The sequence below is a fragment of the Ambystoma mexicanum genome, chromosome 5p, assembly GCF_040938575.1.
Source record: "Ambystoma mexicanum isolate Mex_15411 chromosome 5p, UKY_AmexF1_1, whole genome shotgun sequence".
NCBI classification, from domain to species: domain Eukaryota; kingdom Metazoa; phylum Chordata; class Amphibia; order Caudata; family Ambystomatidae; genus Ambystoma; species Ambystoma mexicanum.
Window position 1 is genome coordinate 878,712,745 of NC_090930.1, and position 72,089 is coordinate 878,784,833.

Genomic DNA, 72,089 nt, shown 5'->3' on the forward strand with positions numbered 1-72,089 from the left:
TGAGTTACCTTGTTCACTTTGCTTTATTGTGTGCTGGGTCCAAACATGACTTGCTATGCTGATGCCTCTCAAACAGCCAAAGAGAGTTCCATTCCAATGGTTAGACTCCGTTTTACGCAGGTAGGTAGGTAGGCTGTTGCCAGACCCCCAGCGGTAACCTGATCCTTTGGTTTGCCCTGCTTCCTCTTATTGGGTTGTTCACACATCCAAATTGCCGCTTTTGCTTCATTATGCCTTCTGTTGTTGCTTGAGGCCAAATAGCAAATGCTGTCCCACAGTGATAATTCTGCGAAGTATTGCACCGTTATGACTTTTTCACCTCTTTATATTGCTGACTGCCGTTCCCAAAAAAACGTTCTTATCTTATGTGCTGAACATCCATTTCATTGTTTTGTCACGGGAAGAAATAAATCACTGTATCGGGAACATGGTTCCTGTTCAATCATTGAATATTAATTTCATCACTCCGCCAGGAACAGGCATCTCCTAATTTACTCAAGCCAGATATAATCTCATACCTTGGTGCAGAGAGCGCTTCTGTGTGCAGTGGGCCGACGGCTTAGTATAGTTGTGGTTATAGGCATGAATTGGTGTAGTCACATGTCGAATGTAGCTTTGAATTACCAGCATGGACTTGTTCTCTGCACACATGCGCAGTCACTTGATCTATGAATCAACCTTGGCCTTTCTTACGTCTATCTTGGAGATCACTGTTCAGTGTCTGGACTGTGACATGCTACGTTTTTTCCTCCTTTGCTGCACTTTTGAATTGTTGGTTTTTTTTTTTTATGTATGTACTGCAGCGTTCTTGGTGTTGCTGTGTTGGTGCAAGAGTCAGTTCTTTAATCCTGCTTCACACCTCATTACTGCTTTCTCGTGTTTGGCTGTTACCAGCAGAACTGGATCTTTATTTGTCACGTTGCTGTTGTCCGAGGGGTGGGGGGGGGGCTGGTGAAACTGACGAACGCTGATGCCAGGACGCTTTAGCAGAGCAACATCTCTTAGTCATAAATGACAATGGTGCATGTTTATCTTTTATCTACTCCGTTAAGAAATGCTTTTATGTTGTCATGCCTTTGTGTGTAATTTTCACGAATACTGCATTGCACCAGTATTCAACCTCGTTTCATTGCATTCACACTCGTTGTGTTGTCACGATCATCTGTTTTCACGTCTGCACATTTATAATGTATACTTCTCGTCTTTATTTCTGCATTTATTTAATTGAATTTGCTTTCATTCCTTTCTGATATAGCGTTTCGTTTACACTGACACGTCGCATCGTCATGACAACCTCAATGTTACAGTTATCAAACTTAATATGGCCCCACACATTTTCTCACATTTTCTAGGTCCTTTTCTTTAATATGCACACTATTCTTTAGCGTTACTGCTGTCCTGTGCTTTCATGCGCCATGAGCAGGTAAGCGTCTCGCGGCCTTCGATTATTTCAAAAATGCGTCTCACAATTATTTCAAAGATGCATGCTAATTCCACATACATCATGGTATAGCTTCCCACTCACGTTATAAGTAACACTTTGTATTGTTGTATTACGCAGCCTAGCGCTTCGTATCGTCACTCCAGCTGCTGCCTCCTTTTGTATTTTACAGGTTGCAGAGTCCTTGTGTTGCCCTCATTGTATTAGTCTTTACAATACCATCCACTCACGTGTCCCAGACAGCCTTTACTCGGGACGTTTCCCTTTCACTCCCCTTATGCGTTTCCTGCAAATGCCAACTCCGTCCTCTTCCGTAAGTGAATAGCTTCCTTTCAAATGTTTCCTTCCTTCCTTTTTTTTTTTTTAGTCAGCCTCCTCCATACGCTGTATTCTCCCCTTTGTTTTCATTATGTGCAGCTCCACTTTGTCGTACCACAATTCCTTCTTCAGGTGGTTACTACTTCCTCAGGTCATTTCCATAAGCCACTGCTACTCCACTGATTCCCTTTAGAGCAGCGTGGAGCGATCATTGTCTCATTGCCAATTGTTATATACTTGCTTATACTTTTATATATTATTAAATGATGACAGGATACCTTTTACATGTCTGTCCTTCTTTACTCCTATATCTTAACTGACCCCTTCTCCTTCCCCCTTCCATTCCACCCCCCCGTTCTATTCCGGCTACGTTCCACATTCCATACAGTCACAACAAGCGGTCACAGCATCCAAGCTGCATTTACTAATGTGGCCTCACTTTCCCTATGCTCTTGTCTGCCAAACGCCACATCCCACAGTGCACGATCCAGAATGCGCAGCACTTGCTTACTGCAGCCTTTCCAAATTAGATTGAAAAGCTCACTTAATAGCTGCAGGCCCTAAAACGGTATACCGGTATAAACAATGTGATGGTTATTATAGTTCAATTAAGCTGTTCGTGGTATCAATTACAGTATGCCGTTATACCGTTACACCCCTATTGTAGACCCAGTCACTGGGCTTGTCCGTGTGGCAGGGATCATCAGGAACACCTGGATAAATCTGACAGATTTTACAAGGGACTTTCAATAGCTTAAAATGCAGTAGTCATCAAAATCCAAGTTAATTTTACAGGGAGCTTGTGAAGGGGTTTTGGCCATACGCATTGGTCACTTTGTCAGAATCCCATAGGGTAACAACACATGTTTTCTACTGCCATTGTTGCAAACATAAAGCAAGATAATGGGCACACCTTCTGGGTTCTGAGGTCAGTTTTCTGACAAATGCTTGGCGACCCTCATCTTAATGTTCTCATTTCTCTGTTGTACTATACCAATGCTGGGGGGTGATAAGTACAGCATAGATGTTGGTTGATCTTTAATGTCATGGCCACTGAAATGCATTCCCCTTATCTCTATTGTAACTGAGAGCCCATAGCAGGGAATTAACTAGTTCAGTAGTCTTTGGCAACAGTTAAAGTGTCTGCCTTTCGGCAAGACTAGGCCTCCACCCACCACCAAAATGCATCCACTAGCACTAAACAATATTTGTAAGACAGATTTTTGGGGAACTGTATGATGTCTATCTGAATGATCTGAAATGATAATAATGGTGAGAGTCAGTGGGGAAATAGGGAGCAAACCAATCATGGTTAAAAAGGGCAATCATGCTAGTCCTACCAGTATGAGCCACTGAGTGTGGCAGTCGGGCACGGAATGGTAAAAGTGATCTAGGCACCGTTGGGCAGACATTAGGGCTATGCCATATGACATCACTTTCCAATTGATCATTTCTGTTAGATCAGTATGCTTTCTCTCGTAGAGGAGCTTGATCCTGCAATGCTACCAGAGAAAAAGGGTGGCAATCAGGGACTGGTTCACTGAAACACAAATAAGATTGACGATGAGGGCGGTGTTGCTGCAACTGGATCAAGAGCAGATGAATAGTATGCAATAGAGAGGTACTTGTCAACATTCAATTGAGTCCAAACTTCGAAAGCAATACCTTCCCAATAAAGTGTACATCTTTCGAATAATAGTGCAGATCAAGAGCATTGGCTTTGGATAACTCTTGCTCGATTTGGGTAAAAATCTTTTCTACTTCTGGGGACCAGTGATAAGGCTCAGGAGTTGAATCAGAGTAACGGTAAGCAAAGGCTTTTCAATAGAGACATATCCCATTATCTATTGCCGACAACAACTGGCCGCACAAAGAAAAGCTCCCATCTGTTTGTTGGTTACTGGTTTGGGGAGAATTATATCAACATGTGCCCAAAACAGGGTCTCTCTCCCATGGTGATGTTGTGCCCTAGGAAGAGATCTTGGGTTTGGCACAGATGAAGCTTTTCTTTTGAAGCTGTGTGACACTTCAGAGCAAGTGCAGTTAACAGATCATGGGAATCCTGCAGACATGCCTCTAGTGCTGATAACGCTAGGAGCAAATCATCAACATACTGCTCTATTACAGATCCTCTTCAGAACATGAGAGAGTCCAACTTGCTCTTCAAAATCAGGTAAAATAGTGTTGGCCTCTCCTGGAACTCGTGTGGGAGTCTTGTGAGGTATACTAAAGTATGTATAATTTGAGGTTAACCGTTATTGACTGTTGAAGTGTACAAGTGCAGAAAGGTATGTAGAACTTGGACCTAGTGTGGTGAAATGGGTCACATCTGCAGGACTGCAAGAACAAATGGTTGTGTTATTCAGGAAAATGGGAAAGGTGGGCAGACAGGCTGGATTTACAGCACAGAAATCTTGTAGGAATCAATATGTCTCCTTACCAGTTTTCATAACAGGCAGAATAGTGGTTTTGCAAGGGCTACGGGTCCGTACAATGGTCCCTTGCTGAAGCAGAGACTCAATAAGGGGTGTTATGTCTTCCTCTACTTTTCTTTAAATGGATACAGAGACGTGGTTTGGCTGGGTTGAAACATACATGTTCTACATCCAGTGTGTGTCAAACCACAATTGCATGAAAGGAATATAATTTCAGTGGAACTTGATCCAACAATCCTTGTTGCAATGAAGGAGAGCTGTTCCATGCTCTTTTCATAGGGCCTGATCGGTCCCTTAACACAACTAGAAATTCCAATTTCCCGATGCAGGGGGACATCCAAATAAATACCATCAGGGACAAGTAAATTCTGCAACCTATGTTATATAGATTGCCCGCAATGCCTGAGCTATTGCATTGTGGTAGCATTTCAGACCCGACAATGATGCATGGCTACCACTTTTGACCCGACAATGATGCATGGCTACCCCTTTTTCACCATGGTTGGCGCTTCTGCACAGAGGCACAGTGAAAAAAGTAGGGAGAAGTAATACATTTATAGGAAGAGATAGATTGGAGCGCAGATGAGTGTAAGTCACCAGCGGCCCCTTACGAATACCACAGGAACTATGATGACTTAAAGTGAAACAGTCAAAGACGCTGTCAACGTCCGTTGTGCATAAGCCATTAAAGCTATTGCTGCACAGATATATTGGATACAGGTGGAGACATGACAAGATGAAATAAATGCATGCATTTGTACTATCAAGTTCTTGCACTCACGCTGTATTCTCTGCTGCCCGTCCTGAAAGACAATGGAGGTCATTATGACCTAGGTGGTAAGGGGTTAATGGCGCCGGTAAAGGTGCCGGAGCTGTTCACCCCTTACCGCCTCATTACGAGTTCTGCTCGCGGGACCCGCTAAGGACGCCTGGTTTTACCAGACGACCTTAGCGGGTCCCGCAAGCAGCCCAGCATGGGGGCTTGAATGGGAATGGGGATGGGTTCCTTGAATGAGAAATTCCCGGGCCCTCCAAGGTCGGACTGGCCCGGTAATTCCTCATTCAAGGAACCCAGATCCGGTACCCGGTAAGGGGGTAGACATGCCGCTAATTACGGCATGGTTAACTCCTACCTCGTAATGACCTCCAATGTATTTCCTGTTTTAATTCTCATTGAGGCTTGCAGGGTAAACATGACAGTTGCAGACAGATCCTTCAAATAGGGTAGTTCAGGTGTGAAAATAGCAATTCTGACTCCCTACACAAAAAACTCTATGTAGTGTGGTGTCTCAAAGCAAGAGCTTCTGAAACGGTAATTAATTAAATATTTCGGATGGGGTTTCAGAAGCACTTTATAGGAACAGGAAGAATAACAATTAGCTAAAGACAGAACAAACAAAGCAGATAGACCAGTCACAGTTTCAACTTTTTTCTGAACTGACTTTTTGCATAGGAAACAGTTTGTTTCCCTGTTAACCTGGTGCCTCGCTGCAAACCCTTGTCCGTCCTCTCTAGTGAGTTTCACAAATAGACATACATTGGCCCTCATTCCAAGGTTGGTGCTAGTCATGGCGCTACTAGTGCCATGACTAGCAACAATACCGGTACTGCCACCAACTTGGTGGTATGGGGACTTACCAGTCTATTCCGACCTGTAAGGGACCGGTAAGTCCCCCATTTGAAAAGCCATTCCCCATTCCCATTTGAGCCCCCATAGGGCTAAATAGGAAGGGGGAAAGCGTAAATAACGGTAGCGCAAATTGCGGTACCGTTATTGACCCCAGTATCCCTTTGCGGGTCCCGTCCATAACACCTGGTAAAACCAAGCGTTAAGGGAGGACCCACAAAGGGACCTTGGAATAGGGCGCAAAGGTATTACCGGCACCGGTGTCATTACCGCTGCCCAGTATCCCTTTGCGCCCAGGTCGTAATGACCCCCATTGTCTTACCGGAGTTGGGTGGGCAGCAGACGAAATCACGAGAGGACCCGTCCATGACTATTAAAACCACCACACCATTAAAGAATCGAGGCACAAAGGCACCAGAATTGATGTGTGAATCAGATACAGAGATGAATGTCGATCAAGCCAGTTTAAGAAGGCATATTTATTTCCACAGCACTGCAGGAGATGAACAAAAAAAAGATAAAGAAATCCCTGTAACGGCAAAAAGTGAGCCCCCTTTTCAGGGTTCCACAAGCCTGTTTATCTTTTTTAGTCATCTAGGTTTCAATACATGGACAGTGCAACGTTCTATCATCTCATCAAAGTGAAAATCCTCATTCATTAGAAGTTGCATTGTGTTACATTCAAACCCAAGTACCCAGGCCCGAGTTCCCAATTAACGGCTAGATAGAAAGGCAAGGGAAGTAGATGAATGGCTTAATAGCTCATCCTTGCAACTATGGAAGTGGGGAGGCATTATCAGCTTCATGTGCTACCTAGGGCCAAGGCATGCAGTATTCTACATTCTAATTATGCAAGCATGGCAGAATGTAAAAACATGCAGTGAATACTTTTTTCTTTTGTCTCTTTTTTAATATCCTTCGAATCTATAAGGAGTCAGGCGTGTTGATTGATTCTGATCGTAAATTGATTGATGCTGATCGTAAATTACAGAGGGCATGCAAGTTGAGTGATGCTGATTGTAAGTTGAGTGATGCTAAATGTAAGTTAAGTGATGCTGATTGTAACTTGAGTGATGCTGATTGTAACGCACACAGGGCATGCAAGTTGAGTGATGCTGATCGTAAACTGAGTGATGCTGATCGTAACTAAAAGAGGGCATGCAAGTTGAGTGATGCTGATCGTAGGTTGGGTGATGCTGATTGTAAGTTGAGTGATGCTAAATGTAAGTTGAGTGATGCTGATTGCAACTTGAGTGATGCTGATTGTAATGTACACAGGGCATGCAAGTTGAGTGATGCTGATTGTAAACTGAGTGATGCTGATCGTAACTAACAGAGGGCATGCAAGTTGAGTGATGCTGATCATAGGTTGGGTGATGCTGATTGTAAGTTGACTGATGCTGATCGTAAATTGAGTGATGCTGATTGTGAATTGAGTGATGCTGATCGTAAATTACAGAGGGCATAAAAGTTGAGTAATGCTGATCATAAATTGAGTGATGCTGATCGTAAGTTAAGTGATGCTGATCATACGTTGAGTTATGCTGATTGTGACATACAGAGGGCATGCAAGTTGAGTGATGCTGATCGTAAACTGAGTGATTCTGATCGTAACTTACAGAGGGCATGCAAGTTGAGTGATGCTGGTCGCAAGTTGGGTGATGATGATTGTAAGTTCAGTGATGCTGATTGTAAATTACAGAGGGCATGCAAGTTGAGTGATGATGATCATAAATTGAGTGATGCTGATCGTAAAATGAGTGATGCTGATCATAAATTGAGTGATGCTGATCATAATTTAGAGAGGGCATGCAGGTTGAGTGATGCTGATTGTAAGTTCAGTGATGCTGATCATATGTTCAGTGATGCTGGCTGTAACTTACAGAGGGCATGCACGTTGAGTGATGCTGATCGTAAGTTGAAAGATGCTGATCATAAAATGAGTGATGCTGATCGTAACTAAGAGAGGGCATGCAAGTTGTGTGATGCTGATCGTAACTTGCATATGGCATGCAAGTTGAGTGATGCTGTTCATATGTTGAGTGATGCTGATTGTAAGTAGAGTGATGCTGATCATAAAATGAGTGATGCTGATCGTAACTTAGAGAGGGCATGCAAGTTGTGTGATGCTGATCGTAAGTTGAGTGATGCTGATCATGAGTGATGCTGATCACAACTTACAGAGAGCATGCAAGTTGAGTGGTGCTGATCAGAAATTGAGTGATGCTGATCGTAATTTGAGTGATGCTGACCTAAATTGAGTCGCTCTTGTCACGGAGAATCGGTGGGATAAATGTGGCCTTTTCCATGAATCGGCCCCTCTGTATCTCATCTCAAATTGAAACATGTAACCATTTGATTACCACATGCAATGTCCTGGCTTCTATTCGTACCACCTACTGGTTCGCCTATTGTGGAACAAAATCTATCCGCAATGTGACAAGAACAGCTTTAGCAAAGGTTGATGGAGAGTAATGACTGCATATTTATTTACACCTTCATTTAATTGTAGTTGGATATTAAAGATATGCTGTTAAAAACCTGAGTCATTTTGTTCGTTTTTATAGGTGACTGCAGCAAATCTGAGCATAAATCTTTATCAATTATGCATTATGCTCGTGACTTTAACTGACACTTCAGCTTCATTGTATTCATTGTATTATTTGTCGTTAATGATGTCATATTTATATGATAAACTGATAACTATGTACACGTAATATATTACATACCTAAATATGTTATGGTTAATACATAATGTAAATTATGATGACGAATGTCTATCTAATGCTGTGTGATTATATTGCACAATTGTTTGTCTAATGTAGTATGCGTAAAAAAGTTGTTTGTTTGGCTATAATGAACAAAAAAAAAACACAATCGCCTTTATTAAGTCAACAGCCTACCTTCGCAATAAATGTTACAAATCACTGACTATTACTATGTTTATTGTTAGCTGTCCAGTAAAATTAACAACTGCGAAAACTCAGTCCTTCTGCAGAACTAAAAGGTTTTAAAATCTGCAGTTTTAAAATAAGTCATATTCAGTAAGTAAAACCCCACCTGCTGCATAATATACGTTCAGGCATTTGTTTACAAGAGTCTACTAACCACAATAGAAACGTGTTCAACCTTCTGCTTTCAATTACTGTTTTCCAGCTCACAAAAATATCGCTTTCATGCCATACTAAACAATGTACTATCGAATGACAATGCCAAGCTCTTGCGAATGACGATTCTGACTGGGAAGCCAACATTGGTAAATTAAATAAATTTATATCACTTGCTGGGTTAACTGTGAAGAACAGTCAAAGGAATTAAGAATGGCAACCATTTTGAATTCTAAATATGTTGTAGGATGTACAAATACACAATTGGTAACATGTATAATGATCCAATAATGTCATTTCGGAGTTCAAGGACATTTAGAAACAACGTGGCCTTACATATGTCTTGATGGACATCTCACAAGTTAAGTGCTGCCCTCTCACACATGAATATATGGTCAAATCCAATAGCAGGGCTGATTTAGCCCTTAGAACGTCTGAAGTTGATAAACTGAGTACCATCAAATGGGCTAATAAAGCACCTGTTATTACAGCAATAAGAAGCAGGAGGAGTCTAGCATGAAGCACTGTATAAGAAAAGAAAATATGATCATGTCACCGAAACACCTTGCTGGCATTATAGTACCATAATGCAAGGGTATCTTCGCTAGCAATAATTAGAGCGCCAACCAGTCAATTCTTCCAGCATTCAGAGCTTGCACCAGTCACTAATTCTAGTAATGACAGCATGTTATGTTATGTGACATTTGCATACAAATGGTATTATGTGACATTCACCATAGAGTACTTATCGTAGTCACAGAGTGCATCAGACACGTCCGCTTGTATTTTGATCTAAGGCAAATAATTCTCATAAATGTTTAGAGACTGCATAATTCATCTGTGCCAGTCACCCCATCTGTACCATTAGGCCGTCGGGTCCTGCACCCCGCTGCCCCCTTTCAAACAGACTGTGTGCAACGACCAGTTCTGCCAGGGGGTAGGCTAGCCTTGTCATCTCCTGCCAGGAGGCTAGTCCTCGTGCTACAGACACAACCCTGAATGCACCCAATGTTGTACATGTGTCCCTCCCCCCCAAGGGCTCAGCTTTCAGTAGCCTTTCCTACTCTGCCAGACCCTGCATCGACTTCACCTGTCGGTACTCGCAGGCTGGAACTCCCAGTCAGTATTCTGCCAAAATGGTGTCAAAAATGCACACTTTGTATACTTTGTACCAATGCAGTTCCCTACATGGGTATCATTTTAGGGGGGGCAAGGGTATTTATCCCTCCCCCAACATTTGTGGCACAGCATTTTGTCCCAATCATTTGGCAGGAGCTGCTTTCATTCAGGTGTCATGCCACCCCAACATTTTCAGCAAAGTTATTCCACTGGTTCCCTAATCAGAGTCTCAGCAGCTGGCAGCCTACCAGTGTTCTGGCCCTCAGTGTCCAAACAGCCGTGCCACCCACAAATGACTTTTTTATGGGAGAGGTTGTTATTCGTAATAATATACATCGAAAAATTTAACATTTACAACATAATATGGGTAGTGATGAGAAAACTTCCCTTTTTGATTTAACTGAAAAGGTCTAAATAATATTCTTCTCACAGCAAAAGTTCTATCATGCCACAGGACGCGCTTGGATGTACACATTTGTAACATCAAACAATATTTGAAAAACATCAGATTTGGTGTGTCTTTTTGCTATCACCTCTTTACATATCTGGGCTATTTGTCTAACTTTCTTCAACTTTTTTTTAATGAACAATGCCTTTATATTCGATAGAAAATGAATGGTTTATATGCAATCGTCTGTCACCTACCCAAAGGCGCAGCGGAGACTGGAGCCTTTCAGGCTTTAGGTGAAAGGGATCACATCCCTTGAATGAAGGGCCTTTCCCTGACTTCTGATCTCGAGCCGAAAGTGTCTCAAGGACCGGTGATTGATCTACAGAGCCGTTCAAGGAAGTCTTCAGAATATATTTCAATCAGGTGCTCCACTCAGCTCATTGTGTGCTTCTAAGGAGCGCTCTCCTCAATCAGGTCACAATGGAGGCCTGGGCAGCAGAAGGGCAGGCGGCTTCAGGTCGAGTGCATAAAACTCAGGCAACGGCCTCTGGTCTTGCTTGTTCATCCGGAGAGCTTTCAGGGCTGCCAGGGATGGACACATTATTCTTCTAAGCAGAAAAAAGGCTGCCTTCAGGCTAGCTCACGCGATTCATGAACATTATATTTTAGCTTGCGTTTCACCCAGAAACAGGGCGCTTTGTCCAATGAGATATATCATTTGTGGTAAAAGGCATCTAAATGGTGGCGATGTTGGAATTAGGCAGTGGCAAGGATGCACTATGCAAGGCTAGGTACCACAGAGGTGTATAGGACAAGAACGGTTTGAGGCTGAAAGAATGCAGATGGCTGTATGTTTAATTGAATTTGTAAAGTGTGCACCACAAAAAGGGCCTTGCAGCATCGGAACTGATTGTTGCTATTTGCCAAATCAACAGAGTGGAAGCCAGATGGATTGAGGCCTACACGTGTTCTCATGAATGCTTAGTAGCACTTTGTGTAGTAGAGTGGAGCTGGATTACCTGCCCCCATGACATCCTAGAGCACACAATGGCTAACCCCCCCCTCACAACTGTGAGTGGGGATTTAGATTCTATTAAGAGACACTGCTACGAGTATCATGCATTTATTCGTCTTTATGTCAACCAGCAACTGTGAAGAAATTAAAATGGTTAACAACTTTTAGTGAACAAGAAACATTTTAAGAACAATACAGAAAAAAGCTTTTAGCACCCCAATCCGATCCAAGATGGAGGTTGAAGATATACTCCTTCATAGACAAACAGCCACAGTCCCAGGGTATGAAGCCCCTTGAGTTAGCCCTTCTTCCTTTCTCTGTAGCTGTGAGAAACCTCCAGGCAAACATAATAGGCCCCAGATCAGGAAAGAAATCCATCCCATCAGGGAACAAAATGTATACTTCTGGGCATCCTTCACCAGCACTCGCTGAGATGACACCGACTCCTTCACTTCAGACGAAACCTACATAGAAGAAAGAGAGAGAAACAATGAGAATACTCGCCTCATGTTTCTCTTACTATAATCTAAACTTACAATGGTGAATAGGGTTAACCAGAGTCTTCTTATTATGCACGTTTCAATCCCTTGCAAAACAACATTAGTCCTACAATGACAGAGCTTACGATAAAATGTTTTAAAGGTTGACTGTTTCGACCAGTCAGCTATACAGAAGATCTCCTCCAACTTGCCCCCCAAAAGCACTGATTTAGAAGCAGACATTGTCCCTCTCGTAGAATTGACTCCAAAGATGGAAACATCCATGCCCCCCTCCATCATAACCCATTGCACTCAACAAACCTAAGTGGCTGAGGACACAGTGCTGAAAGGTTTGTGGATGGAACTAAGCAGCTGAGAGATGCAAGATGACCGTGAAACTCTAGTTAGTCTATCGTAACATTGCAACACATAGGGCCTCATTCCGAGATTGGAGGTAGTCATGGCGAGTCTGGTGTGGTGCAATGGGGTGGGATCGGTAAGTCCCCATTACACCAACCATTCCCCATTCCCATTTGAGCCCCCATAGGGCTCAATGGGAATGGGGAAGGTGCTATTTATGGGCCTGCTAATGGCAGGCCCGTAATTAGCGGCCTGGTCCCCTAACGGGACCCGTAAGGGACGTGTGGTCCGACCACACGTCCCTTGCGGTTCCCGTTAGGGGAACTCGGAATCGGGCGGTAGGGGATTACCGGCACCGGTCTCCTTACCGGTGCCCCGTATCTCCTACCGCCCGACTCGTAATGACCCCCATAGTTTCTGATCCTCCGGGAAAGAGGGTTAAGAAACTTAGGTAGTCATACATTTTGTTCTGTGTTTAATAAAATATTGTACCTCTTCAGGGCTATATAATATATTGTCCACATCTAAAGCTTTGACATCAGAAATTCTGTTGATGGAAATAAAGCCCAATAACATTGTTAACTTTGCAGACAATTGTTGTAGTGACAAACTCTCTGGCCATAATTGAAACAACTGTAAATCTAGATTAACATCCTAAAAAACAGAATACTTAGCCATAGATGAAATCTTGATGCAGATAGACCTCCACGCTTTTTTAACCAAAAGGTGTCTACATATCGATTCACCCTTCACCAGCACATGTGCCTCCCAATTAGCTGGCCTCAGGTACTTAATGGTGCTTTATGCGTTCAATTTTTTAAACAAAGAGATTATGAAGTTGACTACCTACTCTAGAGGGGCAAAAATTGGATTGATACCCCATCCACAAACTAGTCCACCCATCTTGACCATGTAGATGAGCAAGACGATTGGGTGGAATTGTACCATGATTCCCTGTTGACCTGGAAAGCATCTCCCGAAGGGCCTACCAAAGGCCAGTTCTCGCAGAGATATTCCATGCCATGATAGGAAACTAATGTGCTAAGGCCAACGTGTGAAAGCCTACCCTGAATCTGTTTGGAGATGCGTGAATGAAGGAAGAAACCTGTAACATCTATTGCCAGATCCAGAAGGGCTGCTATCCACTCCTGCAAAGGCCAAAATCGGTTGAGTAGGACCAGAGAAACCTGCTGCGTGCGCCGATGAAGCAGGACTCTCACTATCAGTGAGAATGATGGCAATACATAATCCTATAGCTGCGTACAGCCATGGAAAAACGCGCCCACTGCCAGGGCCTCCAGGATGCCAACAAAACAACCGCTGCACCTGACAATTGAAGTGAGAGGCAAACCAGAGGGGAGACAAAACACTGCTGTTGAACTTGCAGTTGCTCCTGTCCTGAAGGTACCTGGAATTCCAGACCACTACCATATCCACGAGCCTTGCCTGTAACATTATTCTTCGACTCAGACAGCAATGCCAGAAAACTTTTGGCAGGTCTGCTAAGCCTTTGAACCTTGTTCCCCCCAAGCGGTTGATGTATCAAATCAGGGAGGCATTGGGCCTCATTCCGAGTTTGGAGGTAGCCGTGGTGTTATTAGCACCATGGCTGCCTCCAAAACCGGGTCTGGTCTGGCTGAATGGGGATTTACCGGGTCATTCTGACCTTGGAGGACCTGGTAAGTCCCCATTCAGTTTACCATTCCCCATTCCCATTTGAGCCCCCATAGGGCTCAATGGGAATGCGGAAGGTGTTAATTACGGGCCTGCAAATAGCGGGCCCGTTATTAGCACCCTGGTCACTTAGCGGGACCCGCAAAGGATGTGTGGTCATACCACACATCCTTTGCGGGTCCCGCTAAGGGACCTCGGAATAGGGCGGTAAGGGTTTACCGGCACCGGCATACTTACCGGTGCTGGTAAACCCTTACCACCCAACTCGGAATGAGGTCCATTGTCCTTTTTTAATAGCATGCAACAATTCACTTTATCTTTTGCCAGGCTCATCACTGCAAAAGTGACCACCAAAAGCTCTAGACAATTTATACACAGAAACCTCTTCTCAAAGGATCACTTCCCTCTCAAAGAAATATCCTCTCTTCCAGCCCCCAACATAGTATGCTTGCATCAGATTCTAACACAACGTTGAGAAAGATCTCAAAGCTGGATCTCCCATTCCACAATTCCATGTGCTTTAGCCACCATTTGTTTTCAATTTATTTTTTGTTATTGTGATCTGGTTTACAGTAAATCTTACACAAATATTATAAAAATAAAAAATAAATCTCATACAGATTTAACAAGAGAAAACAATACAAAAAATGTAAGCATATATTCAATCCAAACAACATAAAACATTGCTTAAAAAATGGCATAAAGAAATCACCAAAGACACACATTTTCCCCCCACATGAGTCTGGCCCACAGTAATTCCCTGGAGCCGTCTGTATCGAAACATTCAGAATATTTGTAGAATCTAATTCTCCTCTAACAAAGACTTGGACATTCCAACCCAGTGTCTCAAAGTTTCAACACAACCTGAGAAATGACAAAAGAGGCAATTCAAAGTAAGACCTGATGTTTCAGACAAACCCCAATGTTTGGTCCGTTCTCTTGTAGACAGCTGGTTAAGTCTGAAACACATAGAGAGAGATTGGATTTTAGTACAGGGGAAGCGAATCAAATACACAATTCCTCAAAAATTTAGCATACTCTGTGCAGGAAGAATATTTTTAACGCCATCCAATGTCAACAGCCAATCGTGCCAAAAGAGTTTTAATTTAACCCCTCCAGGTCGATTTAGAAGTTCCTTCTTAGAAGAACTAATGGAAGCAATTAAATCATGCATCCTACATACATACATATTTACAGATTGTGAAATTCAATCTTCTGACAATTTACTTACATCACAGTAAAGCGAATGTTCCCCTGGCCTGAGAAACTTGGAATAATTTAACAGTAGTCTTCACAAGTAACAAGCTTGTAAGGACCTAAGAGCCAGCTCATGGTGAATAACTGTATTAGGAATGGACAATCAAGACTCATAACCACTTTCCACATATGCCCCTGCAGGATATTCAAATAGCTACCTAAATGCAGAAAGCAAAAGTCACGCCCATAGAGTAAAACAGGCTCTATCTTGGTATCAACAAAGAGCAGGATGAACAGAAAATCTACATCCTCTAGACAGGAGATGTTTCATATGTGAGGGGAGAGGACTGAGCTTGGCCCTCAGGGACTCTTTCACATAACTAAGAGGAATTTGACAAAGTATACCAACAATATCTGACAGACAGAACATGCTCTATCCTCTCATCTCCCAACACCCACCTATCACCTTAGGTTTGGTACTGCTGGAAAAGATCAATATTTTTGATTTGGAACCATTGGCCTGTAGATTGTTATTTGCAGCATATTGAAGAAATATGTCTAATTTACGCTGAAGGCCAATAGGCATACAGTCAGAAAAGATCAAATCATCTGCAAATGCAAGCCAGTGCAGCCTCTCCTGGCCTATCCTAGCAGGGTAAATGTTGTCTATCTGCCAGAGCTTATCAATGTCACTATACATTGAAGAGAGTGGGAGCCAAACTACAGCCCTGCTTCAGACCTACTTAGGAAGGAATGTGTCTAGAAGGAGCACCTTCTCAAGTCAACCATCCCTTGATCGAAGTATTTTTATGAAGAAGCTCAATGAGCTGCACCAGTTTTAAAGGAACTCCATAAGTTAACAATTTGGACCAGAGATTGGCTCGTATGACACAATCAAAAGCAGAGGACATATCTAATGATGCCATATAGACAGGCCCAATGCCAGAGTGTCTCACGGTATATTTAAGTGAGCCAACAAAGTCGTGTTAAGGGTTGTTCACATATTTTGTCTGAACCCCACATGAAATCTGGACAAAACAGAAGATTGACGCATAACCAAATTTAGGTCTCTCAACAGAATAATAGAGAAAACCTTACCGATAGAATCAGTTAGGGCACTAGATCTGTAATTTTTTGTGAACTCGGGTCTCCCTTTTTGAAAACCAGAATGACAATAGATTGTGTCCAAAGGATGGAATATTATGGGACTCAAAGATATAGTCAAACTGGGCCTTCAAATAGGGGATCCAAAGAAGAGGAGCATTCTTCAAGACAAAGGGTGATATCCAATCTGGACCAGGGGCCCTAGATGGTTTGAGTTTACTAAAAGCCCATTCAATGTCATCCTCAGTCCTTGGGAAAGAACCAGGAATAATGGAACCCATAGTGGGGTCCTGTAACCTGGATAAAACATGTGGCAGCAGGAACTTATCCCTGCAAAATTCAGCCCATACGCCCTCCGGTATAGGACAGTCCACGGAGGAGGAAGTAACTCCTACAGTTTGTTAATACTGCCCCAAAATTGTCTAGTGCAGCTGATAATTTAACATATTTTGATTATCCTTCATGAATAAATTTGAAATGATTTAACTAAATTCCTGTGTCATTGGCAGATAGCTTTTTTTGCTTTCTGATGATCAAGCGAGGGAATCAACTTAGCACACCTCTGCTTTATGTTTTTTCCTTTCTGCCTTTTTAAATCAGCTATGTTAGCATCATAATGATGTGGACCTTTTTTGTGCAATACTTGTTTGAGCTAAGGTAATGCGCTTTAGACAGGAGGTAACAATTTCATTACATTTGGCAACCATCCCACCAGTAATTGGGCCTGAAATTCCATTCATTACAGAGTTGTCCATCATTTCAATAATAGAATATATACGCATATACTCGTATACTTGTCAGTAACCGCACTGCACTTTGAATTTGCCTGCAACTTACATGTCATTTGCTTCAGATCCCTCCTACTGTGACCCAGCAGCCCTGCACTGCATGCATTACCGGCTTGTACTTTATACTATACACTTTACGTTATCCTCGATTGTTTGTTCATTACCCACCTTGCAATCCATGACTTCCAACGCCATATTCTGCACTTGTTACTTGTCTCCTATCTACTGGATTATGTCTCCCAGCCCTGCGCTGCGTTGGTAAACTGCCTGAACCATACTTGATTTGATCTTGGCCTTGCACCACATTTGTAAGCTGCTCCGATCATGCCAGATCTGACCTTTTCCAAGTTATGTACATGTAGCCTTGCCACCTACTCAAGTGTGTCTTTTACATTTTTGTATACCTGATGTAACCCCCCCGGACCGTGAGCCATGGCTTTGCCAGACTATGTTTGTCGAAACTACGTGCAAGCTGTAACCTCATGCATGTTCTTGCTTTTTGAAGAATGACATTCACACTTACTGTAACTAGCACCCTGATGCCTGTGGGTTTGGTGCGCTGCAATAAATGTTAAAGTAAAATAAAGAAATTAAATGTGCAAGGCTGCCACACCCAGCCTCGAACAGAGACCGTCGCTGCTACCCGAGCTGGCAATGGATGTGATGCCAAACTCTTCAGGTGAGTGGTAAGGTGTGGTAAGGCCACAAGCACACCTGAGTAGCAGGTGGGATGCTGAGCAGCACTGAAGCTGAGCAGGCTTAAAGGGATTTTTAAGTGCGAAGAATGTTCCACTCCTACACAACTTCACAATGAACCTGAACGTCGGTGAAACATTCTCATGCTACCCATGAGGTCAGCAACACACCACAGATGCAGCACTCAAAACGTGGCTTCACAGGAGCCAGGTGTACTAAGGCCAAAAATTAATAGACATGATAGTCTTGAAAATACTGTTAGTCATTCAAGAAAAGGAAAACCATATTAATAAAGGGAAAGCTTGCACAAGCTAGAAAAGGAACTTATCTTGGCTGGTCAAGCAGCAAAGAAGAGAATGAAAGACTGACTCAAGGGGGCTTTATACCCTGGGACTGTGGCTGATTGGCTTCGAAGGAGTATATCATCAACCTCCATCTTGGATTGGAGTACTAAAAACTGTGTTCTGTATTTTTCTTAAAATGTTTCATGATCACTAAAAGCTGTTAAACATTTAATTATTTTGCTGCTGGTTGACGTAAAGAAGAATGAATGTATAATAGGAAGCCTCGGTCTTGATATAAAATCCTGAATTATGGTTACAAGTGTATGGTATCCCCTTTCTAGGAGAGATGTTGCCGCACAGATTCTCATAATAAGTTGAACCACATGCAAAGAGTATCTTCTTATGTGTCTTTAGTTATTGGATACATGGAGACAGGTTTATGCTACAATAATCAGCCTGGAACCAGAATCGGGAGCTCCTGCTCAGTTGCTTCACATCTTCACTTTGGCCCTCACCAAGTTCCGTGCTCACTTCTCACCAACATGTTGGGCGGCATGTCACGTACTGGACTAGGCCGTGGCAAGACACCACACAGTGCTCCCGATAAGTGCAATGAAGAGATGCTGCTGCAGTAGGAAGGTGGGCAGACTTGAGGGGAGTTTACAGTACTCACCATACAGTTATGCAAATACCTGGTGTGGTGGGTGATGCAGTCTGGGGGACTATAGAAGAGAGAAGTTGGATCGAGTGGTAGAATGTATATAAGAGTGAATTTGAACTGGAAAGATGTTATTGTGACGTGGAATTACATTGACTCGAGGTTGTTAGGCACAAATCTCCACATGTATGCTCAGGGATTGCCACTTGTTTTCTGTCATGTTTAAAAGGGACACCTTTTGTAGAAAATGTAGAGAGCACCCAAATGTTGGTAAATAACAGTTCAACCAATTTATTTTCAAAATCCAGAATCCATAATACAGTGATATATTTTCTTGTGGCCATAATGCGACCCAATTAACATGTACCAGATATGTTTTTCCATTAATGCCTATCTTGAATATATGTTGTGGAGTACACAGACCTTCTTGGCAAAGCCAATCCCAGGCATGTGTGAAATCCTAAGTGTAAAACATCAATCACAGGACATTATACATTTGGATTGCAGCTTTAAAGCAGAGAAAACTGTCATATTTAAAGTGAACTGCATTTATTTCCAAGAAGGAACAATGGTGCATGCAAAGGCAGGCCCTAAATTGAAATAGTTATTTTGTAGGGAACACCACAAGCCATTTAATGAAAGCTTTGCAGATGTTCAACTCCAAGCTAATGGCTTCCATGGATCCACTCATGCCACCTGGTGCTGCATCTGCCACTACCACCTCCCCAAGGGCCTGAAGAGGGGAACTGGAGTGAGGATGCACAGGAGGATGAAGAGGATGACGAGAATGAGATAGTGGAAGTCCCTACTACCAGCACTCGGTGTGAGTCTTGGGTATGGTGGTTATTTACCATTTGTGGTAATGGTCCTAAGGCGCGTGCGAACCAAGTCATGCGATTTTACCTGCAGACAGGATCAGATACTTCGCAAACATAGCCAACAAATGCCACTTGTTTACCTTCGTGACATCAGACCCGTTCTCGATGTGATGACGTCACGCGCATGACGTATATTTATGCCGCCATATTCTGCTACTTCGGACAAGGCAAGAACTGGATAGCTCGTGATTCCTCCTATTGTAAGTACTCTCAGGCTCGTTCCGCACCATTCCTTGGCATACTTCAAGCCTGGGTCCTTTTTTTTCTTTACTTTTACCCCGTTTTGTTGTCCGTAGGAACACAGACTTCTTGACCACGAGACTTGTTCTCGGTTTACCCGCTTCAGCCACACTTATTTGGCCACTTTCCTACATCTGAAATTTAGCCACACCCTATACTTGAGTAAGTGCTTTAACTTCTCTTTCACTTATGTAGTCAGAACACTTAGTCCAAAGCATAGACATATTCTTGAGGCTAATCTCTAGCATATCTCATCATTTACAGAATGCTTATTTTTTAACATTTGTTTTCTCTATTTTTGACATGGTATTTATCATTTTCCAAAACTTCCCTATTGTGTTCACAATCATGAATTATATTCAGAAATTAAAATTTATGATGGGCAACATTGTAAAAAATTCTGGTTTCTTTAAATTGTCACATTATGAGAAATCTGATCAGGTGTTGACATATGATGATTGAACTTGATTTCTGTACAAGAACAATTTTTAGATGATTTACACTATGATTACTTTGGATGTTATACACTTATTGATTCGTATTTTTGTTGAATATTTATAGATAAATGGAAATTGATTAAACTCACAGCCCCTGATGAAGAGAATGAATCTCAAAACGCGTTGGGCACATACATTTGGAATAAATCACCGTTAAAGAAAAAAAGACTGTGAATTAACTACTTTTGGTCTTATTTGCATAAACAGATCCACAGAGAAAACAGTGACTTGAATTGAAATACTTATTTCTACTATTCGAAAATTACTGGGCTATTCTAGCCATAGATAGTGTGCAGGGGACGGGAGTTCCCCAACAGGGAACTTACTCTTGTTCTATTGTATTGACAACCCATATGCCAGGGCTGTTTCTTTTCTCCTCTGCACCTTAAACCTGTTTTATATTTCCTTGAATTGTTTTACTATAATAATTGTACCATACATTTGGAGTGCATGGTGTCTAATTCGCTAGGTTGTTTAGTTTTGTCCTCCTCACAGGGGTTGGCATATACACACACCTGCACCCACACCTTTGAATTATGTCCTTTTCAAAAATAAATACATTAACAGATAAAAGAGCAACTACCTTTGCTTTCAGCGAACAAGCAAATCGTATTTTAGGTCTAATAAAGGATACTGATAAAGAAACAACAGGTGTTGAAAATCCAGAGAGACTTATCTTTAAACTTGAAAAAATGATTCGAAGGGTAATCTGGCAAAAATTACATGCGACAACTTTAGCGCAATATTATAAAAGTTAAAAAATCCCCGGGGGTCTACGCGTTTATCTTCGCCCCACATTGTGCAGAGACAACCAATCATTTGTCAAACGTTGGGAACAGATCCTAAATAAATGTTCATTGGACCTGATACTTTTAACTATTGAAGAACTAGCGGGATCTTTATCCTCCATTAATCAAGAAATAGAGGATCTTACTGTTCAACTCTCAAAATTAAAAACCGAGGAGGACCTGAAAGCTATTTTGGAAGACACCAACAAAAAATTGGAAGGATATAAACATGACATTGAACAATGAAAAATAAGAAAATTCCGCCGGGACAAACTTGACTACGCACGTGATATCGTCTACACGTGGCAAGAATTCTACAACAATCCTAGACCAGGACCTCCAAGACCTCCAAGACCATCAGGACCATCAGGACCTGCAAACAATTGTGATAGTAGCGACATGACTAGTGGAGAACAAGAGACCCCAAATCAAACTCCATCCACATCACAAACTATCCTCTCTGGGATTCATCACAAACACATCCTCCGCATAATGGAATAGAAACACCTACTCAACCGGATACATTAGCTGCTATTACAACTGCTCCCGTTTTTTTAGGAGGAGGAAAACCCGAAGAGGGAAAAAGAAAGCCGCGACAAAAGAACAAGCAGTAGACTCCATCATTGTGAATATCTCCTCTAAACTACTTACCACGTCACAAATGGACACCCTTAACATAGGATTATTCTTCATTCCTACCACTAATACTTCAAACTTTGAAGAAGAAGTAAACTTGTTTAAATTGATAAGAAAAATGGAACTCAACGTTTTCTTTGATTCACTTCCGGAAACCCCAGACCGGCAGAAAAAACATGATTACTTGGAATTAAAGAATAAGAGCACTTTTCACCCCAGATAAATCATCCGATCATCAATTTATTCAAATTAAAGACATCGAAAGAATTGAAACGTCTCAAATACAGTTCCACTAAGAACATCAATATTAGAAAACATCAATTGAAATTGATAAAAGAACTAGCGGATGACACTACTATTATTTTGAAACCAGCTGATAAGGGGGGAGCTCTTGTCTTAATGGATACTGAGTTCTACAATGAGGGTTGTTTGAATTTATTGAATGACCGAGGGACATACCTTGTCCTAGACACAGACCTGATTTTTTCTATCAAAGAAACTATTAAACAAACGATAGAAAGAGCCACGGATAAGGATTGGATATCAGACAAGACATGTGACTTCCTGATTAAAAAATTCCCGGTTAATCCAGTCTTTTACGCTTTGCCAAAAATACACAAAAATAAAAACAACCCCCCTTTTAGACCGATTGTGGCGGGCACAGAAAGTATATTTCACCCTCTAGCGGTTTATTTAGACCAGGCCTTACAACCACTGGTCCAACAAACATCAACTTACTTGAAGGGCACATCCCACTTCTTGAAATTACTTGAGGAAATACAAATCACTGATCCTGCAGTGATCCTATTTACATTAGATGTCATCAGTCTGTATACCTCGATCCCTCACCAACAAGGAATTGATTCTCCAGAATGGTTTCTTCTGAAACATAGGGACACTACAATTCATTAAACTTTTGCTATTGAACTTATTACCATCATTCTTTTTAACAACTATTTTCGATACAACAGCAAATACTTCTTACAAACCGCAGGAACATCAATGGGCTCACCGGTGGCCCCATCGTATACGAACATATTTATGTTCCACTTTGAGGAAACACACGTACTTAGCAAAGAACCCTGGAATACAAAAATTGTCTCTTGGAAGAGATTCATAGACGATATCTTCGGGATATGGAATGGCACTATTGAAGAACTACATCAATTTTTTGACTATCTCAACAACTGTAATGAAAGAATTACTTTCACCCTGGAAATAGGGCAACCTGACATACACTTCCTGGATGTTAATATTCAAAAAACTGGATTGAATCTAAATAATACAATCTATAGGAAACCTACAGACTGCAATAGCACATTGCACTTCGGAAGCTTTCATCCTTCTCATCTCAAAGAAAACCTCCCTTCTAGCCAGATGCTAAGACTCAAAAGGATAACATCTGACATCACATGACTACAAAGTGAATATGACGAAATGAAGAAAAGATTTAAAATAAGAGGTTTTCCGGATACAATCCTGGATAAAGCAGTGGCTCAAACAGAATCATTCTCTAGATGTCAACTACTTGAAGTAAAACCAAAAAAAACACAACCAGACTCATCCACACCATGAAGTTTTCAAGTCAGAGTTATCAGATCAAAAAGATTATCACAAAAAATTGGGATCTCATAAAATCAGACTCCAATTTAAACAGACTTTTTCCGGAACCCCCAATGCTGGCATACAAAAGAGGGAGGAATTTCAAAGACAGCCTCATCAAAGCAGAAAGGAAGAAAACCTCGAGTCAAACTACACTTACGAAACAAAAACCGGGAACTTACCCATGCTTACAGTGCCAACATTGTTCCAATATCACCAAGGGAGATCACGTCCGCCATCCCAGTAATGGCAAAAAAAATCCTTATTCACGATTTTGCTACATGTGATAGTAAGAACATCATATATGCCCTCAGAGGCCTGTGCAGGAAATATTACGTTGGAAAATCGATTAGAAAGGCTAAAGAACGCTGGATGGAGCACAAGGCCCATATCAGAACCAAAAATGAAAAATCTCCAGTCTTTAGACATTTTAAAGAAAATGGTCACAATATCACCCAACTACGATGGGTAATTTTGGAAACTGTACACTCATTACCGAGGGGTGGGGACTTTGCTAAGAAACTATCCCAGAGGGAATTATGGTGGATACATAAATTATACGCCGTCCAACCACATGGTCTCAATGAAGATTTTTACTTAGGATCCTTCCTCTGAACAAGGTTGATAATGATACTGCAAAGATTGTTGACAAAATATGCTTCATACCTTAAATGGTTATAGGAAATCAGATTGTACACACTATGTTGAATGGCCACTACCTACCTGTATTTTTGACTTATTTTGTGAAATGTCTAGTACTGCATCAGATTGTGCACTCCAGTTTTAGGAGACAGGAACCATCTTAGTTATACACCATATATACCATAGCACCTTACTATTTATTCTGACAACGACAGTCTTTCTGACACTTCACTGCTCTTTGAGTCCTAGAAATACCCTTACTGATATGGACTAAGCAGTGAAAGGTATCCCAGATCGCATGCTATCGCTCCCATTATAAGATTCTTTTGATTTTTTACATACACTCACAACACGCAATTTTACCTGCAGACATGATCAGATAATTCGGTTGTATATCTCGCACATTACTCTTTGTTCCTTCCATTACAATAGTAATAAGAACTGTGTTTACAACGCAATCGCATCACAAACATAGCCAACAAACGCCACTTGTTTACCTTCGTGACGTCAGACACGTTCTCGACTTGATGACGTTGCGCGCATGACGTACATTTATGCCGCCATGTTCTGCTGCTTTGGACAAGGCAAGAACTGGATAGCTCGTGATTCTTCCTATTGTAAGTACTCTTAGGCTCGTTCCTCACCATTCCTTGGCATACTTCAAGCCCGGGTCCTTATTTTTCTTTACTTTTACCCCGTTTTGTTGTCCGTATGAACACAGACTCCTTGACCGTGAGACTTGTTCTCGGTTTACCCGCTTCAGCCACACTTATTTGGCCGCTTTCCTACATCTGAAATTTAGCCACACACTATACTTGAGTAAGTGCTTTAACTTCTCTTTCACTTATGTAGTCAGAACACTACAGCATAGACATATTCTTGAGGCTAATCTCTAGCATATCTCATCATTTACAGAATGCTTATTTTTTAACATATGTTTTCTCTAATTTTGACATGGTATTTATCATTTTCCAAAACTTCCCTATTGTGTTCACAACCATGAATTATATTCAGAAATTATAATTTATGATGGGCAACATTGTAAAAAAATCTGGTTTCTTTAAATTGTCACATTATGAGAAATCTGATCAGGTTTTGACATATGATGATTGAACTTGATTTCTGTACAAGAACAAATTTTAGATGATTTACACTATGATTACTTTGGATGTTATACACTTATTGATTCGTATTTTTGTTGAATATTTATAGATAAATGGAAATTGATTAAACTCACAGCCCCTGATGAAGAGAATGAATCTCGAAACAAGTTGGGGACATACATTTGGAATAAATCACCGTTAAAGAAAAAAAGACTTTGTGAATTGACTACTTTTGGTCTTATTTGCATAAACAGATCCACAGAGAAAACAGTGACTTGAATTGAAATACTTATTTCTACTATTCGAAAATTACTGGGCTATTCTAGCCATAGATAGTGTGCAGGGGACGGGAGTTCCCCAACAGGGAACTTACTCTTGGTCAATCCCTTTCTCTGCTCATTCTCATTTGCATGGCTCCCAAACCCAAAATCCCCGGATGTAACACCTGATGTCCGCGGACTACTGCCATGTCCGCGGACATATCGTAACATGGAAAATCCTTCTACCATTTCATTTTCACTTTCTGTGGCGTTCCCTCATTGGATATAGCTAAGAAGTCACATGAACATCCACCAATCACATCCAAGACCTCTACATCTAACTGCATCATCATAGATCAGCACTTTAAATGTACTGTTAATCTCTCTGAGTACAAGTGTCATATCATTGGAAAGCACCTTCTACCAGAAATACTGTACAAGTCTCCAAGATTTCTACTTGCAGCTGCATGCGTATTGATATGCATGAACACAAAATACAGGTATGCATATTTTCTATATAGTACATGTACAATTCTTATAGATTCATATAAACAGATTAACTGACTTTTAGCTTGTATAATCTATAAAATGAATTTACTGTCATTTTTTCCATTTCCTAAAATCAACTGTCACTTCCAAACCTATCTGCTATTTAATTTCTTTACACACACATTTTCAAAGCATGTTGAACTAACATATTTAAAGTACAATATGAGGAGTTAACATACTCAAACAAAATTGTATGCACACAGTATGTTCAAATATCAAACGACAATACTTGTATAAAAACATAAACATTTATTTACTTATATTTATATACTGCGCAAGCAGCCCATGGCATTGAGGTGCTGTTACTTACAAGAGCTTAGTTACAGAAATAGTGGTATTCAGTGGTAAATTATGAATTCCACAAGGCATACAAATAATATTTTGGTTGGTACAGTTAGTCATACAATACAGTTTATGCATTAAGAACATATGATATGTATTCAACTGGTGCGACGCATCTTATGTGAATAAGATAGTTTTCATGATTTTGAGGAAGGCGCTGAGGGTTAATGTCAATTAAACAAATCAATGTCTAAATTAAAAACAGTGCTATATACAAACAAAATTATTTATTTGTTTCCTTTACAATTGCAGTGAAGACCATTCTCCTGAAAAGAAGCAGCCGAATTTGAAGTACAAAGAACAACTAAGAAGAAACCTGCTCATTTCAGAAAAAAAGTAAGTTGAATACCACCATATTATTTGTACTATTCTTCAAACACACTGTATGGTTAATTCATGCTATTTCTGTGCCTAAAATAGAGATTGTGCACCATTCTGTCTACAAATCCCCATTTCTTAAACAGAGATTTACAAGCAGAATGACACACAATTTCTTATTTTCCGACACACAAATGACCCAACTCAGCCCCTAGAATTTTGATATTATAGAACAAATAACTGTTTTAATTGTATACCATTAGATTTACTATTTCTACTTCTCCATACCACCAGCTTACTTTCTACTATCATCTGAACCCCACTTTAGTAGCACATACATTCAAGAATACCCATCCCAACTAGTTGTATTGCCCAATGCACAATCACACACCATTACATACATCTTTATCATCTTACTCAGACACTCATGCACAAAGCATACATACATTAAGAACACCCCAACCCATACCTTCTTTATTTTTTTCAACAGACCCTAAAGAATGCCTACCAAAAATCAAGTCCGTAGAAAGCAACGGAGAAGCAGAGCAAATGAAAATAGAAGTGTCCAAAACAAGCATCCATCTCTAGCAGAATTTGTAAAAAAAAGTTAAAACAAAAGAGCTAATACAGTCATTTAGCGAAACAAAACAAGCTTCAACTACAGAAACTTTGCCTCCTCTATCAAAATGTAAACGAACCACAAAACAATGAACAAAAAATCAGCTACCACTACAGATAAAACTGCTCCTATAAATCTTGATGTAATGCAAACTAAGCATACCAAAAAAAGTATTTTAGCAAAAATGTTCCGTTACAGAGTCCTTCAAAATCTTATAAAAACAGGAGCGAAATCAAGCTCAACCGTTAAAACCTATCATAGGAAATTAATCTTAGAAGCGTTGATAGACAGTGCAATCCTTCTCAAAAGAAAGTTATTTATTTTAGTGTTAAACAAAATGAAACCACTAACAAAACTTATGACTTCTCAATAAACGAAATGTCAACAAAAATAACTTCTTAAGTATCTGTGGAGGTGAATGGAGTCACACTACGAGCACAGAACAATACTTTAATGAAGAAGCATACAAACAAAAGCAAAGAAATACAATTGCCATACATAGCAGTGGACGAGGTTATGAAAAAGTTAATAATACCATAATGGAACAAGAAATACTGCTTACAAAAATATCCCCAGAAAACCTAGAATTACCTGTCCATTCAACTGAATCAGAACGTCTAGTATACAAATGGCCATGCACGTCAATGTGTAACATTCCCAAAGAATCTTTCAAGTCTTTATGCCAATTCCTCAATAAATATGTGAAAGGCAAAGACAAAATCAAAATTAAACTACTGCAAAATATGGATACCTGTCCAGTGCGTAAGTACACAGGACTACAAGGACATTCATTGGCCTGCATTTCAGGACCTACTTGCAAAACCACCTTCCATTATATCAAATGATATCAACACATCATTCAACTATAAGAAATCTAGTCTATAAACTGTACTATGTTAAAAGTCCTGCTTTAGCACTAGCCAATTTAAATAACATTCTTCTACATGGTACAGCAAAAGACCTACTTGAAGAAATCGACTATATCCAGAAAAAATATTTTGGAAGTGAAAGCCAGTTACAGAATGAAATAGCTTTAAAGCAAATTAGCAACAATTCTATGCATGGCAACCTTCTACTACACAGTACAAAAAAGAAATACTGAAATTTAAAGGTATATCTGCTGAAATACCAAAACATGTGTGTGTATGTTGCCGTAGAACTTTTTATAAAAGTAACACAAAAACTGTAGACCTAACATACAAAATAGAAGACAATGAAGATTCTAAATGGTTTGAATTAGCTCTCTACCTTATAGCAGAAAACAAATACGAAATAACTGACCCCTTAATACTTATCACTTACTGCACTACAAAACTTGACAACAACCAAACTCCTTCACGTACTATCACAAATAATTTGGAATTATTTCCACTACCAAAACTCCTACAACAACTGAATTTATATGAGAGCATCATAATTCAAACAGTGCACCCATTTCAAGCAATAATATTTACCATTATATCTAAAAGAAAATGTGCACACTCTAGGAGTGCAACGTCCAATGGAGCCATCTTTAATTATCTTAGTAAATGGTGTACCTACAAAAGACAAAAGAATTTGGCAACAACTGGTATATTTACATAAAGTTAGACAAGCCTTGCAATATCTAAAAGACAATAACGAATACTAGAAAGAAATTAATATTGAAGAAAACTTGAAGGATACCACTGAAATAGTTCAAGAGACACAAGAAGCTGGTCAATTTGAGCTCCTAGATCCTGCTACAATATCCAATACTTTAGACCATTATACAATTCACCCATTGCACTCTAATGACACCGTAGAAGATGCACTAGAAACGTACCAAATGCGTCAAACAAAAGGATCACCAATCAGCATATGCGAAAAAAGTATAGAAGCACATGCTTTTCCTCTACTTTTTCCTACTGGCAAAGGAGGAAGGTACGATGATAGACCTATTCAAATAACAGCAGCAGAATACCGCTCATTATGGATGTATTCTGAAGATCCCAGATTTAGATAAAATGTGGAATACATATTCCACCTACTCTTCGAAAGTGAATCAGCAACTTTATGTTACGGAGTTGCACACACATTAAAATCAGGATCCCACTTTCAAAATATGTCAGCTACACAATTATTACAAAAAGTGCAACAAAAAGATGAGGTTTTACAATAAAATATTACAAATCTATTAGCAAATATGCATGGTACTAAAGAGTACTGGTTTCGACGTCATGGAGATGTACGTTGTATGATAAGAAACCTTGGCCCACCCACTTGGTTTGTTACATTAATGTGTGCAGAATATGCATGGGAAGATTTACATGATTTCCTACGCATATCAAACAAAAACAAAACAAACATAGATATACTAACACCTGGAGAACTTTGTTCTCTAGATCCTGTTAATGTTTCAAGATGTTTTCACCATCGCTTCATTGCTATGCTACACTTTATTTTACACTTTATTTGTAATAAAACTGCTCCTCCCCTTGGAGAAGTGCAACACTCTTTTGGAGAAAAGAATACCAAGCCAGAGGAGCACCACATATCCACATACTTTTATGGATTAAAGATGCTCCTAAATTTGGTCAAGACAGTGACGCCACTGTTTTACAGTTTATTGAAAAATATGCCACTTGTGAAATTCCATCAGAAGCAACAAATAGTGTTCTTCATGCACACATTTTACAATTTCAAAGACACAAATGTGGCAAATATTGTCGTCACAGATACAAAAACAAAAGGAAATACTACACCAAATGCCGCTTTGGTTTCCCTAGACCGGTTACAAAAACAGGTCAAGTGAATAACTTCATGTCTTCAGTTAGACATAGTGTTAAAGATAAATCACCTAAAAATACATATTACCTAAAAAGAACAAAAGAAGAAACATATATCAATGATTACAATGCAATCATTGCCCACTTATGGAATGCAAATATAGATGTGCAGTACATTGCAGACAATTCCACTGCAGTTGCACAATATGTTGCAGTATACTTAACCAAAGCAGAAAAAACAGAGCTCCAAGACCTCTGGAATGACCTGTCATCAGACAAAACACTGTCTCAGAAATTATACAGCTTGGGCATATAAACGCTCTCCCATAGAGAATGTGGCTCCATGAAGCAGCAGATCGTTTAACTGATACTGCTTTGTATGGAAAATCTGAAAATATAGTATGGCTAAGTCTTGGTCTTGCTAAATCTAGAAAAAGAGTTCTACAATCATACGGAGATATAGAAACAATAGCCAAACATGATCCCAACAGCCAAGACATTTTAAAAAACAATTTACTGGACACATACTACCCAAACAGAAGTACCACTTTGGAAACCATGTGTCTATACCACATAGCCCAAAACTTCACATACAAAAATAATATAAAACCCGATGAAAAAAAAGTAAATACAGAGTGACAAATTGTGAAGGCAGCTTAGTAAAACTCACCAAACCAAATGTAATGAATCATATCAAATTGTCATTAAAGACTCCTCAACATAAAGAACTATATTACATGTCCCTGCTACAACTCTTTAAACCATGGAGAAAAGAAGAAGAAATAATAGATAACTATGACTCCTATGAAGACGCTTTCAAAGCAAATGAAAGCACTATAACTAATGTAAACTTTACACAGTACAAAACAATGTTGCACAATGAACAGCAACACGAAGAAGAACTCCAGGCCCAACTAGATAATTACACTCCTGAGAGTAGTCAACCTTCTGAACAGGAAGCCAAGAACCACTGGGAGAGCCACTAATAACAAATGAGGCAGAATTAGCTATGACAGAAGTTGAAAACACAATGTGCCAGAATGAAGATAAAGAAGACTTAACTATACTACAATCAAAACTAAACAATGAGCAACGTAGCATTTTTGAAGAAGTAACAAAAGAAATTGCACATGGTGTACAACACGAAAACAAAGAATGCACCTGCCAAAATTACAAACCTATACTACTGTACGTCAGTGGTGAAGCTGGTTCTGGCAAAACATTCTTAATCAAAATCATCAGTAAATTCCTTCAACAATTGACAAACAACAAACTGTCAGCTGTTGTCACTTCCCCCACAGGTTTAGCTGCCTACAACATAGGTGGTGTCACTTTACACCGATTACTACTCCTGCCAGTAGAACACCAAAATAAATTAGACTATTACAAACTTTCTACAAAAGCTGCAATGGAACTACGCAGAGTATTAACACAAATGAAAATGCTACTAATAGATCAAGTGAGCATGGTCTCAAACCCTAATGTTGGCCTTTATTCACCTCAGATTACAAGAAGTACTCAAAACAAACTGCGAAGAGTTCTTTGGAGGAAAACACATTATTGTTTTTGGAGATCTTCTTCAATTGACACCAGTGAAAGGTGAACCTATTTTTAAAACCCTAGGACACAAACTCTGCCGTAAAACTGTTGGCAGCATTGGAAATGTCAACCTTTGGCAACATTTCCAATACAGAGAATTAACAGAAACATGCGGCAATCTGCAGATCTCACTTATGCCAACATCTTAAAAAGTATTAGAGTTGGTATATTATCTCAAGAAGCACAAGCAATATTGAAAACGCAGCACATTCATGCACTTTATGGCGATAATGCATGTGCTACGGATGTTATGGAACAATTATCCGGTCAAGTGGCACAGCGAGTAGAGCGCTCGCTTTGACATCAGTGCAGAGCCTGCGAACGCAGGTTCGAATCCCGGCAGCGCCAAACTCAGCATTTCATCCTTCCGAGGTCGATAAATGAGCACCACACACCGTGGGTAATAATAAGCAGCGCTCAGATACCTGAGGGTTCGTAGCGCTATATAAATGCCAAATTATTATTATTATTATTAATTAGCGCACAAAAATGTCAATTGTATGGCCTTAATGCCAACTCTTGCAAGCTGTTTCAAATTCAATGAAACAATGCTAAAAAAAGAAATGCAACCAATAATTGAAATTAGCGCCACAGACAAACTAGACATACATGGTATGACACTACCCATGTGTGAACAAGCCACAACAAGGCTAAATAGTTTAGAAAATTCAATCTCCAACACAGCGGGATTGGAAAAAATATTAAAATTATCCTTAAATTGCAGAGTAATGCTTAAACGTAACCTTGACGTAGATCAAGGACTAGTTAATGGAGCACTGGGTACAGTTGTTGGCTTTCAAACATACCCACGTGACAACACCATTCAGTTTCTCAATATTTTCTTTGAAAAACTTTCAGAAGTGAAAAGGATAGGACGCTCAACAGCTCGATTCCTTCTCTTCAAAGACATGTATGTACACAGAGAACAATTTTCTCTAACTCTTGCATACACAGTCACCATTCATAAATCACAAGGTCTTACCCTAGACAAAGCATTGATAGACATTGGTAACACAGTCTTTAAAGAAGGCATGTGCTACGTAGCACTATCACGCGTACGTACACTTGACGGTCTATTTTTAATGAACTTTGATGCAAGTAAAGTAAACGCTGATATTCCTTGCATTTCAGATTACAATAGACATCGTTCACTATACACCCCCCATCTAAAAACATATCCTATTCCACAAAAAGTAAAATGTTCTAAAAGAAAACTAAATCAAACAGAAATGCAACAGGATGTCACTGTAAATCCTCCAGAGAGATTAAAAGAAACTAATACTTCATCAAGTACCACAATCAAAAAAGAACCTATTAGGGAAAGTAAACCAGGTACTTCTTCAAAGAAGAAAGACAAACTCCAAAAAAAGCACTGATACAGAACTACCTGGTCCATTTAAACTTTCAAATGTAATTGGTGTAAGTTGCTATGCAAATGTAGCAATGAATATTCTATTTCAATTACCACCAATAGTTGACAACATTTACTTACACAGTACAGACCAATTGTGTTTGCAAATGTTAGTACTTCATAGAAACGCAACAAAAAATCATGACAACACGTATAGTGTTTATGGAATAAGACAACAATTGGACTACTGTGCTGGACTGGTGAAATTCACTATAAACTCACAGGAATATCTACAAGAATTTCTAATGTACTTACTACAAGTACTGGAAAACAAAAACATACCTATAAAAGAAATGTTCCAGATTTCATACATGTGGAAACATACATGCACTCTGTGCAACAATGTGACACAAGAACAAATCCCCAATGAGCGCTTTGTGTATGTATCAATACCTAATTGTGAATCCGATCCATTTCAGCAACTTGTACAAAACGCAAACCATGGTAGATTATCTACTACCTGCAATTCGGATAATCGCTCCACCTTACTAATACAAACACATAGTAAATACGTAATACTAATGCATCTACGTTACAATGCAGATGGTACCAACAACAACTGCAAGCTGACTGGATTCACACATGGTCAAGTATCACATGGTAAAAAAACCTTCACAACAATAGGTATAACCTACCACACAGGAGCCACAACCAATGCAGGTCACTATACTGCATATATAAAAAAAAGTGGATGGTTCGAATGTAATGATAGTACCATTACTCTAAAGCAGAGATTACCTGCAAATCTTACAAACGCTTATTTAATGTTCTTAAAACCAAAATGTATTAACTAAACTGTACTTAAACATTAACTAAACTTCTATTAAAAAACTATAAACTGTTACAATATGCCAACAGCTATATAACTGCCCCAAGATTCTACAACAACTAAACAGATAAATGAATACCACTACATTATATCAAACAATAAACAGTTAGAATACGCCAACTGGTATCTAACTACCCCAAGATTTTCAATAACCAAACAGATAAATCAATCCCACTACATTATAACAAAAAATAGACAGTTAGAATACGCCAACTGGTATATAACTACCCCAAAATTTTACAATATCCAAACAGATAAATCAATACCACTTCATTATAGCAAAAAATAGACTGTTAGAATATGTCAACAGGTATCTAACTGCTCCAAAAATCTGCAACAAGCCAATATATAGAGCATTAGCCAGAAACAACAAGTGGACACTGAAAACAAACAAATAGACTGTAGCATAACAAAAAAGGTTTTCTTTTTAATCCAACATGGATTTTTTTTTTCTCCCACAGACCCAATGATTTAACAACAAACACAGAAACTGAGCAAATTGCACAGTACACTGGTTTGTAATCTATCTATGAGGGTAAAAAAAAATGTTGATTATTCAATCATTGTAACTTCTACGACGTATAACCACTACTTGTAAACATGCGTAACCTGTAAAGTTTAAAGTATCCTTGAACAACGCGCCCGGTTACCCTCGGGTCTGGCGCGCGCTATAAATAATAAACAAACAAACAAACAATGTTATAAGTCGTTACAAAATACCAATACTAACATGATCTTTTCTGTTATCACAGAAATAAACAAGAAATACATGTGCTCCAGTTACTAAACCAATCAGTAAGTATATTATATTAAGTACAACCATCACAGCAAATCAAACCCATAGTGACTTATAACTTTGCTGCTTATAAATTTGATCTTGTTCATGCACCCAAGACTATAGGCCCTGCCCACAACCACCACAGCATATCACACCCATAGTGGCTTATAACTTCATTGCTTATAAATTTGTTCTAGGATCCCAAAGTTATAAGCCACTATGGATGTGATATGCTGCGGTGGTTGTGGCCATATGGCCATGCTCCCAAGACTCTATGCCCTGGCCACAACCATCGCAGCATATCACACCCATAGAGTCAAACATTTTAAATATGCCATGTTGGCACTTTTAATGTCTGCGGACATGATGAGTGTTCTTAGAACAGTTTCAACTTGCCTACGAAAAGTACGGACAGGCATAGCGTCCTGAGGACACCCCCATTTGTTTATTTACGAACATCCCAAGACACATAATGTGTTCTAAGAATACTTTCATCTTGCCAGCGAACAATACGGACAGCGTCCTCAGGACACCCTCATTTCGTCCATTCACAAACATTTCAGGACACTGCATGTGTTATTAGAACAGTTTCAACTTGCCTGTGAACAAAACGGACAGGCATACCGTCCTCAGAACACACCCATTTTGTTTATTTTCGAACATTTCAGGACACCACAAGTGTTCTTAGAACAGTTTTAACTTGCTTGCGAACAATACGTACAGGCGTAGTGTCCCCAGAACACCCCCATTTCATTTATTTACAAACATCCAAGGACACTTCATGTGTTCTTAGAACAATTTGAACTTGCTTGCGAACATGTGTTCTTAGAACAATTTTAACTTGCTTGCGAACAGTACGGACAGGCATACCGTCCTCAGGACACCCCCATTTTGTTTATTGATGAACATCCCAGGACACATGATGTGTTCTTAGAACAGATTCAACTTGCCTGCGAACAAAACGGACATGCTTACCGTCCTCAGAACACACCCATTTAGTTTATTTCCGAACATTTCAGGACACCGCAAGTGTTCTTAGAACACTTGCAGCTTGCTTGCGAACAATACGTACAGGCGTAGTGTCCTCAGAACACCCCCATTTCGTTTATTTTCAAACATCCCAGGACACTTCATGTGTTCTTAGAACAATTTGAACTTGCTTGCAAACAGTACGGGCAGGCATACCGTCCTCAGGACACTCCCATTTTGTTTATTGACGAACATCCCAGGACACATGATGTGTTTTTAGCACAAATTCAACTTGCCTGCGAACAAAACGTACAGGGTTAACGTCCTCAGAACACACCCATTTCGTTTATTTTCGAACATTTCCGGACACAGCGAGTGTTCTTAGAACACGTTCAGCTTGCTTGCGAACAATACGTACAGGCGTAGTGTCCTCAGAACACCCCCATTTCGTTTATTTAGAACCTTTGCATTGTCCGCGGACAAAGCAAACACAACATGGGGTCTACCACATAAATAAATACAACATTTAACCCATCTCTTACTCCGACACCCTCCCCAAACATTTTTACACACCAACACACTCTACTAAATAGTATTTTTCCACCAAGTTTCACCACGCTGTGCGCGGACGTCTGCGAATCCAAGATGGCAGGCGTTCCCGAAAATCTGATGCGCTTCACGCTCTTCACCGTCCAATCAGCAAACACGCTGCATGTCCGCGGGCATGACGCAAGCCGGTTGGCCAATCAGGACACTGTCTGCGGAGCGAACAGGGAAATGTATCCGCGGACCGAGCATAGATATCACTAATTTTTTGTGACCTACTTTTTGGTCATTTTAAAAAAAAATACTGGACGGATCTTCACCAACTTTGCAAAAGCACTCTTTCGGGACCAAGCCGCTGTTCCTGGTCCAAATTTGGTGAAATTCCGTCCAGCAGTTTGGGCTGTAGGCGTGAGCAAAGTTTTTTCCCCATTCAGCCTATGGGAAAAAAAGAAGTGTTGGGACCACCCCTATAACTTTGCCCCCACTGGACCAAACCTCACCAAACTTTGCAAAACAATTCAGAGTGAGCATTATACTTTTTTTTGCAAAGTTTGGTGAGGATTTGTCCAGGGGGAGCGAAGTTATAAGCCACCCAAAAAGGGCTCTTCTTATGGAAACGGCAATTTAACCATAACTACACCGTGGCTCTGTAATATATATATATAGCACTCAGTTGAGTGTGAAACACGTTGTGTGCGGGCCGTGCTCACGGGCGTCCTGCTTTTGTTTTTGCAGCTGTTCCAGCCATACTTTGTATTTTTGTTTATTTTAAACAATTTTTTCTGTGCAACATTAAATACTTTTTTGACCTTTCCAGTGTTGTGAGCTTTGCTATTTTTTTTTGGAACTTGGAAACTTCCATTGTTCAAACTGACTGCGGAGAGTGCGGTTCATTTCTCACCTCTTTTTGTTTACATATATATATATTCAGTGAAAAAACTTTGTTAAAGGGACGTTATGGTTAAGTTGCGCTACTAAAAACCTATGAAATTCAGTGAAAAAACTTTGTGAAAGGGACGTTATGGTTAAGTTGCGCTACTAAAAACCTATGAAATTCAGTGAAAAAACTTTGTTAAAGGGACGTTATGGTTCAAAGTAAAACCGAAAAACCCCTGAAATTCGGCAGTTATGGTAACATAAGCAACCATAACTCACGCCACCGTGCACTGCTAACACTAACACCCAGGACATCAAAGATGACATCACAAATCTCATTGACATTTGTTTTTTTTACTGAATTTCATAGGTTTTTAGTAGCGCAACTTAACCATAACGTCCCTTTAACAAAGTTTTTTCACTGAATTTCATAGGTTTTTAGTAGTTTTCAGTAGCACAACTTAACCATAATATCCCTGACTTCATATACATGTAACATAGAACATACAAACTACCGCCATGTCCGCGGACACATCGAAAATCTGAGCGTGGTGAATGTAAATTTAAATAGTGTGCCCCATTTCCCTTTTGAAGTTGGCTCTGAAAAGAGCCGTTTTTTTTTTTTTTACAGATGCTTGACAGACACCTGTTATTTTGTATTTTTTTTCTTGGTTTTTTTTTCTTACTTTACTCCTAAAATCTTCACATAACCTTCTCCAAAGCAACCCTTACATTCCAAAATAGAAAGGCATTTCCCGTAAAAGATAAAGAAATGCCATCTTCTTTAAAATTAACAGCATTACTGGCATCAATATTCTCATTGTTACAGAAGAACATACCAGCTCTAAGCATGAAGGCACACATGCCTCGGTTGATGACACACCTAGCAATGTTTTGCTGAGGACAAAAAACTGAACTATTGTCCCATATTGCCCTAGGTAGTAATACAGAAAAAATTACTTTCGCATTTGGAAGGATCTTCATTACGGCTTGAACCAAGCATTCCAAATCAGCCAACAAAGTAGGGGCACTGACGTTGCCCAAATGGAAAGCACCATAGTGCAAAACTACCACATGCGTACTGTTCATCGTGGCCATATCCTCACAAACTTGTACAATTCCCTGTACATTGCAATCAGGCACAGTGCTCCACACCACCTCCACTCCTTTCACATCAATGTTCTTTGCAACATGCCTGCATTCAGCGTACTGCTGTAAACCATGCACAAACATATCTCTGAGCACCAACACCCTGACTTTCTCCACTTCTGCCATCTTCACCACACACAGTCTCTTTCAACACAAATCCACAACCTCGACATCTGATTGGTTGATCCGTACAGTCTTCTTTCCATGTTGGATTTCCTGGAAAAACCCGGATGTAGCACGCACTGTCCACGAACAGCCGCGGTGTCTGCGGACGGCGTCCACTTTACTCTCTGTGCCATTCCTTCATTGCATACAGCTAAGCAATCACACAATACCAATAACGTCCTCAGAACACCCCCATTTTGTGAATTTTCGAACATTTCAGGACAATTATCATTTCATTATTCAACATATTAACATTACAAATATTATACTTTCATCTTGTACTCTGCACACAATGCTATGTTTCTCCATTAGTAGCTCAGTATACTAGATAGAATCCCATAATACAATGCTATTTATATCAATGCATCGTTCGAAGCACTAATAACGGTATGATATTTATTGCAATATCCTTGACACGTTTTTCGCAACATTATAATAAAAATCCCTAGTACACAAATTCCATGAAAAGTACATACACATGTGATGTCATCAGTGATTTCATCAATGACATTTGCGATGTCATCTTTGATGTCCTGGGTGTTAGTTTTAGCAGTGCACAGTGGTGGCGCGAGTTATTTTTCATAGCTTAGCATAACTTGCTATTTTCAGGGGTCTTTCGGCTGTACTTAGAACCATAACGTCCTTTAAACAAACTTTTTTTAATATCACGCAAACAATATACAAACATGGCGTGCAAAAACCAACTTCTACAGATGGCTTTACACAGAATGTTGCAAAGTAAGAATTTATGCTCGTTCACAGTGAAGGTCAGCTGCTTCCATTTTTTTCTCGGGCCCCGAAGAGGCTCACGAAGCAGACTATAAGGTCGTATTGTGTTTTGACCTTGACAGACAGAGATTATGATGAAAGACTTCTCTTGAAGGAGTGTTGCTAAAACGTAAGAGAAGATAAAGATGAAATTTCTGAAACAAAACCACTTTTATATATTATATCACTATGCGAAAGATCGTTGGCACACGCGGAGTCGTATTTTGGGACTGCACCACTCGTAGACAATGGAAATTGCAATTGTACTGTAAGTAACCCTTTAGATTATTTTATACCAAATATAATTACAATAGCGTAGCATTAAAGACCGCTCAAGTTGAACTTGTTCGTTGAAAGTGGCATAATGTTTTCTACCGCGCACTATCACCGCCAAATCGATCCCCTGTCGTTTAGAGGGCTCTGAAAAAGGCAGACAACACAGGGTGGGTTAATAGAAATTATTTAACCGGTCTATAGGCGGTCAAGTGCTCTACTCGCTGTGCCACTTCACTGTAGCCTGTCAAGTGGCACAGCGAGTACAACGCTTGCTTTGACATCCGTGCGCAGCTTGCTAACGCAAGTTCGAATCCCGGCAAGGCCAAACTCAGCTTTTCATCCTTCCATGGTCGATAAATGAGCACCACACACCGTGGTTAATAATGAGCACCGCTTAGATACCTCACGGTTCTTAGCGCTATATGAATGGGAAAATATTATTATTTTATTATTAACATACTCCGTTGCACTATCTTCGATAGCAAATAGTTTCACGCCCTAGTAAATAAAATGATGATTTTTAATGAAGATCGGCTGGTGAGACTAATTTATGTTTTTTAAAACATGTATGTGGCCCCATTTTGCCTATATCACGATGTACAGACTCCAGCGGATGGGGTCTTCAACTGCCAGGTGCAGGTCCAAATATGCAACTTCATGACCCTCACCATTTTATGGGACAATCGCCAAGGACCAATATGCCTTTACGCAGTACTAGCGGCTACAAACAACATACCAACCAATAGGGTGGTCTAATGGCTCGTTGTTGGAGCAACCTTCCGATTATCAGAGCGACCATTTACTGCTTTTATCATAAACCAACAGCTTATCTACCGCAAAGGAACAACGCGTGGCTCCAAATAAACTTTTGCTGATCGACAGCAGAGACAATAGCAAATCGCTGAATATTCACTAAACATTTCATGTGAAATAAATGTACTTTACCAAATGTACAATCCTGCTGTTTACTTTTAAACCACAGTTTCATATTCCGAATTCTGGCGCACTGAGTTGTAAGCTGATCTAACACCCTCTGTACCGCAAAGAAACATTGCGTGCCTCAACATGAACTTTTGCGGATCGACAACAAAGACAAATGCAAATTGCTGAATATTCTCTAAACATTTGATGTCAAATAAATGTACTTTACAAAATTTACAATCTTGCTGTTTGCTTTTAAATCACTGTTTCATATTCCGAATTGTGGCGCGCTGTGTTGTGACATAATATGTGTTGTCTTCCGGGTTCTGTGTAAAGTCACTTAGGACTGCAGAGAACTGGGTGCGTTTGATGACGCACCCTGTAACGTCACGGAGAGAGGCGGGGAATATGAATGCTTTGATAATATCAGGCTTAGGGGCGGGAGATATGATTTAGTGTCGCAAAAGCAAGTCAGCCAGGTCAATAGCGCCAGTCATAGGATTATCACATAATGTCGGCGCACACCAGCCGGATTTATCATTTCTTTAGTGGACAAAAAGTCGGTTGACGCCCATAGGAAATTGTACTATTAGCGGACAAAAGGAGTGGTCTTAAAACACTTTCATCCTGATAACGAACAATACAAACAACGTTCTCAGAACACCCCCATTTTGTGTAATTGCAACCATTTCGGGACACCGTGAGTGTTCTTAGAACACATTCAACTAGACAGATCCTGAGGACACCCCCAGTTTGTGTATTTACGAACAATTAAGTACACCGTGAGTGTTCATAGCTCATTTTTACCTTCCTTGCGAACAAAAATGACACATACTCCGTCCTCTAAACACCCCACCATTTAGTTTATTTACAAAATGTCAGAACAGCCTTGTTCTCCGCAGACAAATCGAACGCAACAAAACCGTCTAGCACATAAAAAAAAAACATACTCCCCCACCCATCCCAAACACTCTTACACACCAACACATGGCACTAAATACAATTTTTTATCCACGTTTCACCGCGCCGTACGCGGTCGACGGCGAATACAAGATGGCGGGCGCCACAGAAAATCTGACGCGCTCCACTCCCCTCGCCGTCCAATCAGCGAACACGTCGCATGTCCACAGACATGACGCAAGGCCATGGGCCAATCGGGTGCTGTCCGCGGAGCGAACAGGGAAGTCCGTCCACGAAACGAACACAGATATCACTAATTTTTTTGCCTTACATTTTGGTCGTTTTTTAAAAAACTACTGGACGGATTTACACCAAATTTGCAAAAGCACGCTTTCAGTACCAGGCAGCCGCTCCTGCCACAAATTTGGTATAAATCTGTCCAGCGGTTCGGGCTGTAGCCGTGCGCAAAGTTTTTTCCCATTCAGTCTATGGGAAAAAAAAAGTTTTGCGACCCCCCTATAACTTTTCCCCCCCTGGACGAATCCTCACCAAACTTTGCCAAAATGTTCGGAGTGGGCCATATACTTGTTTTGCAATGTTTGGTGAGGATTCTTCCAGGGGGAGAGAAGTTATAAGCCACCCAAAAAGTGCTCTTCCTATGGAAACACCAACTTAACCATAACTACATGGCCACTACTATATATATATATTAACCAATACAAAGTGAGATGCAGTTTCTTTAAGGACCAGTCCACTTTGCAGTGAAAAACAAAATCCAAAACTAAAAGCATTTTGGCTGCCGCTTTAAAGTGGGATTGTCCTGGTAAAGTTAAGTTTTATTTGGAAAATGAGTAGTGATTTGAACCAGTGCAGAGCCAGTTAATGCCTCCAAGGAGAGCCATAGCATAGTCTGGAAAGATTGCGCATCAAAATGCATGTTGAAAGAATTAATTCTATTAATTAAAAACTGTGCACATTGCAAATCCTCTGTATTCTCCTGTCTTTCAATGCCTAGGCAGGTAGGCAGAGTAAGGTATAGTTTGGGAGGGAAGAGTTTTCAACTAAATATTGGGTAGAATAGAATAGTACATCTCCAGCCCAGAAGTCTAAAGAAAGTAAAAGCAGTACAAGCAGGACTTTTTAAAACTGTGCATGCATCTCAATAGAAAGGAACACATTCCTGTGCAGGGAAAGCCATACACACACATGCACCAATACATGGAAGAACAAATCCAGGTTTAATGAAAGTCACATACACATGTTTATAGAGAAATACACCCGCACATTCAGAAAATGTGGGATAAGTGTGGGTCAGAACAGAACATATATTCCAGAGAACATTACCTGTGAATTCAAACTTGTATGAGCCAATTCACACAATTCACCTGAAGAGGGGAGGTCGAACTATGCCGCCCGTCCCGGAAGACACTCCAACCAAAATTAGAACCAAGAACAATATGGCAGCCGATCATACGAGCTCGCACCAATCCCCACTGCACCCACGATGGACAAGTACTACGAGAAATACCCTCTCAGCTGACCCTACAACCCAGGTGCAGTGCGTACTCTACCCAAAGTGGATGAAGACGCACAGGACGTAACCAGAGATGGCTACATGGACAGAATCGACTAAAGCGCTCAGTAGACATGCCTCAAGTCGTTAGAGACACCAGGACAACCTAGCAACGTCAGACATGAAGTACACGTGCCATCTGCATATTCGGGACACCCACACACCCAAATACATGAAGAACACATGCGTACAGTTCTATGAGTTAGAGGACAGTGACATGCACATACTGCCTGCACGTTTGTTATTTTGCCATTAGCTTATCGCAGCAACGCAGAACCCGCAAAGAAGCAAGAAGATCATGTATGAATGCTTCCAGATTCTTACATGCAAATAACCCTATGCAATAGCAAGAGCACTCAAGGGACCTTGTGAAAACAAAGAGAAAATATTGAGGCTGAGTACCCCAAAAGGAAATACACTAAACACGGGTTACAAAGGAACATACAAAGATCTTTTATTTTATACTGAACAGTTTCAAAGGACAAAGCAACAGATAGCTATCGGCCCTCAGTACAACACAGCGAACTCCAGCATGGTTCGGTGTGCTCAGTGAGTGGGACTGTACATTAGAATAGTCCCACTGTATATACGTTTGAAACATGATGTCCAGCCCCACTGTGGGTTAATATTCTTCTAATACATTACTGATCTAGGGTTCGTGCCGAGTTCACACATCTATATGCTTAGGGTTTGCCTTTAATACATTTGCCAACAAGCCTACACGGTAACAGTGTATTTAAGGATTTCTCATAGAGTCTTCTCAAACATTAATACAATTTAGTTAAACAAGTGTTCTTAGTTCAGTATTTGGATACATTGTTCTTAACATATGCTCGTGGATTAGTTTCATTGGCACAAGTAATCCTTTACACACAGGTCAACGAAGGACAAGGTCTCAGTTCACGACCCCAACATGTAGCCTGCAGGCAAGTTATACATTAGTTTAAACACAGAGGTCAAGACGGCCATGTTACATTCACAATGACACTGTCCACCATTTTAGCTCACAGGGTGACTTTGCAGTGAGAACCTAAAATGGCAGATTGACCTAAAATGGCGGCTTACATCGATTCTAAGGTTAGGACCTTGAAACACGGATTTCTTCGCAAGTATCTTACGAGCAGCTTGGCATAGGCCAATATACATATATTTATCACAGTAGGAGGCACAATATAATTTCCCGTTTGACAAACCCTCCTTTTGGCCTATGCCAAGTGCTAAACTATATCTGATCTTCTTGCAAACAATTCCATGTATCATCGTCCATGCACCCTGAATCACTGTCAGAAATATCTATTGCCATTAGATCAGTTGCTGAAATTTCTTTTAACACATAGTCTTTGGAGTTTTTATCTGGGGCATATACCTTATGTCCTATTGTACCTATCGCCTGTGCGCAACATCCCCCTAGCATCGAACATATACTTGGTAAACACTGGATACAACAGCAAAGAAACAGCAGAATTCCCAAAATGATCAGTAAGACCGACAACACCTTCCAACCCCAAGATCGCAAGAAGTCCCAGAACCAAGCGCTAAGATCCCAGTTTCCCTCAGGAACATGCACTTGTGAACTAAGGACGTGCAGATTCTGTATTGCCTTGAAGATAGTTGGGGAGGAATCTGGCACGAAAACACAGCAAGCGGACCCCACCAATTTACACACTACACCACGTTCAGCCAGAATGACATCTAATGCCATCCGGTTCTGAAGTGCTACTAATCCTATTGCCTTCTGTTCAAATGTCATATTATAGAGTATGTCCGTGGTCCGGTTGATGGTTCTATCCAGTACTCTCGCTAGTCTTCTGATGTCCTCGGAATTCACTATCTGCCCCCAAAATGGCACAAATGATTTTGCTACATCTTCCAAGACCTGTACTGGAGTGTCACCATTCTCGTCCCACCGTGAATGAGCCTTCGAAACCTCGATAGTACTAGCTATGAATACCCCGGGTAACAGGATCCATAAATCCCCTGCCAATCCCTGGGTAACCATGGAAATGCTACATTACCGCAAACAAAGTAGACAGGTTTGCCTACATACAGAGGTCTGTCTTCCCCAGTCAAATTTGCAACGTTGGCACAACCTTTAAAATCTCCCATTGACTGAGTACCATTACTCTGTATGCAGAAAGAAACTGAATCAGGGCTATGGTTAACAGTGTAGGAAGGAGGCATGGCATCCTTATTGCCTATCGTAGCCATCTTGAAGGAAATCAAAGATTGAAAGGGACGAGACAGTCTATCAGAGGGCCTAATAGAAGCAACGTTAAGCTTGCTCCTATTTGCGAAAAGCGAGCATCCCAAAGAACAGTGCTCTAAGAGAAGCATAACAAGCAGTCATCAAAGGTAAAGGATGAATATACCAACCTAGCCCCTTATCCCCATGTTGCGGTAAATGCAAGCAGACCCAACAGTTGGACCTATTAAAAATGGCATGCGTAGCATTCATGATAAGTAACAGGGTATTGTTATAATATCTTTGTCTATGCTTGGAGTCCCTAGGAGACAAAGTATGCAAATGCACAAAAGGAGTAGAAACAGTGGGTACATTTTCAGTCAGTAACAAGTACTCTAAAGGATGAACTTCCTCGAGGTACCATAGGCCTAAGACAGTGACTATTATAAAACCAATTAACATTATAAAAAGACAGCAATACGTTTTGGGGGCCCAAGAGATTTATCCATTATTCCGGCTGGTCACACGATCATTTATCAGTCCAGTCGAGCGGTAGCGGTGGCAGGCATTGCAGTCTTCAAACGAAAATTCCCAGTGTCATTAGCTGGCGACCTCCCGGCCGTGCGACTTCTTAGTCCTTCCACAACCCTAGCCAACATAATCCCCTTTCCTCAAACAATTATTTGGGCAAAAAGCAAGCCCTTGATGATTCTTTTCCTTCTCCGAATGCACAGCCGAACCGTGCCGTAAGTCTATCGAATGCACAGCAAAACCGTGCTGTAAGTCTATTTCCTTGGCCGCAGATTGTACCTTGCTGTTCCTGGTACTGATTGATCCAGAAACAATGTGTCGTCACTTCCTGTTGGAAGCAACGTATCAAGAGCAAGTGAAGATGCAGAATCCGAAACGACAGTTTCCGGAAGCGAAACTTTTGGAGAGTGTGGAGACAAAATGACGGGTTCCCCACGCCTCACGAACTCAGAGAGATTCTCTGAAGCACTCTCAACGCTATTTACTTTGGGATCGTTGGTTGCAGTGTTAGTGAGGAGTTCTGTTTCTTCTGTATCGTATGGCACTAGGTGAGGAAGTTTCTTGAGATGCGACGCATGGATCCAATGTTTCCTGCCTGAGACACGCACCGCCGTTTGTGTGACCAGCAGGACCTGGAATGGGCCCCTCCAACGAGGTGTAAGGCAGGATGAACGCTCAAATGCCTTGGTGAGCACCCAGTCTCCAGGCCGAATGCTGTGGCCCGGGCCCTCGTATCGCACAGGTAAAGCCTCTCGTACCTGGTGATAAATCAAATACAGGTTTTTAGTCAACTAGTTACAGTAATCTAAAAGAAGTACATTCTCAACATTTTTTAGAGATCGACATTTTGGTAGATTCCAGATATTGGCAGGTCTCCCCATTACCACCTCAAATGGAGAGAGCCCTGTCTTAGTTTGAGGGGTAGTACGCATGGCTAGTAACACGATCGGTAAGGCGTCCGGCCACTTTAGTTTTGTGCCAGCACACATCTTAGCATACTTGTTCTTGATGATACCATTGTGTCTTTCTACTAGTCCGGGGCTCTGAGCACGTCTGGCCGAATGGAACCATTTGTCATTCTGTAATGCCGCACATATTTGCAGAATTACAGCAGCGACAAAATGTGGACCATTGTCCGACCAGATGACTCTTGGGAGCCCGAACCTAGGAAAATATTCTTTTAACATGGTTTTCACAGTAGTCATGGCTGTAGCATCTTTCACAGGGAAAGCCTCGACCCATTTACCAAAAGCACAGATGACAACTAACACATATTTCATATTGTACACCATTCCATTTCAATAAAATCAAAGTGGATGACTTCGAAGGGGACAGAAGGTGGCCCAAAACTTCCCCTTGGAGTTGATGTCCCCTTTCCCACATTGTGCTGTAGGCAAATCATGCAACCCTGAACATAGCGCTTGGCAGTTTTTGAAATTTTGTCATTTGCCCAAACTTTCTCTAACATTTTCGTAACCTTCTGGGCACATATATGTGTAGGGCCATGGGCCATAACGCCCATCATCATCACGTAAGCATCAGGAAGTAGTCATTTTCCTTCAACCGCATCCACCCAACACCCATCATCATCAAGTTTCGCCAAGCCCTCAGCCCACCTCTTGGATTCTTCTAACGTGACATCGGCTTGGATATCCCTTACGGACCCAACACCCTCATCCATTGCATAGGCATTTACAGTCTCCCTTGAAACATACATCTCTGTAAAGAGATCGGTGGCAGTCTGTTTAGCTATCTGATCCGTGAAAGCATTCCCTTTTCCAATATCATCTATAATCTCTTGATATGCTGCACATTCCACGACAGCCAACTGAGTAGGGAGCGCAAGCGCTGAGAGCAGTTTTACTATTAGGGAGCCATGTTGGATCTTTGTACCATGTGAAGTTAAGAACCCTCTCTCTGACCAAAGTCTCCCAAAGTTGTGAACCACCCCAAAGGCATACTGACAATCAGTATATATGTTTAGTGTAAGCCCTTCGGAAAGTTCACAAGCTCGGGTCAATGCTATAATCTCCTCAGCCTGCATGGAGTTATGCGTGATTCCCTTGGTTTCCACGACTGTGCTCAATGTGGTGATTGCATAAGCAGCTGTGGATGTACCATCCGGACGTTTGAAGCAGGAGCCATCACAAAACAGCTTCCCTTGTGGATTGTTCAAAGGAGTGTGTTTAAATCAATTCTACCCTTTGTCTCTTGATCGGTAGTATACAGACAGTCATGTGACTCTTCGTCACTGCAAGCAGTACCTTGCGGGAAAGGTAAGCGTTCAGCCGGATTAAGAACACAACACCTCTTAATTTGTATGTGAGGAGCAAACAAGATCAATTCATATCTCGTCAACCGTGCGGAAGTGAGGTGTTGCGTTTGGGTTCTGTTCAGTAGAACATCTACAGAGTGAGGCACCATCAGGGTTAGATCATGGCCTAGGACCATTCCCTCACTCTGTTTTACAGATGCAGCAGCAGCAGCGACAGCTCACAAACATCTTGGCAAAGCACATGCTACAGGATCAAGGGCGACAGAAAAATAACCGCATGACCTATTCTTCCCTCCATGTTCCTGCGTTAATACAGCCAAAGCACATCCATCACATTCATGCACAAACAACACAAAGGCCTTTTCATAGTTTGGTGTGCCCAAAACCGGTGCCGAGCACAATGCAGTCTTGAGCAGATCAAATGATTGCTGGTGTTCCGTGTTCCACGGCAATGGTGAAGAAATGCCCTTCTTCGTCAGCGCAAACATCGGTTTAATCACTAGTGAGAAGTTTGGGATCCACAACCTACAGTAAGAAGCCATACCTATCAAGGCTCTAACTTCCTGCTGTGTATTTGGGACAGACATGCCAGAAATGTGTTTTATACGTTCAGGTGTCAATCTTCTTCCCTCCTTTGACAGGAGATAGCTTAAATAGGTGACCTCCTGGCAACAATATTAAAACTTTTTAAGCAAAGCTTTGTGACCATGTTTAGCCAGATGAATAAGCAACAACACAGTGCCCTCCTTACAGGCTCTCTCAGAGTCGGCAGCTAAAAGCAGGTCATCAACATACTGAAGCAATGTACAAGTAGAGGGCAATTCAAGAGTATCAAGCTGTTCTTTCAAAGCCCCACTACAAATGCTAGGACGTTCCGTGTAACCTTGCAGTTCACGGGTAAAGGGGAACGAGCATCCCACTAAGGTAAACGCGAACAAATATCTACTGTCCTTGTGTATAGGAATACTAAAGAAAGCATTCTTCAGATCCACAACACTAAAGTAAGTAGCTGAAGCCGGAATCATAGTTAATATTGTCGTCACATCAGGAACAATTGGAAATTGCAGAGCACCGACCTTGTTGATGGCTCGTAGATCAATTATGAAACTAAATGGAATGGCATTATCGCCTTTTTTGTACACGGGTAAAATTGGACTATTGCACAAACTTCCTGCAATTTCCTCAATCACCCCTCGATGTACAAAATTGGAAATGATGCATTTCAAAGCATGCTCGCCCCCAACTGAAATCTTATATTGTGGAATACGTGGCAGCTTTATTCCATGTATCAAGACTATTTTAACAGGCTCGATCTGTAAAACACTGACATCATTGTCATCAATTGCCCATAAACACTCTGGTATATCACTGAATTCTGGTGGCAAAGGTCTGGTTAAGAATTGAGAGACAGAAAATTGCTGTGGTGAAATCGTCAAACGCACTCCATCAGGAGAACAATGAATTACCGCATTTAATTCTTTCAACAGATTCAACCCCAGCAAATTCTCTCCACAATTTGAGGTCAAAAGGAATGGACAGTGGTGCGTAAAGGGACCCAAAGAAATAGGTACCGGTGAAGAAACTGGGCAAACTACTGGTGTGCCAGAAAACCCTACGGAAACATTGGTTTGCCCTGACAGTGGAATGTTTGGAACCCAAGAATGATCAACGGAACACTTCTGTGCCCTGTATCTACCAAGAATAGATGTTTCCTATTCCCCACTACCATTTCAACGTAGGGACCTTTCTGAATGACGGGAATAGGCGTAGGTTCCAAACCCTGCTTCGGGCAATCCTAACAAAACAGATTATCGTCAAAAAGAAGTTCTTCAGAGAGGTAAGCAGCAGAAGGATGATCAAATATGTTTCTATTACCCACACTTGGTACCTGATTATCCTGTGAAAAAGGTTGCTGTGGATCTTGTTTAAATTGACCTCTCCCAGGGCCCCCTGCACCCGGGTGACCTCTGGATCACCTACCCATATTTCCGAATGTGTTATTCGGCCTTTGTCGAAGGACAGGGCATTGTGCACGCCAATGACCCTCTTGCTGACCCTAGGCACACTGGTAAAGGTTCACAGGACCCAAGGGCACATTCCCTTGCGGAACATACTGACCTCTAATCTGCAAACTACCCTCTCTAGGGCCTCTAACAATTTGCTGTAATAATACTTTAGTCTTTAAATCACTGTTTCTCTTCTCCTTTTCATTATTGACACGATTCTCGTAGTACTGAGCCATGTGCAGTACTTCTGATTCGGACTTCGCCTGCCAAGCGCTCTCAGAAGAGATAATCTGTGACTGGATGTCAGGCAGCAATCCACGCACATATTTGTCCACAAATAATCTTTTCCCACCGATTAAAGAACTCAGTAGCACCCTCAGACTTCCCTTGGACAAAGGCTGTAAGCTTGTCCCAAATAATTCTTTTTTTCAGGGATTAAGGTTTTCAATTTTGCAATGATTCTATCAGGCAAAGTGGGTATCACCTGAGGCGGTCTCTCGCCAGCTGGTCTTTCTCCATCGAGTCTGATTATGTTAGCCCATGTATCTCCCAACCCTGGTACGTCATCTATAGTCCTAACCTGTTTCCACAAATCTACAGGCAGGAGTACAGGAAATAACAAATCAATATCACTCAAGGTAAATACTGAGGACTGCAAGACAGACTCTATTTCTTTATAGAACCCTGTCGGATTTTTCCTAATGTCAGGAATAGATTGTCTAATAGTGTTCGCTTCCTGTCTTGAGAACGGGACGTGAACAAACTGTGATACATAATGTGCAGGAATGTTCACAGCAACTGCATTCGTTGCAGGATCGGCCGCAATCTCAACCTTTGGGACAAATGTCGGAGGAACCTCTCTCATAGGCAACTGAGAAGTAGGCAACTCCGAACGCTTACTAAGCAACAGAGCCAAGTCGAGCGCTAAAGCAGTCGAAGAAGTGTCAAGTGAAAAAGCTCTCTTATAAATACTCAATAAATCTGTGGGACAATTAATCTTTCTTTTCACACAATCATCCTACAAAGGAACATACAAAGATCTTTTATTTTATACTGAACAGTTTCAAAGGACAAAGCAACAGATAGCTATCGGCCCTCAATACTCCACAGCGAACTCCAGCGTGGTTCGGTGTGCTCAGTGAGTGGGACTGTACATTAGAATAGTCCCACTTTATATACGTTTGAAACATGATGTCCAGCCCCACTGTGGGTTAATATTCCTCTAATATATTACTGATCTAAGGTTTGTGCCGAGTTCACACATCTATATGCTTAGGGTTTGCCTTTAATGCATTTGCCAACAAGCCTACGCGGTAACAGTGTATTTTAGGATTTCTCATAGAGTCTTCTCAAACATTAATACAATGTAGTTAAACAAGTGTTTTTAGTTCAGTATTTGGATACATTGTTCTTAACATATGCTTGCGGATTAGTTTAATTGGCACAAGTAATCCTTTACACACAGGTCAACGAAGGACAAGGTCTCAGTTCCCTGAACCGAAGTAACACTGGCGGCCGAGGTGACTAATTCTCCACAAAATACAGAATAATTCAGAGCTCCAGAGCTCACAAACACAGTCTCAGCAACGTGAGCCAGCCAAGCTGATAGTGGGCTAAGAGTTGGCGGCTGGGAAGAGCATTTGTCTCACAGACTAGACAATGATTGCGACAAATTTGTTACACTCGAGCTACAGTCATGCGATGGGAAAGGAGCACTCCCACAGCAATGATGGTCTACACACGGTTAAATCATAGACACATAGTCGCACATAATCGGAATTGAATTTGTCCCAGGCCAGGGAGAACTAGCTGAGCCAATCACAAATCATGACCCTTGGGGTGGGTAGCTGGGGCCACCGACCGAACCGATCATTAGGTCTGTGCACTGTAACAATTAGTAAATAACAGTTTTCGGGGGAAGGTCCAGGCCTGACACCTAACATATCCATGTCTAATCCAATAATCTATATAGGAGCTAATATAGGGGAACTACCACTCGTTAACCAATCCAGAGTGGAGTTAGTTTTTGGAGAAGGGCCCAGGGTGTGATGTACTTGTGACGTAACTTTCTACCAGAACTGGCCTGCAAGCCTGAGTTCTTCGAGCTGTTCATGGATTTGCCTCCAAGCATCTGATCCCTGTGGTTTGTTGGCTGTAATAAACCTCAGTTGAACTTGCTATTTGTCTGGACTTGCGTTCCTTTTAGGATTGGGAAGGAGTTAGGCCGTCCATGAGTTCGATGTCTGTGAAGTCCTAGCAAAGCGCCCTGCTTGCCTGGGAGTTCTCCCTAACATGTTGGTATCAGTGGCGATGTTTTGTGATGGCAAACTGGCCAGAAGCTGCCTCCTTCGCCACCAGACCTGAAAGTCTGTGGGACCTTCACAGGAATTGAGAAAAACATTGGAGAAGCGCAACCGGAGAAAGGCCATCGGGTGCCGTTTGGAAATTATCCCACCTGCGACTGGTGTTGAGTCCAAGCCAGACCAGAAGGGCGAGGCAAGCGTTTGACAGGGGGTCAGCGGCCAAGCAGCATCAACAAGCACAGAACGTAAGTATTGTTCCAGGCAAATAGCAAAGGAAGATGTGAGGGTGGGTATTGTATGTACGGGAGGGGGAGGTACTGTTGTGATGTGTAGTATTCAAAGACTATTGGTAGCAGGTGCGTGTTAAATAGGGAACTGGAGTGGAGTTAGAGGTACCTTTTCCATGTCTAGGGAACGTTCGGTCATCGAGGTAAAAGGTTCCAGTGAAGAACCGAGACTATAGACTTGATAGGCTCGGACTATATAAGTATGTAAATAAGGCATTCCTAAAAATTGGGCGTTTTAGCTTGAAGCATTGATGTCGGTATCCCTGTGAGGGATAGCTGGAGCTGTCCTAGATTGCGGAAGGTGCACTATCTAGTTAATTCTCCTGGAGAGAGGCGTTTCACATGTATGGCGATGCAACAGGTACAGTTAGTCACAAGAAATAAAAGTATACTCTGCCCTGGAGAGGAAGAAAGACAGGTGTAGGGGTTTGTGGGGTTACTGTGGGGTTTTGTGTGGGTTTGAAGCAACAGGTTCTTGTTCTATGTGTGCACAACTTGTCTACCTAACTGTTCGAACTTTAACTTGGTGATGTCACCCATAGGTCAGTGCATAGGACGGAGTGTTGTGGCGGTAAGGAGCTAGCATTGTGGACTTGGGATTTGCATAGTGGTGAACGAGTGGCCGTGCAGGAAAGGTTCATACACAGGATTGAGGTGGTGTGACGGAGAACAGCAGAGCTGGTGAAGGAGGGGCTGTAAGCGGAGTATGCCCTGTAAGGTGCAGAACCACTGGGGCTCGTAGCATGTTCCAGGAGGAGGCGGGAGACATGGTATGGATGATGAACCAGCATTAGGCAAAGGAGGAGGGTTCTGACCCTTCCGCACCTCTGCCTGCCCCGCCTAGTGTAATATCCGATGAAATAGATGATGAGTAGGGAATGTATCCATTGAGAGAACTATGGCAGCAGAGGGATATTCAAACCCCACACATAAACCATCACCATATACAAAAGACGAACAACAGCGAGGTACAAGGCAGGCCGCCAGCAGCTCCGAACAAAATGAGGAGGGGCTCTGATGCGCGAAAACAGAGTTTGAAGGAATAGAGCCGGAGGAATGGATAGCTGCACAGATAGGAATGGGGACAAGGAAGTCGTTACAGTGCAGCTCAGGAGGCAAGGCAAGAATGTGAGGACTGGGAACAGAGAAGGAAAGAGAAATTGGGAGAGGTAGAACGAGAGCAGAGAAGGGAGAGGGAGTTGGTTATAATGGAAAGGGAGCAAAACGTGAAGATAGAAAAGGAGAGGAAGGTAAAGGAGAGAGAAGAGTGGGAGAGAAAGGGGAAAGAGTTGGAAGAGGTAGAGATGGTTACAGTGGAGTAGGAAGTTATTACAGCAGGAAACATGATGGTGTGAGGAGAGACGGCTGAGGAAGTTACAGTTAGAGAGGCTGGCAAGGGAACGAGCATGGGAGGATGAGGATGCGCGAGCACTAAGGGCAGTAAGTGAACAGATTGCACTGGAGTTGGATAGGAAAAGACGGGATGAGGAGAGGCAGAAAGAACCAGACCATATGGCTACAAATAGGGAAGGTTCGGCAGGACGTGGCACCACACACCTGGGGGTGCGAAAAGTGGAGAACAAATGTAATTTAAAAGAGATCGATCTTAATGTAGAAAGTTGAATTTTTCAGAAGAGTTCTGTAGCAACATGGAAGAAGGGTCGGACGATGATGGCGAACATAGTGACTACGAGAGATGGGGGCTCAGCAAACTCTATCTCACAAGGACAGGAGATGGAACGTCATGGAAGTGTAGGTCCCAGGGGCAGAGGGCAGGAGGATCAGATCGCAGAGAAGACAGACACCAGACAACTGACGTGTGCACTACCCAGACATCATATGTCAACAGATTAAGGGATCTCCCAGCACTCAGGAGGGAGGAGACGGCACTGGCCCACTGTCTAGAGCACATGATGAAAGAAAACTAATACCCAGGCTAGAACCCAGAGATATATGTACAGACATGGAGACGAACAGGGACCCATTCAAATGATACAATACAGAAGAACGCCAGAAGAGAGGGAAGCATATTCACAGATGCCCCTATTGGAAAGGGGCAGCACACGACCTCAGTACGTACCATGGAAGCACACAGAAAAGGAAAATGTTAAATACAGACTACCCTCATTAAGTGCGGGAGATGGGAAATGGAAATATGAAATGGAGAAGTTGACAGCAGGACACAGGCAAGTAGTGGGTGATGCCAAGGGACTGTTGGTATCCACATTGGGTGACGCAGCTGATGACATTTGGAAGAGGATGGGGTTTCCAGGGGTAACTAGCCAAAATACAGCCCATGACGGGTCACCATTTGCCAATTGTACAGCCGCAGTATGGCATGCATTTCGGACACAATATCCTGACATGTCAGTCATAGGGGCTATCACGTCATGCAAGATACCTGACAATGAAGATCCTGTTCATTATATTGAAGAGATTCAAGCACTTTTGTGCCTTGAAACTCAAGAGCTGTGGGACAAAACCATAGCAATCTTTTATCACATCTTGGTGCTGGGGTTACCAGAACCTATGCAGAAAGATTTGAAGAAACTGGTGGGGATGGAAGCAAAGGCCTGGCCATAAATACAGCTCACCATAATGCATCATTGCAGGCTGTGGCAGGAAAAAGCTAAACGAAAGGCAAAGGAGAGGAAGGTAAAGTTAGTTAAAAAGGAATTGTCAAAATATGCACTGGAAGGCACAGTTATAACAAGCCCCAAACAACAGACGCAAGCACCGGCACCACAACCACAATACCAACTTCAGTTACCATACCACCCCATGCAAAAATATGCCCTGTCCATGGGAGGAGAGTGCATGGGTAGGGGTGGATACCAACAGTGTTACTGCGGAAGGGGGGGGTCTAACAAGGGCTTGGCTTTGGGCCCCAATCCCATCAAAACCACACCAGTGCTCGACCTGTGGGCAGCTATGACACATCTCCAGAGCATGCAGAACTAGGGTGTTGAAACAAGGGTGGGGAGATCAGGGGAAGCAGTGCTACACAGGAGGACAGGATGATTATTATGCACAAGACGCACAGCATTAAGGGCAGATACAGAGCACCCAACAACAGCACCACATCCAGTACAGCCCCAGCCTCAGACTGCACCACTGACAACCCCCCAAGTAACATCACCCCAAACGACAGCACTACAAATGACAGCAACACTACCCCAATATTTGCAAGCTGCACAACAGTTAGCGCAAATACAGGACCGCTACTCCTCAGAACCCATGGATATAGTGGCAATGGTACCAGTGAGAAGGGTGGGAGGGGTCACCATGGTTGCGAACAACCCCTTCACTGGGAACGGACTATGTATGAACCTTAATAGGACAGCCCACAGACAAACTTGTTGTGTCCCATCCTGTCGGTCACACCCAATCCTGCGGAGGAACCTTGCATAAGGTTGGTGATAGGTGACAAAATATTTTCCTTTTTTGTTGACACTGGGATGACTAGGTCATGTATTTAGGTAGGGACATTGTCAGGCAATGCCATGAACACTCAAGGATTCTCTGGGACTCAAGAAGTGGTTCCTTTTACTGATAACATCTCCTTATATATAGGAGATCACAACTTATCTTTACCGTTGCTCTATTCCGGACTAGCACCTGTAAACATACTGGGACATGACACAATGAGCAGACGGAACATGACCATCTCATTCACAGACAAGGGCATAGTATGTTCTACACCAGGAATACACATGCTAACAGCAAGGCAGATTGTCCAAGCATATTGTGGGAACGTGGTACAGAGGGGGATGCCAACAGACCCAGAGATGTTCCAGTATGGGACAGAAGTGGCACTTGCCAAGATGCCAGGAATAGAAGGGAAAGTTTAGAGGATGCCAGGTGAGTACCTGTTAAGACCAGAGACACCACTAGATGAGAAAGAGAGAACAATTGTGTCCATAAACATCGCAGTTGTGGCAAGAGAGGATTGGGTTGCAGTACACCCCACAGATGACCAATGGAGAACATGGAGGGCAATAATTGCAGTTGCAGAGGGATGCAGGCTGACACAAGTAACTGATGAGGAATTATTTTCAGAAGAAAAAGTGGAGACAGAGATGATGTTGGAAATAAGTGTGCGGTTCTGGTTACAGATTACATACAGATACATTGCACAGAAAATGGCAATGGCACTGGCAGCACCGCCAACATTCTGGGAGGAGGATTTGGCCAATGTACCGCCATTTTATGGACCACAAGAGGTGCATACAAAGCATTGAGGGAGTGAAGATTAAATTAAAACCTGGACCGATACTGCCATGAGTGAAGCAATACCCCCTGACCAAGGAAGCATATGAGGGCATTTATGAAAAAAACAATGCCCTCATTGAGAGAGGCATCCTGGTACCATCAGAAAATCCATGCAACACTGCAGTGTACCCTGCACGCAATGCGAACGGGGGTCATGGCATTTTATACAAGATTTACGCCCTCTTAACATCATTGTAGAGACAGAAGACCCTGAAGCAGCAAACCCAGCAATGATCTTGTGCGGCATTCCACCTGTTTCACTGTGATTGATCTCAAGAATGCCTTTTTTCTCAGTACCTCTACACCCAGACTCACAATATTTGACTAGCTTTATTTACCGTAACCAGAAGTGGAAACACACTAGACTACCCCAAGTGTACTGCGAGTCACCATCTACATTCAACAAGGTGATTCAGATGGATTTAGGGAACATTACCACAGAAAGCACAGTCCTACAGTATGTAGACAACATCCTAATCTGTAGCAAGACAGAAGAAGAATGCAGGACAAGCTCAGTACACATGCTCACACTAGTAGCAGACAAAGGGTACAAGGTGGACAAGGACAAACCCCAGTACTGTCAAAAGGAAATACTGTACATTGGACAACTGTAATCTATGGATGTCAAGCACATTGCCCCAAGGAGAGCACAGACAATCCACAACACACCACAGCCAAAAACAGTGAGGGAAATGCAACAATTCCTAGCATTGTGCAACTATCGCAGAGCATGGGTTTTTGATTACAGCACATAAACCAGGCCACTGCTAACTGCATTGAAAGAGGCTCAGAGAGGGGCTAAAACACTGGCATGGACGCAAGAGATGACTGAAGCATTTAATGAGCTAAAAGAAGCAATATGCTAGGCTCCAGTGTTAGGGCCTGCAGACTACAAAAGGGAATTCTTCTTGTTTTCCCACACCAACGGTGTGGTTATGAAGGCAGTACTGACACTAAAAACAAAGCATGAGCAATAAGCCAATTGCTCACTACAGTGGACAGCTTAACCCAGTAATGAAAGGACACTCTGCATGCGAACAATCATTGGCTGCTGCAGCTTTCGGAGTAGAGCGGGCATCAACAATACCAATGGGATGTACAACCACCCTTTACGTGGAACATGCCCTGTTTGCAATACTGCACAAGCCAAAGAGCACATTGACAACACAAAGAGCATCACGTTACGAGATAATACTATCAAAGTCAGAATTGAGGATAGTAAGGTGCAACACTGTAAACTCAGCACTATTCATGGCAGACATCTATCAACCTGGAGATTGGGCTCATGACTGCACCAAAAACATAGAACAAGTTACTGAGACACACAATGTGGAGGAGGATGCACTTGAGGCGGGAGAGATGCTCTACATTGACGGGTCTTCCACTATCGATCAAAGTGATGGAATAAAGAGAACAGGGGCTGCTGTAGTGAGATTGAAAGAGGACTGGACAAATGAGGTAGTGGTGAGTGCCAGGTTGTCACCTCATTATTCAGTTCAAGCAGGGGAACTAGTTGCTCTCAAACTAGCCTTACAACACAGTGCAAATAAGAGAGTGATAATACATTCGGACAGTACGTATATCACGTCCACAGTATATTCTGGTCTGGACTGATGGCTCAGGAGAGATTTCAGAAGGGCGGATGGGACTTCAGTACAGCATGCACTATTGTTGGGAGAACTGATGGAGGTGATAACATAGCTGCAAGAGTTAGCATTGGTAAACTGCCGAGCACACACCAAGGGGGAAGATGAAGATCAAAAGGTAATGAAGCAGCGGATAATGAGGCAAAATGTGTGTCATATTTTGGAGAGTTATGGGAATTGAAGGAGAGAACACAGGCAACAGAAAGAGTAAGGCAAATGGTGTTGAAGGAAGGGTACAATTACCTACCAGAAACACAAATCATGGAACTACAGGGAGCTGCGTCCAAGGATGAAAAGGAACTGTGAGTAAATAGAGAGTGTTGAATGTCCACCACCAACTCCATGTGGAGACAAAACAACACTGGAAAGGTGGTCATGCCACTTGCACTACTGAAAGCAGCATTGGCACAGTTGCATCATCCAAAGCACACAGGGAAATAGGTCATTGCAACACACATTGGAGAATCATGGTTCTGTCCTAACTTAAGTAAGCATGTGGAAAATTCAATCAGTTTGATGTGCTAGCAGTTCACTGTTGTCAACACCCTGAGAGTTTTGAAAGGAGCCATACCTAGATCCGAAGGCCCATTCCTGCATCTACATGCTGACTGCTACATGATAGTGGTTGTCTGTCCATTTTCCAGATGGATAGACGCTAGACTCTGTTCCCATGCCGACGCTCTGAGAGCTGCTAAGTTTCTGGTCCGAGAAGTATTACCAAGATGGGGCATTTGTGAGGTCCTGAGGTCTGACAATGGCCCTCACTTCGCCAATGAACTGTTCAACCACATCACTACCTTACTAGGAATAAAACACACATTTGCATGTGCGTACCAGCCACAAGCATATGCAGTGTGTGAATGCCTCAATGGACTCCTGAAGGAGCGCATTGCCAAAATTCAGCAGAGCACCAAGAAAAACTGGCTTCACTGTTTGACATTGGTACTATTCGAACTGTGCAACAAGCTAGGATCTGACCACAATTTAACACCCCACGAGGTGGTGACAGGATGGCGCATGCAACTCCCACTGGCTCCTCCCACTAGAGCACTAAAGGACTGCAAGAATGTTGCTGACATTTTGGGTCAGGAAATGTTTGACTATGTCACTTCACTGGTTTCTAGAGCTTCTTTTATCTCTTGCCAGATATAGCGGACCCAGGGCAGGTCAGAAGACAACGTACAAGAGAGTGGGTGCGACACAGAACAGGAAATGCATAAAGAACCTTTAGTGCAAATTGGTGACCTCATTCTTTAGAAAAATGTCACACAGCGCTGGAACGCACCCCGGGTTGTTGAGGCAGTATCAGAATGAGTGGTACGGTTAGAGGGCAAGTGTGTCTGGAATCACCCGCAGGGAATCAAGCCCTACGTAACATTGGCCTTGCCCATGAGCACAACCACAGAGATCAACAGGGCCAATGCTACAACCACCAACAGTCCACAAGAAAGCACAAATATCACCAATACCCCTGAACTAGAGACTACTGGCCACCCTATGGTCAGGCGTATCCAAACTACCGAAATACACACAGCAATATTGGTGAAATAGACTAATAAGAAACACTGTTCTGTACCCTATCCAAGGCACACACAGATTGTCAAATCTATAACTTGGCTATGTGCACACAACAGCAGTACCACGATTTAACTTACATTTTTTCAAACACGCAAGTTATGCACATGTACAGCTGTAACACGATTTAACTCTTTCGCACATGCAGGGTTCTGCGGCTGTTGATATAATTGTTAAGAAAGTAGCTTGATGTTACCTCCCATTGATCGCCCCGAAGAATTTTCCAACCAATTTGTCCACGCTATAAGAATACCCAGACACTTTAGAGCACGTTCCTCTGAGATGTACTTCCTGGTATTCATAGAGTATTTAACCTAAACATACCCTCAACTTGAATACTGACCAAGTAACGCTTTTTCTTCGAATTTCAGGCGGGCAAATTTATCGTCTCTTCAGCTGCTGAGAAAAGCAGTGTAAGTGGTTATGATGAATAAAATAAACATTGTAATGACTGTTGTGTGGTTCCTATTCTCCACTGGGCTCTTGGGTACTGTTTTCTGGCAGCTGTATTTTGCTATGCATGTCATCGCTGTATCCCTTAATAACACTCTCGAGACCCAAGTAGCAATGACAACTATGTTAGGTGGAAGAGAAGACGCTGCTGATAAGGTAAGAAGAGGTAAGCACAGTGTTGGCACAGACATGAGGGGAGCTAACACGTATCTCACAGAGACAGCACACATAACCAATAACATGTGGTACAAGCACATGTCCAAAATTGGTAAAGATACGACTGGGGAAACTCTGTTATGTCTGCTCTTTAATCCCCTATACCATGAGTGCCTCCAGAACCTTCGTAGCAACAGAAATACACGCAGCAAGAGTACAATGCTTGATGTATCTTGCAATGTTCCAAACGCGAGGAAGATTTCAAGGGAAAACAGCAACATTAAGATGGATGTCCAAGGGGACTTTTCCATACGAGGACAAATATATTAAGACATTACCCATGATGGACAATTACTGGCAGCTTAGTGAGGGGCTGCAATACATAACTGAAGGGCCAGAGAAGGAGAAACAAAGACAATCACACTGGAATACTTGCCATGCCCATGGTCAAGAGTAAAGTAAATAGGAGAGCCTGGGTAATGGGAGAGGACACATATACTGATCTATGGAAGAATATACTCCAATAACGGATGGGCAGACAGAGTGGTAGGCAGCAATACACTAACTCTAGCAAAAGCTGCAGTGAATAAAGTACAAGAAGCTAATTACAAGTGCCTGAAGGAATGGGATAGAAGTGTAAACTTAGTGACATGGGTGGATAATGAAGCTGGTCCACTGACTATAATTCCCCTGAAGACACCAGCCCTATGTTATCAACACAACGGCAATGAAGAGGTAGGAGAAACCATTGAGTGCCAACGGATAGAGAAGATACCGGAAATGAGAGCAAGTACAACAGTTCTGATAGACCACTATTGGGCCTGTGGATCCAAAGCAAATAACAAACTGCCACTAAACTGGAGAGGAGTATGCTCCCTAGCACACGTTAACATGCCCTCATTGGTGGTACCAAAGAAGGACATGAAGCTTGACGATTTTCGAAAGATGGAAAACAACAAGAGAAAGAAGAGATCAATGCCTACTGCACCAGCTGTGCAAGTAGACAACACTATCCAGCAGAAAGGACTGAGCAGAGTAAAGCGAGGGGGAATTATTTCTCAGGGAAATCAGAAGCAGCATTGGACAAAATACCAGCATAACACAGACTGTTTAGGAGAACACAAATGTTCTTTACATCATTAATCCCCAGAGTACAGACGTACGCAAATGCCAAATAGCTACAGATTACTTGCTGGGAGTTGATGGTAACCATAAACTTAATGGTGAATGGGTTCAACGCCATTAAAAGAAGAGCTAAGAGTGATAAGCTTGGTGGTGCTCCAGAACAGATACGTTCTGGATCTCCTCACGGCAACGGAAGGAGGAATTTGCGCAAAGATCGGGAGTTCCTGCTGCACATTCACACCTGCTAATGATGAAGATAACAGAACTCTCTCAGGTGCAGTTACACAATTGGCCCAGATGCATGCAAAAATGGAGGAGGAAGCAAATGAACAGGGAGGCAGGCTTATCTCTTGTCATGGAGGCCATCTTGGCTAGCTGATGGATTGAAAGTGGTAATTGGCACTGTAGCACTGGGAGCAGCCTTCCTGTGTGGATCAAGATATGTATTGGCAGATGTAAGAAGGTGGCAGAGGAGGCGCTAGGGATACAAGTACTCATGAAAATGGAGACTGGACAAGCAATGGATGATATTGTGAAGAGAAAGACTACAACAAAAGATAGCAGAATCTGCCCTATTTCAGCTTGGAATGAAGGTAGACAACCCATGCAACCCAAAAAAGTACATGGGAAAGTGGGTCTGGTGCAAACCTGAAGGTGGGTGCGTGTACATGTACTGGTCATTTGAAGATCATGTCAACTACTATGGACATCTCGCAGGGATAATGATGGTGTGGCGGTTAGTGGAAGACAGACGAGATTGTGGTGGTGTGGTCAACAAGTCGACCGGAGGGGGGACTGAAGAGGGGAGGTCGAACTATGCCCCGTCCCGGAAAACACTCCAACCAAAAGAAGAACAAAAAACAATATTGCTGTCGATGGTACAAGCTCACACTAATCCTCACTGGACCCACGATGAACAAGTACCATGGGAAATACCTTCTCAGATGACTTATAACCCAGGTGCAGTGTGAACAATACCCAAAGTGGATGAAGATGCACAAGACAGAACCAGAGACAGCTATATGGACAGAATCGACTAAATCGATGAGAAGCCATGCCTCAAGTCATTAGAGACACTAGGACAACCTAGCAGCGTCAGACATGAAGCACACATTCCATCTGCACATTCGTGACACCCACACACCCAAATACACGAAGAACACAAGTGTACAGTTCTTTGAGTTATAGGAGAGTGACATGCGCATACTGTCTGCACATTTGTTATTTCGCCATTAGCTTATCACAGCAACGCAGAACCCGCAAAGAAGCAAGAAGACCATGTGTGAATGCTTGCAGATGCTTACATGCAAATAACCCTACGGAATGGCAGGAGCACCGGAGGGACCTGACCAAGCCATAACTCACTAACCTATGGATACTATGGGAATGCACATACAGTAGAAAGCAGACCATGATTTGGGAAATCATAGTAGGCCACAACCATCTCAGAAAACCTGAAGCCATGCAGAACGCTGTGCTGGCAGAACCACTGCATGTGGAACGAGGCCACCGCCAAGGTTGCACTGATGTGACGAACATTCTTTTCCCTGAAACGAAGCAACTGTGGCGGCAGAGGTGCATAATTCTCCACAAAATACAGAATAATTCAGAGCTCCATAGCTCACAAACACGGTCTCTGGACACGCGATCCAGCCAAGCTGATAGTGGGCCAAGAGTTGGCAGCTTGGAAGAGCAATCGTCTCATGGACCAGACAATGATCGCAACAATTGTTTTACCCTCAAGCTACAGTCATGCGATGGGAAAGGAGCTCTCTCACGGCAATGATGGTCTACACAAGGTTACATCGCAGACACATAGTTGCACATAGCACCGTGAACAGGTGCAGTTCAAGTTGGTAATTGGTTTTGTCCCAGGCTGGGGGGGCTCAGCTCCGCCAATCACAAATCATGACCCTTGGGGTGGGTAGCTGGGGCCACAACCAATAATTGGGTCCGCACACTGTAACAATTAGCAAGTAGCAGGTTTTGGAGAAGGTCCAGGCCTGACACCTGACATAGCCATGTCCAATACAATCATCTCTATGGGGCTACTATAGGGGAACTATCACTCGTTAACAAATCCAGAGTGGAGTTAGGTTTTTGGAGAAGGGCCCAGGGTGTGACGTACTTGTGATGTCATTTTCTAACAAAGCTGGCCTGCGAGCCAGAGTTTGTCGAGCTGTGCATGGATTTGCCTCTGAGCATCTGATCCCTGTGGTGTGTTGGCTGTAATACACCTCAGTTGAACTTGCTACTTGTCTGGACTTTCGTTCCTTTTGGGATTGGGAAGGAGTTAGGCCTTCCATGATTTAGATGTCCACGAACTCCTAGCAAACTGCCCTGCTTGCCTGGGAGTTCTCCCTAACATACCTTTTTCATGTACATGGCTTAACATATAGCCTTATGTTAGCCAGTCATTGTCTATTTATCAAGTAGACTCTACATAGCTAATACATTCAGTACCTCACACCTGCACATGGGAGCTAGTGCATTAACATGTACTTTAAATGTTGATTGATATAACTTTCTTTGGTACATTACTTGCCTTGATGCAGGAGAAAATCAAATGTTTAACCATACTTGCATTATGGAAAATGTTCTAGTGAGAAATCTGCAACTTTCATACAGAGATCAATGTAAAGCAGAATTGTCAGTTTGTTTAGTGTTTATTAGAATACAGCATATTTATATGAAGGTTGTTGTGAATGAAAGCAGATGCCTTTGTGGACTTATAATAGTGAAATTCATGTAGGCAAGTAAAATTACGTTTGGTGTTGGATTGCATACCTATAGATTGTAGTGATCTCCAGGGTAAAGCTGGAGACCCAGTTCATGGAAACTATCTATTTTTTCTAAATTAAATTTAGATATTTTTGTATTTGTTTATTGGTTAAAACCATGTAACCTTAACAATAAAAACATACAATTATATAACACAAATGAAAGTAGCTTAAGTTGCTAAAACACAAATCCAAGACACTACAAAAAATGCAAAAGAAATTCCAAAAATTAAAATAAATTATCATACAATTCATTGTTCAATATCATCTAACTTCAAAAATTCCAAACAAAACCCACTACAGCAATTGACAGGGACACATTCTATCCACTTAAATACCACTTCCACAGATTGTCTGTGTTCATATTTTTTTGTTCTTTTATTGAATTAAGAGAAGAACTTCTGCTGAGTGTTGCTCAATTTTGGGCAATAGATGACTAGGGGCCTGAGTCACAGAACGTTTTCCTATGGGATTGTGCCATTATAAAACACTTCTGTAAATAAGGCCATAGCTGTTCCAAAGTCTCTATTGCTTCTTCATTATTACAATATCGACATAAAGGCTTCTCATGCTCAATCATTCTATACTGCTTCAAGATTTCCTTTGTTTTACACAGATTCCACCTTATTCTAGTGAAATCACCCCTCGCAGTTGGACAAGGAAAAAGCCTCTAACGTGCACTTAAGAGTCCTGCAGTTTTGTGATCATGTTTTAAATGCCTCATACTTTTTGTTCATGAAATTAACTTCCTATACAAGACCATTCATACTTCATTAGTTGGCACTTAATGCCCCTTAGGTTAGATTTCAATGTTTCCACATTTCCCCCCAACTTAAATAGCAATTCCCTGCAGGTCTCCCTCAACTCATTGTTTGTATCTTATTCTCCGAGATTATTCTATTCCAATCCACATACAGCAACTCCTCGACTGGGCACAGTTTTATGTAGTACACGGCCAGCCACTTCCATCTTATCATGGCCCTTACCCCGCAGATACCTAGCTTGTATAACATAGCCGACCTGGGTACTGCCGTGAGTATTCCCATAACCTGGCGCCAAATCCTTCCTTCAACTTTCAACAGAATGGATAGTATCCAACTCGGATAAGTCTCTACGCCTTAGGTTATTTTGGGAATTGCTAATATAGTAAGTTACAAATGCTGTGAGTGTGTATTTTTAAAACTTATTTTTTAATGTGCATAATTTGCCTTCTGATTTTTTGTCCCTTTTCTAAGAGGTGATTGATCAAGTGCTGCTTCCTCGTTACACTTGAGATATAGAGCCCAAGATAAATCATCTCTTGTACTTGCACCAATCTAAAAAGCAAGCGCTACAGCCTCCAATTCTTCTACCACATTTGATACATATAAATTGAACAATGTGGAGGCCAGTTTACAGCCTTGCCTCAGGTCATTATTTACACGAATTTCTGCTGACAGGGTACCTTCTGCATCTAAACAAACCCTCATTATGGTGGTCTGATAGAGTTGTATGATAGATTTTAGTAATCCTGGGGGGATGCCTACTTTTCCAGCTTCCACCATAACCTGTTTCGACTCACCCGGTCGAAAGCCATACTGAGATCAATGGATGCCAGATGAACAGCTGCATATGTGCCATGCTGTACCTGATCTTGTATACATTTCAGCAGAACGCTATTCACTATCATCCCCAGATTTCTCCTAAAGCCCATCTGCCACCTTTGCAGCATTTGCACCTGCCTTGCCCATGACTCCAAGTGTTCCAACAGTATGGCAGCAAAGAGTTTGCTATCTGCGTCAATGATGGAAATGGGTCTATAATTCCTCAGATCATTTCGCTGACCCTGTTTGTATATTGGTATGATATATGAATATTTCCATGTGGCAAGAAGACAACCTGGTTCTATGGTATCTTGAAGTGGGAAAATGGGACGATCCCTTCCCCCGACTCTCATCCAGACCATGGCCTAGGACGTCACGACCCAAGCACCCACTGCGAGAGGACTTCGACCCACTCACGGCCCCCTAGAAATCAAGATCCACTATAGCCACGCCCCACACAACCAAGGAAGCTGCGCATCAATCAAACAACATGCTGGAACCTCAGATGGAGCCGACATAGACCATAAGGATCAACTCGACTAGACAGCAACCACAAATACCGCCATTGTTAGAGATGCCATGACAACATAGCCAGCGGACAAGAACACACGTGCCACCAAGCACATGGTCATACACACACCAATCCACACGAAGAACATACTCAGTGCTGTGACGTAGAGGACCACTTACACTCACACATGCATCGATGTTATTTTTCACGTAGGCCAGCTACAGCACCGCAGAAACGCAAGACGCCAGAAGAGCTCGTGTACAAGCTTGCAGACGCTTCCTTGCCACTAAAACCCTGAAGACGTAACCACTGCATATGGACTAATGCATATGAATCTCTGTCGCCCCTTGCGACCCCCATATTATGGACGATGTACCGCCACCCATAAACCAGGCCGTGGTAGGTCGCAAAACCAGAGCGTCCAGGCCGGAGCAGCTCAGACAAAGCTGCAAGGTGCTGATCGTGCAGAACGAGGCCCTGACAAGAGCCCCCAGCCAAGGCCGCAATGTTGCAATCTACATGCCGCGCTCCCTGTGCCAAGGTTACACCTGCCACTGCTAAACGCTCTCCGAGCCGAAGTACAAATCAAATGCTCACAATTCTGCTCCAGCCACAGTCCCGCGACACGTGACCAGACTGACCCGATACGATGCCAAGCCCCAGGGACCAGAGACGCGCTGGGGTCTCACGTCTGGGACACAGACTGCAACAATGAAGTGACAAATTGGACACCGACAGCGATGGGAAAGACATGCACACCAGCCAATAGCCAGATCTGTCCATTGTCTGCCACTTACACATAGTCATACTTTGTTGCCAGCACCAGGTACACCGCAAGCTGGGAACAACAATGGCGTGAATGAACCAATCAGAATACGAGGGGCATACCATTGACGCCATCATAGTTTAGCCAATCACTAATCGTCCCCTTGTAACAATTCACTTGTAGCGATTATTAGGGACGGCCCAAGCGTACCACCTGACCCTTTCTCCACCACTAACCATCTTTCCTATATCTGTGTATACTAACCACACCACTCGGGGGGCCAATCCGAGGTGGCGTTAGGTTTGGGGGGTAGTTCTCCCAGGAGACGAACGTAACCACGTCATACAGCTAGAAAAGGACCTGTGAGCCCTCCAAGAGCGAGTGGTCTCTCGGATGCCTATGACCTGTGAGCCCGTCCCTGCCTGTTTGTGTAATAAACAGCAGTAACTCCCTGCTCTTGTGTGTGCCTCATACTCTGTTGGGACGCAGGAGGAGTTGGGGCCTCCCCAACCCCAGAGGTCCGCGGACGGCCCTGTCGGCCCCCAGGAAAACTACCCCGACAATCTTCAAACAAAAGCGACAGAATGATGGGCCAATTGACTGGATTTTTTTTAACACTCTGTTAGAAAACATATTCAGACCGGGTGCCTTGGAATTGCTGGCGCGTGTAATAAATGTATGGACTATTTCGGGGCAAAGATCTATTCCTGGGTTGATTTCCCTATCTGATTCCACTCCAATGGGTGACCACATTTCTGGATCATGAGCATACAGTGTAATCCACTTCCAACAGAGCGTTTACTTGATGTTTATGTCCCACGTACAGCAACATATTGATTACTTTCCAGAAATCTACATTTCTTTTGGATTTCACCAATTGAAGCATTTTTCTGCATCCCTTTGTTTTTACCTAACACGCTGCTGCTTCGACCAGCATTTATAATTTACTTGAGCTTTCCCCAGGAGCTCTCCTTCAACTACTTTATTTAGACCTTGTTTCTTGATTGATCTTCTGGTTGCTTTCAGCTCTCTCTTTTTATCAGCTACTACCTGATCATATTTGTGTGTCATCACCCTATATACTAATGGTTTATTTACAGTCCTACTCCACTCATTCAGATTGGCCACATTCTCATTCAGAGATTTCACATATCTCTCACCACACAACTGTTTTTTTTTTCTTCCCTCTAGGTTAATCTTGTTTATATAACTGTCAAATCTTGGTATTGTATTGCTTTATGTTGTTCACCCCCCCACTTCAACCTATTGCCCTTCACGTTATTTATAAGGTTGATGGAAAAAACACTCCCTTTGTAATTCCAGTTCACAGCTCAAGAGAGTGTGGTCACTCAGGGAGTTGTTTATAACATCTAGTTTACTGCATTCCCCATAAAGGTCTGCGTCCATAAAAATGTAGTCTAGGGTGGAGCTGATCATTCAAGACAAAGAGGAATAGAAAGTGCACACTCTCCAATTTATGCTTTAGAAGTTACAAGTTTTATGGGAAAAGTGTGGAAACTTATGGGTGCGGTGGAGGAAAAGCAGCCCTGACACAGGGCCACCTAAATATACAAAAACGGAGAAAAGAGGATCCATAACGGAACCCTCCCGTCCCCTGCACACCTTTTTGTTGCGTCAATAAGAGGCATAAATATCAATATCAATTCTGGGAAACTTCTTGGAAATTCAAACAGAAACATTCAGTTGTAAAGCAGGTTTAACCAATTATTGTAATACAGTTCATTGTTTGTGTACAAAAATCAAGTATGGTTTATTCCAAAATGCAAATAGCAGAGAAGGTTCAGTTCATTGAGGACGGATGACGGGTTTTGAGAAGCAAATTCTCTTCTTCATGAGCCAAAAGATTGTGCAAAAGAACTAAATGTAGAGGATGGAAATAGAAAAATCAGGGAAGATAATCAGAATTGTGTAGCTATCAAGCAAATTCAACAGAATGCGTTATGCCCACAATAGCACAGATGCATTTCATCGTTATAGTGTATGTCACAATCTATCCAAAGTCACAGAAAACATAATTGAACTTCATTTTTATCATTATATCCAACATTATATCCAAAGCCACAAGCAACCCAATCTAAAATGGCCTCAGCAGTCAATTGACGGGAATTTTAAATGGCAAAGTTCAGTGGAGGAAACAGCAACTAAGTGTGTAAGGGAGATGAGAGCTAAACACTCACTCACCATGACCAGGACGTCCCTTGTTTCTGCTGCGTTTAGTGATTTCTTTAGGAAGAAGAGTTCGATAAAACACGGGTCACTTAATTAATTATGCAGGAGCCCAGCGCCCTGCAATTGACAATGCAGATAGTTAATTATATGTAAGTGAACACGAAGTGGCAACAAGATGGCCACGGACTAAAGTAGGTCACAAAGAAGGCAGGGACTCACCCTGGTGTAGTACATAGCCGTCAAGGTTCAATGTAGTCCTGGAGTCTAAGTGCTGAAATAGCATACAGTCTCAGGTCAAGGCTGGCTGTGTCACGATGACAGAGTCTATGGATGGCTCAAGAGAGATTAAGTCAGTATAGGTGAACGATTGCTAGGACGAACAGAATTTAGAAAAAACGGCTTGTGTATGAGTGGTTCATGTAAGTGAAGAAGCTTACTGTAGTGAAAAAGTAGCGCGGTCTCCAGTAGCAGAAATGTATACCCGGCGTAGGGTTAATCTTCAATTCGGATCGCGCATCCAGGCAGAGGGTACTCGTGCTTGGATGGAGACTGTTGCTAAGCGAGGGACGCTCAGTGTGGAGCGAAGGACCCTCCTGTGTGGATTCGGCTATACGTATGCTGCGTAGTCCATGAAGACAAATGACGGACTACCGCTGAAACTAGTTTAAGGTATATGACTCACGGGAACATGAAAACGGCGGCGTCCATGTTGGAACGTATTCTTGATACTCCAGGCGGATAGAGATCACTAAGGTGAACTGGGTGGAGGCTTACAGTGGCATAGGGTCAATGGAGACCTGACGGCCTGATGGTTGAAACCAGGTCATTAAGATTGTAGTTGGGTGGCTTTGGATTTACAGAATGAAAAAAAAAAGTAACGAAGGGGAAACATAGTTGTTACATCAGATCTATATACACTGTGCGTACGTGTCTCACAGGGTGCTATGTTTTTGTATGCAGAGACAGATGATCACTGTCTGTATGACTACATGATTATACAGCGCATCCCAGTTTATACAATTTGTAAAAAAGAAGAACGCAGCATTCTTAATGAAGGTATATAATAGGCAGATAGACTACACAATGATTACATAGTTTGAGAGAAGTAAGACTAATTGCTCATGCCTCTTTAGATGAAGCATTTCAGCGAGAATTCATAATTGAGGCCCCTAGGGAGTAGTGTGTTCAGTGTATGGATCCAGTATTTCTCTCTACGTGAGAGTATTGTTTGATAATCACCACCTCTATAAGGTTTTTTGACTACTTCTAAGACCTGAAATTTAACTTGGGCCACAGTGTGGTTGTTCTCCATGAAATGTCTTGAGAGGGGAGACTTCATGTGTTTACACCTGATATTAGATTTGTGCTCTGTGAGCCTATCTTTGACAGGTCTTGTAGTTTGCCCCACGTAGAGTTTGCCGCATGGGCATTTAATCGCATAGATCACGCCAGTGGACATACAAGTAGCATAGTCACGAAGTTTGATTTGCCCATGTATGGATGGATCATACTGTCACCTTTAGTGACATTGTTGCAGTGTGAGCAGCAGAGACGGGGGAATGTTCCCATTTTTTTCATTTGTAGAAGCATTTGTTTGTCTTTTGGTGGTATTTCTGCTCTAACAAGTTTGTCTCTAAGATTCTTGCCACGCCTAAATGCCATCATAGGTGCTTTAGGAAATAACTCCTTGAGTGTTTGGTCATTGTGAAGAATATTCCAGTGTTTTCTGATGGTTTTCCCTACTTGGAAATTCTGTCTTGAGTATTTGGTAATGTGTAAAAGTGGTGTTTCTTTGGTTTTTGTCCTTGGAATGAGGATGTGTTCTTTGCTAATAAGTTCTGATCTTTCTTTGGCTTCCTCGAGAATTATATCTGGATATCCTCTGGCTTCAAATTTTTCCAATAATTTAGTACTCTCTGTGTCGAGACCTGCAGGGTCCGAGATTATGCGTTTAAGTCTCAGAATTTGACTAAATGGCAAACTTTTCAACATAGATTTTGGGTGATGACTCGTAAAGTGAAGCAGATTGTTGGCATCGGTTGGTTTATGGTAGATGGTGGTACTAATGCGATTATCTTTGATTTCCATATCAACGTCCAGGAAATGTAAATGCGGTGTTCCTACCTACATAGTGAATTTAATGTTGTCATGGATAGTATTCATGTAGCTAAAGAAAGAGTCCAATTCTTCTCGTGTCCCACACCAAATACCGAAGATGTTGTTGATGTATCGTTTCCACATCAGGATCTTGTATGACCATTCAGGGTGGTCCAATACATGTTGATGTTCCAATTTATACATGAATGTGTTGGTGTACACCGGGTCCATAGAGGAGCCCATAGATGTGCCAGTAGTTTGTAGATAAAATTTGCCCTGAAATCTAAAATAGCTATTGAAGAGTATGAGGTCCAAACATTTCTAAATCAGATTGGTATTGCCCGTAGTGGTGGAAGTAATGGAGATTAACCATTGTACTGCTCTTATGCCTTCTTCATGGGGGATGGACGTGTATAAACTACACACGTCCATACTGAAGATTATTCACTCGGGACTCTTGAATGCAGTTTAGAAAATCTGTCGTGTCTCTAAGGTATGTAGGAGTCTCTTGGACCAGTTGTTGAAGTGATCTGTCCATGTAGATAGCCAAAGGATCAAAGATGCTGTCTGATCCAGCTACAATAGGATTTAGCGGAGGGTTAGTTGGATTCTTGTGAATCTTGGGAAGACCGTAAAATACTAATGTGATGGGATGCTGGTTTATTAAGAATTCGCCT